This window comes from Podarcis tiliguerta (assembly GCF_965153285.1).
Source record: "Podarcis tiliguerta genome assembly, chromosome: 7".
NCBI classification, from domain to species: Eukaryota; Metazoa; Chordata; class Lepidosauria; order Squamata; family Lacertidae; genus Podarcis; species Podarcis tiliguerta.
In genome coordinates, this window is record NC_139540.1 from 64,090,832 (window position 1) to 64,162,920 (window position 72,089).

Here is a 72,089-nt window from a genome sequence, read left to right on the forward strand (position 1 = left end):
GAGAGAAGCAGGCAGCAGGAGGAAGCAGCAAAGCAAGAGGAGGGTGACAAGCAGAGGAGGTGGTGAGCAACACACACATTGGGGCCTGAATCTGCTGCCCCTCCCAGCTGTCTGCCACCTAAAGCAACTGTCTCACTGAGCCTCATGGGCAGGCTTGCCCTGTTCGTAAGCGTGTGTGTGGAGGGGAGAGTAACAATGATAATTTTAACCTCCCCAAATCCATACCACATACAAGAATGTTGTGGGATCAGCCTCAGCCACACAACTTGCACACCCAGGTTCACAGTGGAGGCAAGGCACGGGGAAAGTGGAGATACTTCCCAATTAATGCTAAAGTGCCGACGTTAGGAGCAAATGGATGCTTAAAACCAAACCCTTTGACTCTAAACACCTTAGGTGCCATCGCACCATTAGATTTAACAGCAAGGCACCTTCCTGCTTATTAAAATGATTGTGCTGTTTGTTTGCTTCCTCGTTGCAACAGGATAATTGAACTCTTCGCAGAATTTATCTACCAGGTAGAAAACGTTTTCTTTGAAAGATGATTCATGTTTAATTGTTGTTGCCAGCTAGTCTCAAGGCCCAGCCACAATGACTGCAACACACAGCTACAAGAAATGAAGGTGCGGCGTTGATTATTTAAACAGCCTGGTCTAAATGCAAATCCTATGGAAGTGAATGGGGCATGCCCCAAGAGAGGAAGCTGAAGATAAGAGCAAAGTTGTCAGACATATTCCCAGTTAATTTATATAGAGGGCTTGTTGTTGTTTTATCATGCTACAGCTTTGATGAATCTGTAGCCGTGTCTGGTCAGAGAGAGTGAAAGCTTTGAGACACACTTTGCAGTCAAGACCACAGCTCAGTAACTACTTAATTATACAGCTATTTGCCTTGCGTTGCTGGTGTTTAAAGCCATCTAATTGCTGAGTTGAGAGAGACACCACATCATCCATTTTTTTGCTTTGGGGTTAATTTGGCCTTGGATAAACCTCAAGACAATCTAATAAGCCTGACTGATGGGCCAGCCCTAGCAATCTCCAGCATCCACGAGACGAGAGCATCATTCAATACTTTATCAAGGAAAGACGTCTTTCTTTGCACTAGTTTTCATTACATCGCCTTTCTGGCTACAGACCCAATGTTTGTGATTCTTTGCTTTCATAGAATCTTCTTGCAGTCAATCTCACTGGCTGTGGGGCATCTGGAAAGGAAACAAGACAATATTATGACAGTGTGTGTTGTCTTCTGTTGTTGATGTAGAAACTCACTATGAGCTGAGTTAATGGTGGAACAAAACATGCAGAGAGGAGTAATGATAACTTATTCTCCAGCCAAGCTGCACCTCTGAGTCAGCTTTCCAGGAGCTGATCTCCTGAATCATATCTCTTTACAGTGGTACCTTGGGTTAAGAATTTAATTCGTTCTGGAGGTCCATTCTTAACCTGAAACTGTTCTTAACCTGAAGCACCACTTTAGCTAATGGGGCCTCCTGCTGCCGCCGCGCCACGGCTGCACGATTCCTTTTCTCATCCTGAAGCAAAGTTCTTAACCTGAAGCACTATTTCTGGGTTAGCGGAGTCTGCAACCTGAAGCGTCTGTAACCTGAAGCGTCTGTAACCTGAGGTACCACTGTATTTTAAAGGGGCCACATGCCAGATAATTAGTTGATAATGCATGTAATTACACTATCGCAGGATAACATAGAGCAGAACAGCTCAAGGGCCACTCTGGATGCCCCTTATACTGTGATGGCCCAGTTCTAATCTACAAGAGTGGGGAAACCTGTGGCCCTCCAGATACCATACACACAACTGTAGAGTTGGAAGAGACCCTGAGGGTCATCTAGTCCAACCCCCTGCAATGCAGGAATCTTTTGCCCAAAGTGAGGGTCGAACTCACGACCCTGAACTTAAGAGCCTCGTGCTCTACCAACTGAGGAATTCCAGATGTTGTTGGACTCCAGCTCCCATCAGTCTCACCCAACCAGCATAGCCACAGATTTCCTAGCCCTGCTCTAGCAGGTAGCTTAGGGTGGTCAGTTACGGATTGCCGAAAAAGAGCATCTGCATCACACACATAGTGGAGAAGGCTAACCAGCTGACTTCCATGGTGGCTTAGTCTTCTGAGCTAACAGTTTATGGGCAACTTCAATACCCCTACTCTCCCTTTTTAGTGGTTCCTGATCTTTAAACCAGATTTGGGTTGGCAGCCCTCAAATAAAGGATTTGTTCAAATAGAAGACTGTAATCTGGAAAGTAGGACATACAGCTACACAACCTGCCAGCACAGATTTAGCTCCAATCCCTGCAGTGGTTCAGGTGCCCTAGGACTGGACATCAGTCATTCCCAGATGAGACTTGGATGCAACAGAGAGAGGAAGTGCATGAACCCTTCTCACAGCTTCCCTTGAACTCTTGGGGCAGTTCTCATTCATGTTGAACCTCAATGGAGGTGTCTTCAAGTACTTTCAGGGCATCTTCCACTGTAAAATAAGCCCATTAAAGTGCTCCATGATCCACCTGATGCTTGCTTTCAGCCCTGATCTTCTGAGGCTCATAGACTTTAATATTGTCACCACAATCTATGCCTGGCCAACCTCTAAGGAGATAGGAGCATAGGAAGCTGCCTTAAACAAGGTCAGAATGTTTGTTCATCTAGCCCAGCATCAGCTGTCTGAGATCTCAGAATAGCCCTTAGTACAGGGCAAAAACAAACCCTTTATGCGAAAGTATGTAACTTATCCCTCAGATCAGCCTCCATGCCTGAGGACTGGAAAGTGGCCAATGTAACACAAATTTTACAGGTCAGTTAGCTTCACGTCTGTCCCTGGAAAACTGAAGGAAAGTATTGTCAAAGATAAACTAGAAGGGAAGGGAAAGTCCTGTCTCGCACACGTATTAGAATTCTTTGAGAGTGTCAACAAGAAATATAAATAGAGGTGACCTTGTTGACATAGTGTACTTGGACTTTCAAAAAGCTTTTAAGAAAGTCCCTCACCAAAGATTCCCAAGTAAGCTTAGCAGTCAAGGAATAAGAGGATAAGTGGATCTGGAATTGGTTAAATTTCAGGAAGCAAAGAATAGGAATAAATGGACAGTTCTCTGAATGGAGAGAAGTAGAAAATGGCGTTCTCCAAGCATTGGTACTGGGACATGTGCTTTTTAACCTGTTCATAAATTTTCTAGAGTTAGGAGTGAGCAGTGAGTTAGCCAGATTTCCCGATGACACTAAATTGTTCAGGACTGTTAAAACAAAACAAAAAAGCTTGCAATGAGCTCCAAAAGGTCCTCTCCAAACTGAGTGAATGGATGGTATCATGAAATTCAATGTAAACAAGTGTAAAGTGATGCATGTTGGAGCAAAAAATATATATCTTAATTTCACATGACACCAGCAGGGATGTGTCACTGAACTCTGATTATGTCTCTTGCTTGTCTTGATGGATACAAAGAGATTTGTGAGTGTATGTAGAAACCAGCCCAGTGTAGAAAGGCAGCATTAATGTACATTGTCCCCACCCCCACCCCACACTTTTACCTCTCACCCCACCCACTTTTGGCATGTAATTCCACCCCATATAAAGGTTGCCAAGAAGAGAATGTGGCCCTCCAGTTGAAAAAGATTATCCACCCTTGACATAAGGCATTGCCCAAATCACAGAGTTGCCACTAAAAATAACATCTCAGAGTCAAGTGCTCCTCCTTTCCCTTGTACAGTGGTACCTTGGGTTAAGAACTTAATTCGTTTTGGAGGTCCATTCTTAACCTGAAACTGTTCTTAACCTGAGGTACCACTTTAGCTGATGGGGCCTGCTGCTGCCGCTGCACCGCCGCCGAGCGATTTCTGTTCTCACCCTGGAGCAAAGTTCTTAACCCGAGGTAATATTTCTGGGTTAGTGGAGTCTGTAACCTGAAGCGTCTGTAACCCGAGGTACCACTGTAATGTGGCTCAGTGAAAACGTGGGACATCACATCAACACATTGTGCATTTCTCCATTCCTGCTCCACATCATCAGCTTACTGCAGAAGGGTTGGAGGGAGGCAAGTAACATGGCGATATCATCACCTGTTTCCATCATTGCACACAATAGCTCAGTTGGTTAGAGCGTGGTGCTGATAATGCCAAGGCTGAAGGCTCGATCCCTCTATGCGGCAGCTGCATATTCCTGCATTGCAGGGGATTGGATTTAGATTATTCTCAGAACCCCTTCCAACTCTCTGATCCAAGAGGAGAGGGAACTCTATGAAGGATTGTTGTTTTAGGCAGAAGCCTCACTAGACAGGATTCCACCAGCATCATATCTTTTAAAAGGCATATTTCACATAGCTTATTGTCTAAACATTATTTCAGGCATTATTCTTCGATGTGTAGGTGGGATAACCAGTAGGTGATAAATGAGCCTGCAGGTGTTACTGGTCTTTTTGAGAAAATCCTTTAACAAGCACTTATGAAGTCTGAGGTCATCTTCCAAGTTATTAAAGTTTACAGGTAAGCTGATTCACACCCCTTTAACAAGGAGAGGGAGAGGGAGAGACGCCGTTAAAATTGATGATCCTCAGTTGCACCCTCTTGTCTCTTACTGAATCCATTCTGCAATTATTATTATTATGTTGCACGCCTTTCCAACTGCTACGCCAGTAAGTAAAAGGGCAGAGCCGGAGGAGTCGCATTCAAGAGCAGCAAGTTTTGCTTTGGGTTCTGAATGCCTTGAAAAGCCAGGTTCATTCATCACAAGGTCTTTTCCAAAACTGTTTGCTGGGATACTCTAGTTCAAATCCCACTGCAGCCTTGAACTCACCGGTAGCCTGGCACAAGTCATTGTCTCTCATCCCCCCACCCTCATAATATGCTGGCCCACCTAAGAGGTTTGTCGCTATGATCTATAACAGGGTTTCCCAAACTTGGGTCTCCAGCTGTTTTTGGACTACAAACTCCTAGCAGCCCCAGTGGTCAGGTTTGGGAAACCCTGATCTATTAGGAGAGATTCAGACACAAATATGAGCATATACATTCTTAATGGAACAAAATAAGTGAAGTTATCCATTAGCCTTCCCCCTTGCCACCCCCCCCAAGCATATTGATAATATATATCTAATCACAAGACTGTTGTTGTTGTTGTTTAGTCATTTAGTCATGTACGACTCTTCATGACCCCATGGACCAGAGCACGCCAGGCACTTCTGTCTTCCACTGCCTCCCGCAGTTTGGTCAAACTCATGCTGGTAGCTTTGAGAACAGTATCCAACCATCTCGTCCTCTGTTGTCCCCTTCTCCTTGTTCTCCTGATCTTTCCCAACATCAGGGTATTTTCCAGGGAGTCTTCTCTTCTCATGAGGTGGCCAAAATATTGGAGTCTCAGCTTCAGGATCTGTCCTTCCAGTGAGCACTCAGGGCTGATTTCCTTCAGAATGGATAGGTTTGATCTTCTTGCAGTCCATGGGACTCTCAAGAGTCTCCTCCAGCACCATAATTCAAAAGCATCAATTCTTCGGCAATCAGCCTACTTTATGGAATCACAGGACTACATATCTGGAAATCATTGCAGACTTCCCAGAGGTATCTGGTTGGCCATGGTGAGAACAGATTGCTGGACCAAATGGGCCTCTGATCTGATCCAACAGAATTCATCTTACTATGTCCCATCCTCTCACATTGACACACAATTCTTTACACATGGGATGGCCAGTTTCCATACTGCTAGGGCCCACTTTTTCTCTCCTGAAAGCAAGCTAAAAAAGGATTTTGTCACACAAATGGATCAACTCAGAGGTAGTCAGGCTCCAGAGGTGCCTTGCTTTGTCTTATGCAGTATCCCAGGGGAACTGTCATGTAGCCAAAGATAGTGTCTTATGTACGAATGGGCTTCCTGGACCCAAAAAGCCTTAACAGCCTGCAGAAATAAAAATTTTTAAATGTACTGTTAAAAGTCTCTGGATCTTGCTCCTTGAAAACTTTCTTATTTTCCTAAAAACTAGTGGTCAAACCAGGCAAACTCATATTGACAGCCTCCTGGTGAAGTGTTCATTTCAAATGAAAAGCAGCCACAAAATACCTTCAATTTGATCAGCAGAGAAACAAGAGGTGGAGGGGGATGCTGAAAACCATTCCCTTTACCTGGTTGCTGTTATTGTCCAAAATCCCATCCAAAAAGTATTCCAGCCAAGTAATGTGTCCAAAGAATAAATATACTGAGGTAAAATGTGCATGGAAATCTATGTATTAGTGGTGTGGGTGGGAGCTGAGATGGAACAAGTGAAGGAAAGAATTGGTAGCTATATAAAAAGGGCATAAATTTTCCTCATTCTTGCCTGCTTACTGTATTCTGCCCTGCAAGTAGCCACATTTCCCATTGTCTTGGCAAGCCGAGGTTCGAAAACATATTTGCTGAAGCAAGTGTCATTGTGACCTTGGTGGGACTTACTTCTGAGTAAATGTGAAGACAGGGCTTCCAAAGTGATAACAACTAGTCTGTATATCAATTTATCCAGCATTCAAACCAGCAAGGCCTTTTGCTTATTGCAGAAGCACAAAGATGCCCCATTAAAAGGTTTTGAGCACTCAGCTGTCATGCCAGCAATTGTTAAGAGAAGAATGCTATTAAGCAGTGGTTTAAGCAAAAACCTTCAAATGTAATATGGCTGCCATTCAGCTGTAGATGTCTATTTAAATGTTCACTCCATTCTCAATTAAATGAAACTTCTCTGTCTAGTGCCCTGTTTTTACTTAGGATTTCAATAGCTGGCACTCTATAGACTCTTCAGTCTCAACAATTGCAGGGCTTTCACTGAGACGCCCAAGACCACAAATACAGTATAGTGCTGATTTAGATGAGTCATCTTTTAATTCCATATACGCAATTATCTTTATATAATTTGCTCCTTAGTCATTCTCTGGTAACATAATGTAAATCAGGAACATGCAAATTAGAGACGGATAAACAAACAAATGACTTAGGAGGAATAATTGCTGGCATAAACCTGGCGATAAATAGATAAATTCCTTAAACTGTTTAGCAACCATTACTACATGTATTTTTTCAAGATGGTATATAAAAACAGATAAGTCTTGAATAGGTAACAGCAGTAGCAAAGGGTATAGCATAATTATAAGTTATGGGGCTCTGGTTATTTATATCCCACAAAAATCAGGTCCCAGGCAGCTCAAGTTCATCACTTCTATATTGAAAATCACCAACCCATCCTGAATTCAAGTGCCTGTAGTTCTGGACTAATATCCCTCTAGGACTTTTGACCCTCCAGATGTTGATCAACCTCAACTCCCATCACCCCTGGCCATTGGCTATGCTTGCTGGGACTGATGAATGTTGTGGTTCAGCAACATCTGGAGGGCTCTAGGAAATGGAAACCATGAAGTCTCGTGGGATAAATCTGCCAGGGACAGACAGTAGAGGTAGGGATGGAGATGGCAAGTGAGAGCAAGGGCAATAAAAGGTGTCAGTGGAGACTAATGGTTTCCACACACACACAAAAAAAACAAGAGTCTGCAACCACCTCCCTGGAGAACAGAGGACACTGCCTTGCACCAAGTCAGTTGGTAGACAAGCTCACCAGGTTCTCAGGTTCAGGCTCACCAGGTTCCTATTACCTGCTACCTTCACTTACGGGGAAGGGCCCAGTAGAATATGGTGGGGTGGCATGATGGTACTGCATACCAGGAGGGAGAGTGTGAGAGGCAATGAGGTCCATGCACTGGTAGAACCAATCCGGCACTTCCACTGGTGCATTTGCACCATGCCAACTTCACCTCCCAATTCTCCATCCCCGTACACAGCAGTAACACGGATAATGAGGTCAGGTGAGCACCACCCTACCATATGCTACCAGAAGGGCACCTGATTTCCATCCAGAAGGTCCCACATTCAATCCTCAACATTCCCAGGTAGAGCTGGGAGAGAACACTCTCTGAAATCTTGGAGAGCCACTGCCAGTCAGTGCAAACACCCCTTTTAACTGGATGTACCAGGGACACGGGTGCTGCTGTGGTCTAAACCACTGAGCCTCTTAGGCTTACTAATCAGAAAGTCAGCAGTTTGAATCCCTGCAATGGGGTGAGCTCCCGTTGCTCGGTTCCAGCTCCTGCCAACCTAGCAGTTCAAAAGCACATCAAAGTGCAAGTAGATAAATAGGTACTGCTGTGATGGGAAGGTAAACAGCATTTCCGTACACTCTGGTTTCCGTCACGGTGTTCCATTGCACCAGAAGCGATTTAGTCATGCTGACCACATGACCCAGAAAGCTGTCTGTGGACCAACGCTGGCTCCCTTGGCCTGAAAGTGGGATGAGCAATGCACAACCCCATAGTCGCTTTTGACTGGACTTAACCGTCTAGGGGTCCTTTACCTTTTACCAGGGGTTGAAGCTAGAACTTTCTGCATGCAAAAATGTCCAATGTACCACTGAGTTGCAGGGCCTCTCCATTTCATCCATGGTGTCAACCACCCCCTTTCATGTGTTCTTTTTCAACCAAGGTTCCAAAGGCACTGTACGGACATTTCAATTAAAAAAGATCATAATATCAGCATCATTAAAACCATGGAATCATTAAAACACACACATAAATAAGCTTCCACAAATCTCAGCCCCATTTGGAATGCTGAGACAGCATGTCATAATCCCCTGAGACTGGCTAGTGGGTTGTTCCATCTCCTCAAAACAAATGGAGCCATTGTCTCAACAACACACAATTTAGCAGAAACTCAACTTGAAAGAGTTTCCTAGAATCATGGATTGCTGCTGCCCAAGAAGATGGTCTTGCTGACCTAAGGGATGAGTTGAGTTCTGGAGTCCTCCATGTAGGGAGGGGGTAGTTCTAATAGAGTATTGCCCTCATGAGGTTTCATATACACTAGCGTGTGGGTCAAATTGGAATACACAACATGGAAATTATTCTCACTGGAAACAACAAACAACCAAAGAACAGGGCAAGAACTGCTCCATTTAGAGAAGCCATCTGAACATGAAGGCCCATGCTGTAGAAACAGAAGCACCAAACATGGCAGTGTAGTTATGGCCCGCAGAGCAGCTCTAATGGAAAAAATCTGTGCATAATGTGGTCATCCCCATCTCAATTTCCTCTATCACTATGACAAGCCTATTCACACTTGTTTGCCATCTCTGCGGTGAGCGGCAATAATACTTGAGGCAAATGCTGTGGTGATTAATTAGCTAATGTTTGAACTAGGCCTTCAACCCCGAAAGGACATTATGACAATTGTTAAAGCATTATTAAGCAAAGTCACCTGTCACTAACAGGCAGATTAGTTGGGTTACTGCTGCTTGTTGACACTACTTGGAGTTACAAATAATGGGCTCCATGAAGTCTGGCCCCGGGGATCTGAAAGACAAATTAATTTGTGATGCAAGAGATAAAATAATGTCAGATTGTTGTTATTCAATATTGAATCTTTTTATTGGGTTATCTGAACCTTAGTCAATAACCTCGTAACAATTTCCTTTCTGAAGTACGCTCAATTATAGAGCAAATACATTCTGTGTCCTACTTCACTCACCATCTTCCTAGCGCTGCATTTTCTAATCACCACAATTAAACTGCAGTCATAAAGACACCTTACCCTGAATTAGCTTCAATACTGAGTTTGAAGTGAAAGGCTTGCAAGTAGAACAAGGTAAAATATCCTTATGATGGTTGCCCATTTTCTGGCTGTGAGAGGCACAGGGACTTTCCTAGAAAGGAGTTGACCATTGTAATCCTTGCACACTTGGAGTTGCATGGCCGAAGGAAATGCAATGAACACAATTTTCTCCATGGTAGAACTTCAGTGCTGGGAAAAAGCCGTGTCTGTTCAATTCATCCAAGGCATGCAGTTGTTAAACAGAAAGGATTTGGCAACCATAATGGTGGCATTGGCCTCAATGGACCACATTTCTTTTCAAGCAGTGCTGAAGAACATGTGGCCTCCCAGACACTGTTGGACTCCAACTCCCATCAGCCCCAGTCAGTGCAGCCAATGGTCTAGAGAATGATGGGAGCTGTAGTCCATCTGGAGGGCCACAGGTTCCTCAGCTCTTCTGGAAATGGACATTAACTTGACTCTGAAGCTTCTATAGTAGAATTAAGATTTCCCTTTGCACTCTGCTGTGCCTTGAATGTATTAATTTGCATATATGTTCTGCACATTTTTCTTTAAATTATATCTCCTTTGTGATAAGCATCTGTGCTCTCAGTGAAATGTTCCAAATTAACGTAAAGATGGATGAAAAGAGGCAACACAATGACTCCAAGTGCCCTGCTTTGCTGTTGTTGTTGTTTAGTTGTTTAGTCATGTCTGACTCTTCGTGACCCCATGGACCTGGCGTGCAATGTTTCCCAGCCTTGGGACTCCAGCTGTTTTCAGATAACAGTTCCCATCATCTCTGACCACTGGTCTTGCTAGCTAGGGATGATGGGAGTTGTAGTCCAAAACAGCTGGAGACCCAAGGTTGGGAAAGACTGATCTACAAGCCTACTCAAAACAGTTGCTTCAAAGTAACTGGGGTTGCTTCCAGATAGCTGCTGAATACTCAGTAGGAAGAGATCTGGGAAACATTTGCTGACAGGCCAATACATTCAAATATCTAGAAATATTTATTAGCAAATAAAAATGGCTAATTTTGCTATTTCACAGTTGTCTATCACAATGTTGCTTGCTAAGAAGTGGTGTTCATTGGAAATAGTCTTATTGTTAAGTCAATTGAACTGCTTGATTGAATTGTTAAAACGCAGCCATTCTTACATAACTTGCTGAGTGATGATCTTTCGTCAAGTGAAACTGCTGTGCCAGGAAACCATGTCTAGAGGATGAATGAGCATGAGCCACCAGAAGCCTGACCCATTTTCATAGCTTTTAGGCCCATGTGTACAACACACTTCCCCATTAGTATATATTGCAGTACACATATTATGCCATATTACATACGCAGTATTACAGGAAGCTGGAGATGAATCACAAGTGGAAAATCCAATGAGTTTTTAAAAGGTACTTGAATGCTTACCTGTGTTGCTTCCCACAAACAACAAGCTCTGGAGTGCTTTCGAACTGCTAGGTTGGCAGGAGCTGGGACAGAGCAACGGGAGCTCACCCCGTCGCAGGGATTCGAACCGCCGACTGTCTGATCGGCAAGCCCAAGAGGTTCAGTGGTTTGGAGCACAGTGCTGGACATGTTGAATGTAAAGAGATAATGTAGCGCATGTGGAGGAAATTCCCATTGGGGGTTCAACTTCAGAAACTCACAGCAAATTCCCAATTGGTCAGACTTTATTCAGTAATGCATTACCGAAGAGATGTCAAAGAGTCTGAGAGAACATTTCCATTAGGGCACACACTATATAGGAAATATATGACATCTTAGCTGCTCAGCCTCTACCAAACCACCTTCTGTCGCCAGCACCCCATAATCTCTCATCCAAGCACAATCCTTGAAATACTTCCTCAACTCATCCCCTCCCCATACATATCAGAACCCTCCTTGTACATTATATGGAGGTGTTGTTGTTGTTTTTCACTTTAGCATTCAGCTGTTAGGTTCCTACTTAGCTGATTATTACTAGTTTTGTGGTCAGGTCACACTTGCATGCATGATGCTGGCTCCACTTTAATGGGCCTAAGAAATATCCCACATCATGTGCATAAAGTCCCCAGTACAAATCATGGATAGCGTCACTAAAACCTCTGTCGAAAGAAAAATTGACTATCCCAATCTCGTATTGGAGTCAAATGTACCCGAAGAAAGCCATACAAAGATAAATAACTGGTTGAAGTTACTAAGCATCACATCAGGGTAGCCAACGTGGAGCACACCAAATGTTTGGGACTACAACTCCCATCCTCCCTGACTATTGACTTAGCAAAGGGAGTCTCACTTGTTTTCCCCAAATTCTGGAGGCATTTATGGATAGTATATGTCAAGCACCCTGAAAACACAGAAAAGGCAGAAAGCAGGACTGAAACTCCCCTCCGACACAAACACGCACGCACCTCAGCTTCTTGGGCAGTATCTCCTGCTACCCCTAAGGGCAATTTTATCAGCTGGGTGGAACAAACTGCCTTTCACCACCTAACCTCAAATGATTGACCACCTGCATATCATAGGGGCCAATAAGGTTTTCCCACCCCCTAATCTACAATGGCTTTGCAAAGTTTCAGAAAGGTGTCTTTCCCAAGCCCTCGAGATTGCTCAGATTGCATGTGGGGTTTCTGCTCAGTTGGTTAGAGCATAGTGATGATAACGCCAAAGTTTCAGGTTCAATCCAAGTATGGGACAGCTGTCTATTCCTGCATTGCAGGGGGTTGGACTAGGTGATTCTCGGGGTCCCTCCCCACTCTACAATTCTATGAATCTGCGAAAAGATGTGCTCTGCCACTGAGCTATGGCCCTTTCCCACATATCTCCACAAAGCATTTGTACTGAACATATTGAGAGAGCTTCAAGTGGGACCCAATGCTCTAAAAATACCACATCTTTCTTCGCCGTGAGTGATTGAGAGAGGGGAGGGAAAGCCACAGTGAACAACCCAAGAGACGTACAAAACTGAACTTGCTACTCCTATTAATATCATTTCAACTTGCCTCGACATTTCTTCCAATGTTTCACCTGATGCACCTTCCAAATTTGCCTGCAATTTCACTTTAGGCAAATTGCAGTGGCAACTCTAGTAAACATGAAAAGACAGGTTCCCCAAAATTTCTCCTGACAGGTCTTATCACAACCAGGATAAACAGCTTGGGGAGCCAAGTAGGGCATACTTCATCTATCTGTCATCAAATCTGGAATCCCCAGCATTTACTAGCTCAGTCTAGTTGAAATGTTCTGGCACTCTTTCAGTGGAAACCAGTGCTGCCATCATGATTATTGATTAGCTAAGGCAACTGGTGGTGGCACACACCTTTTTCCTGGACCAAGGAAGATGCAATGGAAAGCCTTTATTAAGAAAAAACCCATCTCGTTGCTGATGATCTAAAGCATGAGTCAGATTGCAAAGAAAGAATGAAGAAACTCTGGAGAGGCATCCAGACAAGAAAAGGAAAAAGGAAAAGAGCAGCTGTGATGCTCGGGGATATATACAGCCCTAATGAACTGAAACGAATAATGCCTGAGATGACGTGTCAAACCAAACTTCCCATATAGTTCATTGGCCTTCCTTACAAGGCTGGGGCAACCCAGCCAGATGGAAGGGGTATAAATAAATAAGTTGTTGTTGTTGTTTATGTTGTTGTTGCTGCTGCTGCTAGTCAAGGACTTCATTGTTCAGAGTAGGTTTCCAAGAAATGCCCAAGGATTCTGGATCTAAGAAGGAAGAAGAGAGCTTTCTTGTCATGAAAGGGACTCAGCTCATCAAAGCAAGGAAATATCTGTTTATTTACCAAACTGATTTCTTTACCGCCTTTCAAATGAATTTTCCAAAGGGGCTTACATTTAAATATATAGGGACAACAATGAAATGCAATATAAAAATCACATAAGAATTAAAACTACCATTATTATAATTTTTTTTTTTAAAAAACCAGCCAATAATGATAAAACAACAGAAAGTAATAAAACCAAGAAAAGGAGCCTATTGCACTTCCCCTGGGAGAGAATTCCACAATCCAAAAAGTCCCACATCTCCAGCATCCACCAATCAGTCCCCCCCATGCTGAACATGAGGCTTGGACAGGTTCATATGAGCGAAGATGGCCATGTAGATAGCCTTTCAAGTCCAGGTAGTTATCAGCCCATCAAACTGAGCCTGGAACAAATTGACAACCAGTGCAATTGATTTCAAATTGAGGCAGTTCCCTTAGTTGGGAGGAGGTCTATGAGAAATATTGAAAGAAGCAGTCGTTGCTCATTCCATCCTGAAGCAACACTTCCAGAAAGAAAGGAAGAAGTTTCCATATGTGAAAAATAGTATGTATCTTCAGGAGGCTGCAGAGCTTCAAGCCGACCCTTCCATTATGTGTTTAGCTGTTTTTACAGTCACACAATATTCCCTAAGTGCCAATAAGCCCTGTAAGCATTGCTGGTCCCAGGATATGGTTTGAAGGCACATGAGGCTACCACATTGCAGAAGCTAAGCACGGTAGTTCTGGGTCTGCTCAGTGCCTGGATAGGAGACCTTCTGAGAATCATACATTTGATTTATTGAGCTCATAGAAGAAAGGCAATTTAAAAATAGTGGGATCAATTTGTTGATTTCTCAAGTGCACTTTTATATGTTAGATATGTTTGCTCATGATAAATCCATGTTTCAAGCCTGAACATTTAAAAACATTTAGGCAAATTACATTGTAACTGCCATAATGGTTTTAGGGGTGGTAGAGTCTTTGGTCATGGTTTGGCTGAATTGCCCTTGTGTCACAGAGGAGTGGGCAGGAAGAACAGATTTTAGCTACCATTGCTATTCTCTAGATGAGAGAGAGGCAGGGTAGGCAGATGAGAACAATATTGCAATCGTATGCACCCTGCACATCCTTACCTCCCATGGAAGGGCTTGCTTCTGAGTTGACATGCATAGGGTTGCATTGTAAGACAGGTGGGGTAGACAATACATGGGGCAGGAAAAGCAAGTGGGTTTGGACAAGAGGGTTGTTCCTTGCAAGAGTGAGCGCCCTAGAGCAGGTGTGACCCTCTAGATATTGTTGAACTCCCATCAGTCCCAGCCAGCATAGCCGAAATATACTCGAAGTCTTGTAATGAGTCCATGTTCTTTATTGCAGCTTGTAAAACAGTGATTGAATAGCCCCCCAAACCTCAGGCTTTTATATACATTATTTACACAAAGAGCCCCTGATCTGATTGGCTGATTCTGCTTCCCTCCTGGAGCCTGATTGGTCTTTTCCTGCAGGCCAATCAGTTGTTGCATTCTAAGATCCTACCAGCCTATTGTTCTAGGATCCAAGCTTAGTACATAACAATAGCCAATGGTTAAGAATGATGGGAGTTGTAGCCAATGACATCTGGTGGGTCACACTTTAGCCACCCCTATACTACTGGACGGGGGAAGTGATAAGACCATATCTACCAGTCTGAGGAAAGAAAGAATAGTGGAAGAGACAAAGCAGAGTGGGAGCTTTGCACAGCCAATTGCTGAAGAGGTGAATAATTCACCTACTGGTTTTGAAATAACCGTCCAACTCTTTAGCTGCAGGCCTCTATCAGAGAAAAAACACACAATTAAAAGCAGAATAATCCCTCCATACGTCCCTTTGCTGTGTCCACAAGCTCTCCCTTATAGCGATGACTTTTATAGATTTTAATGCCTTTAAGAACCTGAGAGCTGTATAAAGATCCTTAAAGCCAGTCTAAGCCCTCAGATCTGTAGAAAAGACAAACAGAAGAGGTGATGATTGGGTGGTAATGCAGGAAGATGGACTGGCTGCTTAGGTCATCGGGGTTCAAATTGCTCTTACTCAGCAACTGATGGTGCACTCTGGGTACACCTGCAAGCAGCTGGAGAGAGTGTTGATATGCCATTTCTCTGCCTGTCTTGAACCCAGTAAGTGGCTTCAGATTGGCCAGGCAATATGTGGCTAACTAGAAAAATAGAGGTCCTCTAGACAAGCATGGTCTGTATGCAGGCATCCCTCTTACAAAGGATTCTGTAAACCACCAGCTGGTTTCAATCCACCACTTACGAACGGCTGCTCTACAGTGTTCCCTGTATAACTGTTCCAAAATTTGGAAAGACAATCTGTCTCATTTAACATGTACAGGGCAACTTGTTTAACATGTTCATTTGGGTAGCCCCAGCTGGTTAGCAATGCATCACAAAAATTGCAGCCAATTGGTTGGTTTTGTCATGTTTGAAGCATCACCATGAATGACCAGGGATCAGCAAGCAGGGAACTGGCTTCCAGGGTGTGGGAGATACGCCCTGGCATATACCGTAGATATATATGGCTTCAGGAGGCAGTAGGGGAAAATAGTATGGCAGAAGAAGAAGAGGAGGAGGAGGAGGCGTTTGGATTTGATATCCCGCTTTATCACTACCCTAAGGAGTCTCAAAGCGACTAACATTCTCCTTTCCCTTCCTCCCCCACAACAAATACTCTGTGAGGTGAGTGGGGCTGAGAGACTTCAGAGAAGTGTGACTAGCCCAAAGTCACCCAGCAGCTGCATGTGGAGGAGCGGAGATGCAAACCCAGTTCCCCAGATTATGAGTCTACCGCTCTTAACCACTACACCACGCTGACTAATATTTGTTTGTACTGACCCTTTAGTTCAATTGGTAGGGAACCTACCGTGGATGGTCAGAGCTGCAGCAGTGGGCATCGTTGTGGGCAGGCTAGGCAGCGGTGCACAGGCCGAGGAGATACGGATATGCTGCTCCTCTTGAACCGACGTCTGAGGCAAGGGATTCACCTCGGCTATTGGGTGGGCCAGCGCTGCTCCCAGGAGGTGCAGGTGTGTGGTGAAATTGTGGCCTGGTTGTGCTTGGATAAACAGCATACCAAGTGGTTACATGCCCTCTGTTACCCGGCTAAGAAGAGTTTGGACTTGATATGCTGCCCTTCACTCCTGTTAAAGAGTCTCAAAGTAGCTAACAATCTCCTTTCCCTTCCTCCCCCACAACAAACAATCTGTGAGGTGAGTGAGGCTGAGAGACTTCAGAGAAGTGTGACTAGCCCAAGGTCACCCAGCAGCTGCATGTGGAGGAGCAGGGAATCAAACCCGGTTCACCAGATTACGAGTCCACTGCTCTTAACCACTACACCACACTGGCTTCTTGCAATCTATGAATTTGCCTTATGCAAAAGGCAACTAATCTCCAGCCTACTTATCGGGTGTGGTGCAAGCTAGTTGGGCCACATTCACCTCCAACAGTGGTCCTCTTGTCAAGTGCGATAGACATATAAACTAGTGGAGCTTGTAAGAAGACAACTGACAGTCAACTAATTGTTGCATCACAGACACCTTTAGAGAATCTTAGTAAGGCTTTGTTTTAAGCAAACAAACCAGAACTGCTGATAGATGTGTACAAAAGGTTGCATTGGGTGTGCCAGGTTATGGAATCACTGGCAGACAGCAAATTGGCTCCAAACTCCAAATAATATTTTACTTTCTGATCCTGTACTAAACCCAGGTATTTCTCCCCCTCCCTTCTGTTTAGCATGACGTAAGGGGGATGGCAGCTCTTAAGACTGTGCAACACGGCCCAGAGGCTCTGAGCAGGTGTGGTTAATAGTTATTTAATGATTCTTCACAATTACATGTATCTGTCTGAACATAAAGGCTGTCTGATCATAATCTCTCTCTCTCTTTCTCGTTCTCTCTTCCCCCTGTACACTTTGTGCTGGCATCTTAGCAACAGTTTTTTTTTTCTATTCTCATCCAATGTTCCTATTCTCAAAATGCTTGCCTGCAGGAGCGCTTTGGAACTGCAGCGCTGTGCACCGTTTGGTAGCAATTTATTGTTGTCCTCTTGACCGAAGCACAAAATGGGAATTGCAAAAGGGAGGGGGGTTGCCAAACACACAAACAAACAGAATTATATTTTTTTCTTTCCTTCCTTCAAGATCCATGAATGAGCCAAACAACTCAGATCTCACAAAGTTCTAATTTTGTACTTTTCTCTTGCCCCAGCAGTGACTCATCTAAGTCAGATCTCCACCCGTCCGCATGTTTACACAATGAATACAAACACTGTTTAAGTTGCTAAGAATACAGTTATCAGTCAACAGAGCATGAGCTGCTTGCTGAAGCACCTGAACATGCCCCTCCACTGCATAAAAGTGACACGAGATTTTCGTTATTGGCAAAAATGATCCAAGTTCTTCTGTCAAGCCATTCCTATGCTGAGATGGCAGAAAGAAAGAACGAAAGAAAGGATGTAAGTCGCCATAATCACTCACTTAGCCTGATATGGCACAGACTCCTGGAGTAATCTCAAAACTTAGATAAAGTTTATCTGCATGCCTCATTGAAATGAGTGCACACACCCTCCCTGCCAATCTGATCTGAATAAAAACCAAGTGCTGATTTTATAATTGCCACAAAATGCCCCATGTAACGTTGATTAACAGTGTGCCAAGATGGGAGTGCAAAACCCATGTTGGAACCATGCCTGGAACCTCACAGTGCAGGCTCAGCTGGGCCAACAAACCATTACACCGCCTCTCTCAAAGATGCAATACAGTACAATTTTAGGGAGCGGGTGGCGCTGTGGTCTATCTCCCTGAGCCTCTTGGGCTTGCCAATCAGAAGGTCAGTGGTTCAAATCCCCGTGATGGGGTGAGGTCCTGTTGCTCAGTCCAGCTTCTGCCAACCTAGCAGTTCGAAAGCACACCAGTGCACGTAGATAAATAGGTACCACTGTGACAGGAAGGTAAACAGCATTTCCATATGCTCTGGTTTCTGTCACTGTGTTCCATTGCACCAGAAGCAGTTTAATCCCGCTGGCCACATGACCAGGAAAGCTGTCTGTGAACAAAGGCCAGCTCCCTTGGGCTGAAGCGAGATGAGCGCCACACCCCATAGTTGCCTTTGACTGGACTTAAGTGTCCAGAGGTCCTTTACCTTTTTTTTACAGTACAGTTTTGAAGGGACAGCAAGGCAGGATCCAGCGAATGACCAGCCACATCCCCCCAGTTGTGCAGGAAGCAGTTCTTCGCCGTAGGTCAGCTCCTAAAGTCAGCCATGCCTTTTCTTGTCAAGAGGTGTGTCTGGCACCAACATTACAAGCTGTTTGACACCAGACAAAGACCTTCGTATTTGCTCATGAATTTTAAATTAACATCACATCCACAACATACATTTAAAGCACATGGGTACCTCCCCCAAATCCTGAGAACTGTAGTATGCAGGAAACTGTTACCGCTGCCATGGCTAAACTACAGTTCCCAACAGTGGTGTAGCGTGGGTTGTCAGCACCCGGGGCAATGCAAGTAATTTGCGCCCCCACCCGCTGCACTGTCCCTCCCCCAGATAGTCCCTCGCTCTCTCTCCACACCGCACGCCTGGCACCCTCCCCTCCACAGTGGGCGACGACCCGGCGGCTCGGATCAGATTCGCACAGCCAGCACTGCAGTGAGAGAGAGTGAGTGAGCCAGGTAGGGGCAGAGAGCTGCCAGTGCGAGCGCCCCCCCCCCCCAGATGTTGCGCCCGGTGCGGCCGCCGCCCCCCTGCACCCCCCACGCTACGCCACTGCTTCCCAATATTATTTGGGGAAAACAATGTGCTTTAAGTGAATGGTGCAGGTGTGGCCTTTTTAAAAAATCCTATTCTGCTATGTTCAGTTTCAAGTTCTTGTTTCTATTTGCCTCTTGGCAAATTGCATTTTGTTACATTGGTTAGCTTTTAATTCTATTTATATGTTCACAGAATCACAGAAGGGAATATAAGGGTCATCTAGTCCAATATTTTGCCCAACGTGGGGCTCGAACCCACAACCTTGAGATTAAGAGCCTCGTGCTCTACTGACTGAGCTATCCCCTTTGTGTGCATTGGTTAGGCTCAGACTTTTGTACACCCCCAGAATCCTTTGAAGAAAGGTGGTTGAAGTATATTTTAAATAAAATACGGATGCAATCCCGTGGTCTCTTGGGAGAACATTCATGGGGTGAGTAAATAGAATGGCTCTCCCCCTCTGCCCATGGCCAAGGAGGTATGTGAATGGAAAGGGGAATCTTCTTTTCCAAGCTCCTCCAATTTGGGCACAGCCCTTGGCACTCTGTTGCCATGGCACCAACAAAAAGAGGCATTCTGATCTGCTGGGGAAAGATCTGGAGAGTTCTTTGGATCTGCTGGATTTGAAGTTGTCTTGTTGCCTTGATGTGTCCCTAGAATTTGGGGAAGAGTATAAAGAACTACAACAGCACTGAAGCTAGTACTGTATATTGATTATCCTCCCACTCAGACCAATGGGAGGAAGCAATTCATAAATGGTGGCACACACACACACACACACACACACACACATGACTGATGGCTTTCAATTTGGTGATTCCTCTGTCTTAGATTCCTCCCTCCCCAGAGCCTCCTTTGGATAGTTCTGCCCATAAATAAAATATTCCTCAGGCATTCGCCAAAGTTCCAGAAAGAATATAAGAAGAGATTATATAACATTGCCTAGACATCTAGCTGATCCACATTTAGAAGGCAAGGAGGAACCCTGTGTAACAACACACTTGCTTTAACATGCTTGCAAAAGCAGGCAGGAGGGAGAAATAAGACTATTGTGCTTCATTTCACTGTTTCCTTCTGCATTTGCATAAGCAAAATCTTACGCAACTATGGAATTCTGCTGTTTGAGCAATTATCAGAGATACATTGCATTTGCTATGACTACAGTCATAAGCGATACTGTAACTTAATTCAGTAAAATATGTGTAACATACAAGGCATGATTTCACAACCACACGTAGAAATAGAATGTGATTCTATTTCATAGAAAGATCACCAGGTCAAGGGCAATGTGTCATTTCATAACTTTTAAGAAAACAGGCTTCGTGGTTAAAATATTTATTAAAAATTAGTCATTTTTGCTGTCCTATTTCCCCAGTTACTTACACTGTACAGAGAAGAACCACGTGCTGGTGGCACTTGGCTACATATTCTGAAAAACTAAATTGCAGTATCTGTGTGGAGATGTTCCTTTTCTGCTTGCCTTCGGCTTTTTGGACCTGCCAGTCATGTGACAATGTGTAATTCAAGTTGCACATCTTAATTATATCAGAGAAAAGGGTGTTCCTACAATTCTGTAAGATTGCAAGATAAGGATGCGCTCTTTTTCCATTTCTATCCCATCTTCCGACTGCATTTCCTTCCATTTCAAGTTAGGTTCAGCAAATGGCTGACACATTGTAGTACAATCTGCAAACTCGATGGCTTGTTTAGGTCACTCAGGGCTGCTTCCCCATCGACACACTTTGCTTGGTTGCCTAACTTTTGATGATTCACAGCTGACGATGAACTTGTTCCACTGAAAACCATTGTGCTTGAGGTGATGTAACTTGATACAAAGATCTGTTTCTGGTGCTTGATTTGTGAAGACTCGTTCCCATTTTCAACCACCATCAAGTAATAAACTCACAGGCATGAAGCGGACCCTGGACTTGTGGTCCTCAGACATTGCTGGACTATAACTCACATAATTTTTAAACATTTGCTATGGTGGCTGGGATAGGATGAAAATTCCATGTCTAACTACATCTAGAGGGACACCAGCTCTACATCCCTTCTTTAGAGACGACTCACGATAAAGCTGCCACAGGTCTTTGATCTGATCTGTGGTTTTCATTATTACTACCTTAGTGACTTAGAGTTCTTACAGGTGAGCACAAGGGATGCGGGTGGCGCTGTGGGTTAAACCACAGAGCCTAGGACTTGCCGATCAGAAGGTCGGCGGTTCGAATCCCCGCAACGGGGTGAGCTCCCGTTGCTCAGTCCCAGCTCCTGCCAACCTAGCAGTTTGAAAGCACATTAAAGTGCAAGTAGATAAATAGGTACCGCTCTGGCGGGAAGGTAAACGGCGTTTCCGTGCGCTGCTCTGGTCCACCAGAAGCGGCTTAGTCATGCTGGCCACATGACCCAGAAGCTGTATGCCAGCTCCCATGGCCAATAAAGCGAGATGAGGGCCGCAACCCCAGAGTCAGCCACGACTGGACCTAATGGTCAGGGGTCTCTTTACCTTTATCTTTACAGGTGAGCACTGGTGTTCCACATACATGCAAATCTTTTGCAGCATCCACATGATGTCATTGTCATGAAAATGCCAGCCCATATTCCACCACCACTACATAATCCATATTTAGCTTTTCTGGGGGAATCCCTTAAATTAAAAGACAATCCTATTGTCAATACCCATCTATGGTATCCCAGTGATCTGTTTACAATATTAGGCCTTTGAAAGCACTTTTGAAAGAGAGCTGAGAGGCATTCCATCTGGACCAGAGGAATATGGTATCAAATAATAATAATAATAATAATAATAATAATAATAATAATAATAATAACAGCCAGATGGGCAGGGTATAAATAATTAATAATAAAGCAGAGGATAGCAGAGGTATCATATAATTATTATTATTATTATTATTATTAGATACCATATTCCTCTAATTTATTATTTATTATTTATACCCCACCCATCTAGCTGGGTTTCCCCAGCCACTCTGGGCAGCTCCCAACTGTATATTAAAAACACGATAAAAGATCAAACATTAAAAACTTCCCTAAGCAGGGCTGCCTTCAGATGTCTTCTAAAAGTCGGATAGTTATTTATTTCCTTGACATCTGACGGGAGGGCCCTCTGCCTAGTTCCCTATGCCCTGTCACCTATAGGACTTCTCAGGATTCCAAAAGGTGAAAAGTATTTTGACAACTCATTTCTATTCACAATCTAGTTCCACAGATGTAACTTTCTGTCTGAGCTGCTTCGATGAACTGTTGGGCTGCCATAATACAGTCCAACATAGTACATCCTCTGGATAGTGATGTGTATTACAGATTGATCGTATCTCAAGTAAAATGATGATGTCACTAGAAGACTTTTGCGCAAATCCTAAGAGCAACCTAAAATGTTGCCGGAGGGGATTGTTGGGCTGATTATGCAAACCTCGATTGTGAAGGAAGATAGAGAAGAAACTTAATGGGATTGTTTTGGAAGACATATTTCCGTTGCAAAGGAATAAGCGTAGCATCAATACTAGGCTGTGATCATAAGCCCATCTGCATGGAACTCAAGTTCCACTGAAGTCATAGAATCATAGAGTTGGAAGAGACCACAAGGGCCATCGAGTCCAACCCCCTGCCAAGCAGGAAACACCATCAGAGCACTCATGACATATGGTTGTCAAGCCTCTGCTTAAAGATCTCCAAAGAAGGAGACTCCACCACACTCCTTGGCAGCAAATTCCACTGTCGAACAGCTCTTACTGTCAGGAAGTTCTTCCTAATGTTTAGGTGGAATCTTCTTTCTTGTAGTTTGGATCCATTGCTCCGTGTCCGCTTCTCTGGAGCAGCAGAAAACAACCTTTCTCCCTCCTCTATGTGACATCCTTTTCTATATTTGAACATGGCTATCATATCACTCCTTCACCTCCTCTTCTCCAGGCTAAACATGCCCAGCTCCCTTAGCCGTTCCTCATAAGGCATTGTTTCCAGGCCTTTGACCATTTTGGTTGCCCTCCTCTGGACACGTTCCAGTTTGTCAGTGTCCTTCTTGAACTGTGGTGCCCAGAACTGGACACAGTACTCCAGGTGAGGTCTGACCAGAGCAGAATACAGTGGCACTATTACTTCCCTTGATCTAGATGCTATACTCCTATTGAGACTTGTTTTCACACATAATGTTCGGAAATGGGGTACCACTTCCTCTTCTTTTACTTGCTTCTCCTTTTATGAATGTTTTTCTCTCCACAATATTCAAGATTGCCGAAAAACCTGGGGCAATTTTCATTTTAGAACAAAGAACTGAAGATACGCACTCCAACGTGTTTATTAAAGGGTGTTTTTTCTAACAAATAAATACTTAGACTATAAAACGGGACATCAAAGTGCTTTTGATGTAAAGTTTATTTAGCAGGCTCAGCTTTTTCCTATGATTGTACTAATCCTCATAGATCCAACGGCAATACTATGTCCATTTAAACTATAACAGGAAGAGCCATGGGGCGATCATCTACACAGCTTACATGAAAGAGCCATGTGCTCTTCACAGCAAATTATGATACATTATGGGAAAAATTCACGTACTTCAAATATTGTCTGCTGCTTTTTTGAAATCTGTAAATAAAAGCACTTACTTCCATGATACAGGATTTCACCAAGGTGAAGTGTATTCTGTTATTCTATGCAGTATTAGTAATGCGGAACATGGTTCTGAGCAAAGAATTCCAAATTTCCCAAGAATATTAACTGTCTGCCATGTAGATGAAGAGAGGAGATTTCTAGTCCACAAAAGTCTCATTGAGTTCAATTGGGCTTCCTTATCTAGGATTGCAGCCTTAATTGTGACTTTGTTGTATTTAGATGAGCTGGTGATAAGCAGGTTTTTGAGCTTGATTGTTTTAGTGGGGCTATAAAAAATAATAACTAAACTATGCAAGAAATTCTTGGCTATAATATACAGTCATACCTTGGAAGTTGAACGGAATCCGTTCCGGAAGTCCATTCAACTTCCAAAATGTTCAGAAACCAGGGCATGGCTTCTGATTGGCTGCAGGAAGCTCCTGCAGCCAATTGGAAGCCGTGGAACCCATGCTGGACATTCGGCTTCCAAAAATAGTTCACAAACTGAAACAGTCACTTCCGGGTTTGCGGTGTTCGGTAGCCAAAACGTTCGAGAACTAAGCTGTTCAAAAACCAAGGTACGGCTGTACTATAAAAATCTATGGGCTACAGTACAGTTCATATAGCAGAGAAGGGTGCTGAACTAGGGACAGGGGCTGAGACTGTGAAGGGGGGGGGGAATGCCATAAACCCCAGCAATGACAAAAAGTTTGTGGTAATTATGGGCTGTGTAGTAGATCAGAAATTGAATAGGAAGGATGATTTTGAAAGGAAAGTAGAGCAATTTTTCCCCATTTGGAATAGATACAGTGATACCTCTGGATACGTACTTAATTCGTTCCAGAGGTCCGTTCTTAACCTGAAACTGTTCTTAACCTGAAGCACCACTTTAGCTAATGGGGCCTCCTGCTGCCGCTGCGCCTCTGCCATGCGATTCCTGTTCTCATCCTAAGCAAAGTTCTTAACCCAAGGTACTATTTCTGGGTTTGCGGAGTCTGTAACCTGAAGCGTATGTAAGCCAAGGTACCACTGTATATGAATAAATACCGAAAAAAATCAGCAAGAAATACTATCCCAAAGTCCTTACACCGCAGCAAGGTTACTGTTTATGATTTTATTGCAGGTTGTACTTTTATCGTTCGAAATATGGCTTATTGAATATGGCCAATGTAAATAGTGTGGCCTATTAATAATAATTAAACAATGTGGGGGTAGGAGGGAGAAGGGAACGGAAAAGAGAGGAAATCTGGAGATGCTTCCGAATGTCAGTTGCTAGGGAACTGCCATGGGAGAGACGGGGATTGCCTCCTGGTGTCCCTCTTGTGGGCTTCACAGAGGCGTCCGAGTGGCTGGGTTCTGTGGGCTTTTGGTGTGATCTAGGAAGACATGGCTTACAGGGTAGGAGAAGGGCAGGGAATGTGGGCAAAGGACCAGAAGGGGAGAGTGAGTGTCTGCTTGTTTGCTGACAGCATGGGGTGGACTTTTAGATCCTGTACACAAAAGCTCAGAAGCCAAAGGGGGTGGGAAGTGTACGCTTTAGTCACAAAAGGTGGAAAGGTAATAAAATAAACATCAAAAGGTAGGCTTGCCAGGTTCTCACTTCTCCACTACCACTTACAACAAAAGCAGGAAAGAGGAGGAAACCTACCCTCTCAGCCCTGCCGTTGGGGTTTGAGCACACAAGGCTGGGGGCAGGAAGCCTGTCCCTGAAACTTTAACACAAACACAGGCACTTGTGAAGGCAACTGGCGGGGGAGTGGAGGAAAAATCAGAGCTCGCTCAGCGAAGTTTAAAAGAAAATGGCTATGAGATGCAGAGGGGCAAGCTACGTGTTGCACATTGCAAACTACCACAGAGAGAGAGAGAGAGATCACTCCTCCTTTGCAAAATGTCCTTAGAAGGGGAGATGGAGATGGTAGGGGTGTGCTTTGCCCTTCCCCCCACCACCCAATTTATCTCTGCCACTGACTGCATCTCTACTAATATTACTCTAGACCTGCATTTACTTCACAGGGAAAATTAGCTAAGGGTGGTGGGTAATCGCTCCCCTTGCTTGTCCCCTTTTCAGGGGCTTTGCAAAGGAGAAGGGGTGATTGGAGACTTCCGTCACATGCATCATCAGTGTACCATGCAGTTTTCCCCAGAGCAGAGTCAGTAGTAGCCTTCCTTCCTTCCTTCCTTCCTTCCTTCCTTCCTTCCTTCCTTCCTTCCTTCCTTCCTTCCTTCTTTCTTCACTGGTCCACCCATAGTGGTGGCCAAACTTGGCCCTCCAGCTGTTTTGGGACTACAGTTCCCATCATCCCTGACCACTGATTCTGTTAGCTAGGGATGGTGGGAGTTTAGTCCCAAAAAAGCTGGAAGACCAAGTTTGGCCACCACTGTTCTAGGACAAGGATGGAAAAATTAGGTTCTTCCAGTTGTTGTTGGAGTACAACTCCCATCATCCCTGACCATGGTTCATGCTAGCTGGAGTTGGTTCCTGAGTCCAACCACATCTGAAAGGCCACAGGTTTCCCATCCATGGTGTACTGGGTTGGACAACTCTGAAACAAGGCAAATGAAATGCTGACAACCACCAACTCACAAGACTGCAACAGCATATGTCTCAGAATCATTATCTCGGGGCTTACTTCTTGCCATCTTTCTGACTACCCAAGTTTCATGTCACATTTACATGTCAGTGACGGGCATTTAGGAGGTCTCTTGGGGAAGGCTACCCTTATGATGAAGCATAGTGAAGCTTCAACATACAGAGGTCAAATTTTAATGTGAATTAAAAGTAATGTCCCCTAATCTGCCAAAAGACAGTTGCTTGGGGATGATGGTCATGGCAAAATAGTGCTGCAATCTACAGGTACATTATCTCCTAGATTGGGGTGAGGAACGTGTGGTCATCACTGATCATTGACCATGGAGGCTGGGGCTGGTGAGAGCTGTGGTCCAACAACGTTTATCAGCCCCATGACAACATCTGTTTCTCCACCCTTGATTTAAGGGATCTTATTTATGATTCTTGAACATCTTCTGCAAGTCAGAATAGACAGTAGAGAACTAGATGAACTAATGGCCTGATATAGGACAGCTTCATGTGTCCTTAAAAATCAGCAGTTAAGGCTGGCCCTACCATGGGGCAGAGTGAGACAGCTAAGTGTGACTTCCATGGAATAGCACTAGATGCTTAGTTCTTTCAGTTATTGTGTTGGATCCTGCTCTTTAAAGGAGAAATCGGTTACCACTAGCTGGATGCTGCACAGGCGGCAAAAGGGAGCCAAATTTCAGCAACTCACTGTTTTCTCAACAGCTCTCTGTGGCCCTCAAAAAAAAAATCTCCTGTAGGATTGGGAGACCCTCTGGACCAGGTAGAAGATGGCAGAGGGGTTCCTGAGGAAGGTGTAAAATTCACACCCATTTGTTCCACAGTGGAATCTCCTCTGGATCCTAGTCACTTCCACAAATGGGGATTTGTCCTCCCTTTACATCCAACCTCTTGTTTATTTTTGCTGACAAGGATGGAGTGTTATGCTTGGGTACACTATGTGCCTTGACCTTAGGATAAGGAATCATTCGCCGCTCCATGTCAGGTAGCAAAATGCCTTGGGCCAGTCCTAGCTGTGTTGCAACACGGCTCTTGGTTTTGTTTTTTGCAGAACGTGTAGCAAACTCTCTTTTCCTTCGTCAGATCCCTGAGTTCTCCGACTACATGTTGTTTCCTCAGTCATACCGATCAACCCAAGCCGATGAGTCTTACTCTGGCATGCAAACAAGCCACCTTGCAAGAGGAAGGAAATGCAAGGACCGTTGTTTGGAGTTCCTTTCACCACTCCAAGCTTCCCAGTCAAGCTGGTGTTGCTTGCAACCATCAAAGTACGGCTTGCTTGAGATTTCCAATACAGCACCACCTACTCAAACACACCCATAACACATTGGCAAGGTTGTTGCTGCTGATTCTTCTGTGATTGTTCCTACAATGATTTCTTCTGCCCACGTTGTTCGACTTCCTGGTATTGTTTAAGCAAACCACGTATATAATGAAGAGAGCCCTGATGGATCAACCCAAAGGCCAACCTAGTCTCACAACCTGCTTCCCCACAGTAGCCATCCTTGTGGCTATGGGAAGCCACAAACAGAACCTCCCTTCTCTGCTGTTTGCTTCCCATCAACTATTATTAAGAGACATGGAGCCTCTGAACCTGGTAGCCATCAATACCCTTGTCCTCCATAAATTTGTCTAACTTCCATTTTAAAGCCGCCAAGACACATGGGAGTAGCCAGGATTTATGTTAGGGGAGGTCAGGACATCCCCCGGTCCTATTCCAGAACCAAGGTACCTGTGACACAATTGTTCAGTTCATGGAAGCCACACCTATCGCTCAGTCAGGTTGCCAGTTGCGTCACTAGAATGCGCCACAACAACATCCAAGTGACCTCAGAGAGCGCTTTCAGTTACCAATATTCCGATCATTCTTACTTTTAGTTACGTATTTTTATATATTTGCTTTATTTAGGGGGACAGCTGCCCCCCCCCCCCGGCTATGCCCATGCCAAGATGGTTGGTGGCCCTTGCCACAACTTATGGAAGCAAGTTCTGCAGTTTCACTGTGGGGTTCTTGAGGGTGATCAGAATGGAAAAGCCAACTTTAAAGTAATATCAATGCCACTGTTTGGATGTTCAAAGTGCATTGGATGACTTATCCAGGCACACACAGGTCCCGCTAACCAAACACAATTCATTTCCTGTAAATTGTTTGTTAGATGAGTGTTTGCATAATGAGTCAATGGTTTCCATTGATTCCTATGGGAAACTTTCTAATGCATTCTGGACCATGGAATCTTGACCCCAAAAATAAATTTAAAAAACAGGAAAACCCTCTGAGGAAGGGGAAAGTGCTTATTTGTCCATTCGCTCTACCTCCCTCCCTTTATTCCTCAGCCAACCAATAGTAGGCAAACAATGAAGTTTTAAAAAAATTCTCTCTGTTTGGATATCTGAATCTGTGGTGTGTATAGAGAGTTTTGGTTACTAATTCATCATGTTCAGATAAGGGAACGTTCGCATAGCAAGCATTCGGAAATTAGGGTCTGTGTTTAGCAGATAGGAGGCTGAAGCAATAATTACTTTCATCTAATGAAGTCCATGGCTAAGGAGATATTTTAACCAGGAATGAAATTTTCTAGCACACATTCTTAGCAATGTTAAGTACACCAGCTAACAAGAATGTAATATTATATGATGAATGTAATATTCATCCTGGAGAAGAGTGACTAGTGGGGTGCCATAGGGTTCTGTCTTGGGCCCGGTCTTATTCAACATCTTTATCAACGACTTGGATGATGGACTCAAGGGCATCCTGATCAAATTTGCAGATGACACCAAACTGGGAGGGGTGGCTAACACCCCAGAGGACAGGATCATACTTCAAAACGACCTTGACAGATCAGAGAACTGGGCAAAAACAAACAAGATGAATTTTTCATCATATGTCAGGAGTGCTCTGATGGTGTTTCCTGCTTGGCAGGGGGTTGGACTCGATGGCCCTTGTGCTCTCTTCCAACTCTATGATTCTATGATTCTATGATTTTATGATTCTATGATTCTATGGAGGGTTTGAGTTTGGGACTTCTCGGCCGAATCTGGTTGGTGATTTAGATTGCTGAGAATCTCAGCTTTTATTTACAAGAGTCACACGCAGCCCAATCCTTTGCATGTTTACTTGGAAGCAAGACCCACTATATTCAATGGTGCTTACTCACTCATAGGTGTCTATTGCAATGTAAATGACTCACCCTTCATGCTTATAAATCTCTTGTTAAAAAACAGATTGTAACCTGCACAAGTTGTCTGTTATTCTTGAATGCATTCCAAGCATGTTCTCCCTAACCAATATACCGCTCCTCACTTAGTCATACAGTTGCATTTTAAGATATTGCAAATTGCCGTCAACCTATGCGATTAAGGTGGGGAATGCATTCAAGCAAGTATCTGTCCACAAGTCTTTTTTTCCCAGGCGAACACACAGAAACGCACACACCATCTTCTGTCATGCCTAATCTCTTGGAATTATCCCTGGCTTGGTTGAAGCATAAATATATAATCCATAGAAGAAATCTAGGCAAATCTGAAACCTGAATTCATGTGTGTTCCAAGAAATAGCTGGTTTATTAGCAGCTACCAATTGCTTATTGCTGGTAGAAAACGTTCATATTTGGGTTTTGGATAACCTCCAGCAGAAGGGAGTTTTAAAGCAGGGGTGCTTCTGAGCCCACCTCATATTTAGGTACTGCTGACAAAGGATGAATGAATCTAGCATAAAGCATACAGTGGTACCTCAAGTTAAGTACTTAATTCATTCCGGAGGTCTGTACTTAACCTGAAACTGCTCTTAACCTGAAGCACCACTTTAGCTAATGGGGCCTCCTGCTGCTGCCCCGCCGCAGGAGCACGATTTCTGTTCTCATCCTGAAGCAAAGTCCTTAACCTGAAGCACTATTTCTGGGTTAGCGGAGTGTACCTGAAGCGTATGTAACCCGAGGTACCACTGTATTTGCCTATATGACCAGGTATCGTTTGGAAAATTAGTCACAGTCACAGTTATAAATAATGATGTACCTAACACAATGGATAACTTGATGTATGAAACCTATTTCACATTATTAATTAATCTTGCAAAGAATGTAGCGTCTTTCACCAGCAACTTCAAAAATCAGAGATGAACCATAGCCAGTCTTGGGACATCCATCAGAGTTTGTTGGAAATCCACCAGTACAGCATTTGCAGAAGGATGTGTATGTCGTTAATTTTATGATACTACACTTATTTTTTGTCAGGGCATCATTTATTAAATTAATTGCTTTCAAATATAATTGAGATTTACATGCAGCCTAAGGATACAATCCTAAACAAGCACTTCTAAACTCAGGTTTCTGAGATTAAGAATCTGGTCCTGTGCCCATTTACTCCATTGATCCTGTGTAGACATTACAGGATTGCACTGTCAACCTCATTCTACTCAGTGGAATGTACTTCTGAGAAAACACGCCTAGGATTGGGTCACGTGGATACTTTCTTGGTTGGAATCTCCCCTGAAATTCGTAGGACTTCCTTTCAAGTAAACACACTTAACAGACATATTGCACATTAGCCACAAGACTCTTGAAGCCGACATCTTTGTATTTAAGCCAATTTCCTGAAATGACATTGCCACTGACATTCTGAAATGGCAAAAGGCCAGATTCTCTGCAAGTACAGCATGCAATCTTTGGTTTGCATTAGCGAACCTCGTAGTGTTCCCCAGTTTAAGCAACATTCCAGTCTTAAAATGGGCTGCGCTGAAAATTTATTCTCCGGGGGCAAATCAAAACCTGCCCAAAAGATCAAGAAAGTGGAGGTAGAAATTTCTCTGAAATGTTCAGGAAGGGGTTTCCACTTACCTTAGTTAACCTCGTGAAGAGGCAATTTTTTTTTCTTGCTTTTGGATTTTTTTCATTTAAAGAAATGCTTTTTTTTCACAATTTCCTGACAGGTGCACTTCTTAGAATGCCTTAAGGAGTTATACCAACACATAGCATAATTACAGAATCATAGAACTGTAGAATTCGAAGGGATTCCTAGGTTCATCTAGTCCAGCCTTCTCTAAAGCAGGAATCTCATCTAAAGCAACCATGACAGAAGGATGTTTCTCCCAGGGCATGCTGAGTGGCACGGCCAGTGAGAGGTACAGCAAGACTCTTGTGCACCATAGCTTCCCATGGGCCTTACTTCCTGGCAAGAGACCCATTAATGGAAGAGCAACTATGGGAGCACACAAGGGCACAAGAAGCTGCCATAACGCACACTGGTGTAACTTAAGCCACCATAAGGAGCGTCTCCATCCCCATCATTCTGCCCAGACACTGAGGTCCAGCTCCAAGGGCCTTCTGGCAGTTCCCTGACTGCAAGAAGTGAAGTTACAGGGAACCAGGTAGAGGGCCTTCTCGGTAGTGGCACCCACCCTCTGGAACACCCTCCCACCAGATGTCAAAGAGAACAACAACTACCAGATTCTTAGAAGACATCTGAAGGCAGTCCTCTTTAGGGAAGCTTTTAATGTTTAACAGACTACTGTATTTTAATACTTTGTTGGAAGCTGCTCAGAGTGGCTGGGGAAACCAAGCCAGGTGGGCAGGGTATAAATAATAAATTATTATTATTACAGTGGAACCTCGGGTTACATACGCTTCAGGTTACAGACTCCGCTAACCCAGAAATAGTATCTCAGGTTAAAAACTTTGCTTCAGGATGAGAACAGAAATCGTGCTCCAGCAGCACAGCAGCAGCAGGAGGCCCCATTAGCTAAAGTGGTGCTTCAGGTTAAGTACAGTTTCAGGTTAAGAATGGACCTCCAGAACGAATTAAGTACTTAACCTGAGGTACCACTGTATTATAATTATTATAAAGTTACACCAGATCTAAACCCCATTCAGCACTGGGTCTGCTGCTGCTTTGCCTGAGCCTAGCAGAGAGACAACCCTTTCAAAGAGTGTTTTAGGCCAAGTAACCAGGTCACGTGACTGAACTGAATAGACTAAGTGCACCCTCTCTGTTCCAGCCCCATTTGAGGGACTTATACCTGCTTCAGCTCAGCTATCTTTGGCTCAGCCCCAGTTGAGCTGGGACAGGGGTGCCAACTTGGACAAATTATTGGGAGGGGCAGGTAAGCCCCGCCCCACATAATCAATCACATGATGTGGTGCATGCACAACATTCCAATGACAATGCCTATCAACTTTGGGGGCCCCCTCAAATATTTTATTGGGAGGGAGATAAAGACCTCTCAGCCCCCGGGAGTTGGCTCCTATGATCCACATATCTTTAGCTGAGCAGAGGTTAGGAACTTAAAACACTGACTGAGCTAAAGATGCATGTATCCGAAGCTGCTCAGCACAGTGATTCTTGCCATAGAGTTGCCTACTACCTCTCAATATTTTTGGATACATTTCTTCCCCATCCCCACCTCACAGAAAAGTAGTAGCAAAGCAGCCACTCTTTTCAGAAGGAGATAATATTTTGGGAGAAGCACAAAGCCCAAATTATGCACCTGGAAAGCCAGACTGACTTCAATGAAAGAACTAAGCACGTGCTAAAATCTCTCATGCTGAAATCCAAAGCAGTTTAAAAGTGATTTAACTTTGGTTGAAATGTATGGATCATTTGGAATTTACCACTGAAGTCAACTTCCAAAGAGTGGGCACGATTCACTCAAATTGAAGCATGTTTAAGTCCCGATGAAAAATGAAGGAAAGGGGACTCCAAGTGCTAAGTTGTGCTTGACATGTTTAAGATTGGAGTTTCATTTTTCACAGCTGTAAGAAATGGAGAAAGCGAAAATAAATGTGGACAATTCAAATAAAAACAGAAAATGAATTGCGAGTCCAGACAAACCACAACACTCTTTTAATGAATTTTATTTTACTACATGAATACGATTTGTCAATTTAAAATATCATTATTTCACGTTGGCACAAAATGGCAGAACAGCAGTCATGTGTTCAAGCAGCTTTCATTTACAGACTGGCAGTGATAAAGTCAGTCCTGGGGACGCTCTTACACATTTGTGGCTTCCATTGTCACTTTGCTACACGGGGGGGGGGGGAGCACACCGAGTGACTTCTAAGAGCATCCTGTTTTTTTGAAATCATTGCACGGCATTTGGCTCTCCTGGCTGAAGATGGTGACTCCTACTGAACTGAAGTATTTATCAATAGCAGGTATTTATTTCACTATGTGGGATGTGGGTGGCGCTGTGGGTTAAACCACAGAGCCTAGGACTTGCTGATCAGAAGGTCGGCGGTTCGAATCCCGGCAACGGGGTGAGCTCCCATTGCTTGGAACCTGCTCCTGCCAACCTAGCAGTTCAAAAGCATGTCAAAGTGCAAGTAGATAAATAGGTACCACTCCGGTAGGAAGGTAACCAGCATTTCCGTGTGCTGCTCTGCTTTGCCAGAAGCGGCTTAGTCATGACCCGGAAGCTGTACGCCGGCTCCCACGGCCAGTAAAGTGAGATGAGTGCCGCAACCCCAGAGTCGGCCACGACTGGACCTAATGGTCAGGCAGGGGTTCCCTTTACCTTTACCGTATTTCACTTTACCCCAATCTTCCTCCAAGGGTCTCAGGCTGACAAACATGGCCCTTGTCTCTCCTCACTACATTGGCATAACGGTCTTGCAAAGAGGTCACGTGGTGAATTTCACAATCCTGGGTCTTTCTAGCTATAGCTACCATACCACACAGATATAACTTTCAGCAGGACCACAGTGGATAAAACTGCTCTCCCCATGTACACCCATGATTGGGAACAAACAATACTTTACGAATCCTATGATTATGAATATTAATTGCATCTATACCCTGTCCTTCCTTGAACTTGAGACTCATATTGCATCGCTCACCCCTCTCCCTTCACAACAACCCTGCCAGCATACTCTCCAACATTTATCAGATGAAAATAGGTGTGTCCTATTCCATAATAAGAGTTTTACTATTTATACCCTGCCCATCTGACCGGGCTGCCCCAGCCACTCCAGGCGACTTCCAACATACATAAAAATGTAATGAAACATTAAACAAAAAGCTTCCCTATGCAGGGCTGCCTTTAGATGACTCAGGGGTCAGGTTAGTCCACACCCTCCAACATTTCTCTGATGATAATAGGGACGTCCTAAGGGAAATTGGGACCTTCTGGGATTAAATCAGGGGTTGTCTCCGGAAAATAGGGACAGTTGGAGGGTTTGTGTTAGGTAGTCAATCATTCACTCTCAGCCCAGGTCCACCAGAGAGTTTCAGGACTGAGTGGGCATTTGAATGGACACTCTAATCGCTCTCAGTTCTGATGAATAGTTACGAATTCAAAGTTCAGAACTCAAAACCGTAATAGGAAAGTGTTGCAATACCTTCTATAGGAGGCTGTGTGCATTTATTTACTAATTGCAAAGTAATTTTCAAAATAGGGGAGGGGGAAGCAGCATCCCGCAGCAGGTTGGACTCTGCCACCTATAAATCAATTTGCACTTTACACCTGAGACGAGTAACCTGCTATGCAAAGTGGGAGGAGAAGGGGTGGGGCCTGACTGAGCTCCTTTCATTGGAGGAACCCCAAGGAGAGGGCGGGACTTGGCCAGAGCCAAACAAACAACCTGCCCGCCCCAGCTTTCAAACAAGCTCTCCCTGTCATCGAGGCTGTCTCTCGGGAGATGCCCACCTTTGTCTGACTTACCTTGCATCTCCACCCAGCAGCCGCTCCGAAGCCTGGCGGGGGGTAGCTCCGCCTCCTCCTCCCCAACTGGGCTGAGCGTTATAATGGGCTGGCCAGAGAGTAGTGGAGAGAGATAATGACAATGCCACTTAATGACAACAGCCGCTCGAGGGTTGCTATCGCCAGCAGACAGCTCGCAAGCGCCAGGCTCTTCAAGCGGGAGCGCCACTAACGTGGGGGAAAGGAGAGCGGAAAGACGCGGATTCAGCACATCAGGTTTCCATTTTTCTTTTTAAAATCCTAACCGGAGTCAACTTGCTGCCGATCTTCCCCTGGAAGCCTATGAAGATCTAAGAGTACACTCCTAGAAAGAGAATCGCGCCACCAGGATATATCGTTTAAAAAAAAGTTGACGCAAAGTTTCTTCAGTCACCTGTTACCTTCAGCTTTGCGTCTGAGACTCTCAAGATAAAATACCACTGGCTGCGGGGGAGGGGAGAGCGCGCATCTTCCTCGGAAGGATCCTCCCCCACGCGGATCAGATACTTATTTTGGGTAGAAGAGAAAAGCCTACCTTCTAGGGATCATCATTCAGGTGGTGCTCAGCAACGCACCATCCAGGACTGCCGAGAGAAAACGCTTGAAAACCAGCCGAGTCCACGCGCGCTCGGAGCGCAACGCGCTGGTTTTGATTTCGAAGGAGGAGACTTGGGGTGTGGAAACAAACCCCCTTTTTGCTCACAAACTAAGGAGGGGGTAGAAAGAGACCTCACCGCTACATTCCGCCCCGACACCCTTTCCCAAAGGAATTCAGGCTTCAGAAACTTCTCCCGGGGCTCTGCTTTTTTTTTTAAGGGTTGCTAGCGTGGGAACCCCGATTTTTGCTCTCTTCCTCCAGGGAGGCGGAGACGTTGCTCTGAAGCCGCGAGACACATTCCGTGACTCCCCCGTGGAAGAAAGGGAACTGTCGCCCCTTAGGGGAGCTCCACCACCACCGCGTAAAAGGAGAGATGCACCTCAACTTTTGTTAGCGTCCCCTCTTCCCCGAGATCCGAGCCTACACCGCCCCATTGCTGCGCTCGGAAGGCCCACCGATCATCCCTGGGGAAGAAGAGACCCGTGGGCGGGGGGAGCCGAGCTGGGCCCCTTCGAGGCTGGAGGCGCCACCATGAAGCTGGAGATCTTCGCCCCTCGTTACGAGGACAAGCTCAGCAGCGACCAGGAAAGCAGCAGCGCGGCGTCGCCACTGCCCGGCGACAGCGAGCTGGGCTCCGACGGTGACTGCGCCGCCCTCAGCCCGGCCAGTGGCGTCGGGGCCTCTCCGCGCCAGGGCTCGGAGCCTTCGCCCGGCAACGCGAAAGCAGCGCCGGGGAAGCCTTACACGCGTCGCCCGAAGCCTCCCTACTCGTACATCGCGCTGATCGCCATGGCTATCCGGGACTCCGCCGGGGGGCGCCTGACTCTGGCCGAGATCAACGAGTACCTGATGGGCCGTTTCCCCTTCTTCCGGGGCGCCTACACGGGCTGGCGCAACTCCGTGCGCCACAACCTGTCGCTCAACGACTGCTTCGTCAAGGTGCTCCGCGACCCGGCCCGGCCGTGGGGCAAGGACAACTACTGGATGCTCAACCCCAGCTCCGAGTACACGTTCGCCGACGGCGTCTTCCGCAGGCGGAGGAAGCGCCTCAGCAGGCCCGGCGCCGCGGAGCCTGCCCAGGCGCACCAGCCCTCGGCCTCGCCCTCTCCAAGCGCCGACCACGAGCCCCAGCCAGCGGCGTCCGGGACAGCCACGACGACGGCCGCCGCCTCGGTCTCGCCGTCGTGCTCCTCGTCGGGCCCGAAATTCTCCAGCTCCTTCGCCATCGAGAGCATCTTGAGCCGCCCTTTCCAGCCGTCCGAGAAGCAGCAGCAGCAGCCCCCCGCAACCCCAGCGGGAGACAGGGCGATGCTGTGGCCCGGCCCGTCGGGCTACTCTCGCCTTCTGCCCCAGTCCGCCGTCTCCTTCGGGCTCCTTCCTCCTCCTCCTCCTCCGTTCCCACCCGCGGCGGCCTCTTCTCTGTATTCCTACAGGCTGCCCGACCCGCTCCTCCTGGAGGTCTCCGCGGGGGAGGCCTCGACGTCCGGGGATCCCCAACAACTCTTCCCTCAGAGGACCTCCCTCCTCGCCGCTTCCACCGCGGCCTCGGAATCGCTGCAAGGGGTCCCGCTCGGCGTCGCTCAGCTCTACTGCCCCCTCCGGCTGCCCGGGTCGTTGCAGCAGCTCTATCGGCCTTATTCCACGGAGACCCTACCGGTGTAACCGTAGAACTAGCCAAGCCCCCTCCCTCATGAAGGGGTGACTTGAGGACAGGCGATGGGAAAGGTCTCTACGCACATTTTTATTTTATGTTTAATCCAGTGACTGAAAAGTACAAAGACTCTGTGCCTTAAGGATGGATTTCCCCTGAGACAAAAACCCAAAGTCATTCGATCTGATTTTAACCCGAACTTTCAAATGGACCAGAGTGTGTCTCTCTCCTGGCAATAGTACCCTGCTGATAGGTTTTTTTTTGGGGGGGGGCATTCATCCAATTGTTTTTGTTTCCCATTCACAAGACTAGGAGGCGCGCCCAACCCGCAGATTTTAAGCCATTTTTTTAGCCGTGAGTTTCCAGGGTGAACTCCTTACTCTGGTATAGTCGTTAAAGCGCAGTCCTGTCTTCTACGTTTATTCCGAAGAAAGGCTGCTCAGCGGGTCTTATTCCGAAGTGGGCGTGGCAAGGGTGGCAACTGCGATTATCCAAACCGCTTCCTCGAGAACTCTGTATACAGTACGTATGCTGCAAACTTTAGCAGGGTTGCCAACTTCTTGTTGAAGGGGGCTCCTGTGCCTTTAGCAGTCTTGATGCTTGGTCAGACTGCTGTCAAAGGCCCCAAAAATGGGCCAGTAAAAAGTTGGCAACCCTAAGAGCTCCACTGATTTCAACAGAAGCTAAATACACATGGAGGGGGGCAGAGATTAAGCCCCATTTAACTCAAAGGGTCATGTTTTTTCAGGAGGGTAACATGGGGTTGTGGTCAATTAACCTTTACTCAGAGTAGACTCTTTGAAATGGATGGACCTAAGTTAATCATGGTAAGAGTTAGTTGACTACAACCCATCACACAGCAGGACTGCAGCCTGCGCTTCTAAGCGTACATTAAGTTAGGGATCGACCCATTGGATTTCAGGGGAACTTACTCCTGAGTAAGCAGCCAGCCGTAAGACTGAATTCCTCCCCAGCCTCTTAAGGGTAGTCCAAGCCAGCTAGTGGAGTGGGGTGGGAATGGGATTAGAATCACAGGAAGGTGGGTTGTGAACTTGCGTGGGGCGAATCACTATTTGCAATATCCATCGTTCAAAAACGAATAACTTTAAAAGCACCGCCCCGATTCTAGCGCATATTTACGCAGAGGTAAGCCTGTTTGACTTCACATCTGCGTAGCCTCTAGATGCGAGGTGCAGTGAACTGGTGAGATTCCCTGCTGGCGAGAGATCAGTCCAGAGAGATGTACAGGGAGACAGAAAAGACAAAACAGTTTTTATATTTATTTAAATGAAAGCCTCTTTCCGATGGAGGGTGGGAGGCGGCTTTGATGGAAATCGTGAACTTAGGCAATGTCTAACCGAGTCAGGGTTTCGTTCCTAAATTCTTTATACTTTTCCTCTCGTTTCCGAGTACTCCGAATACAGAAGGAAGGGCTCTTTTAAAAATGCACGTGTGAACCTTCCCAGAATGAGCACTGCGGTTAGCCTTTCGTGGAAGAGGGAGGGGGTAACTTATTTATAACTTTTTTATTGTTTCGGCAAATACAGGCTGCCGTCGCTTTTTATTTTTTCCAATGAAAGGACAAATTTGATATTTGGGGTGTGTCCGCGTGAGTCTGCTAAAAGTTGATTCATAACCATCACCCCCGCCCCACAAAAATAAAAAAATGGGTTTCTGTGACTATCCAGAGATACCCAAGCGTAACCCTATTTTTTAAAAAAATGCTGCCACCGAAAAGGAAGACTGCTTTCAGGAAATGTGTCTGTGGTGATGTGTGTGCGTGTGCGCGCGTTATGAAGCTGTGGATCCTGGTTATTTTCAAATAAAAGTTGGAATGAAAATTATCAAGTGTGTGCTGGCATCTCTGTGCATAGCTCAAGGGGGTTGTGGCGGCTTCACGGAATGCATAGGAGGCCAGGAGAGGGGGGGAGGGGGGGGAGAGAGAGAGAAAGCGCCGGGGTGGGAAACACATTAAAAGCGCCAGCAGCTGGGACCTTGTGGATAGCATCCCTGCTAGATTTGCAGACGCCCTGTTTTAAATTGACATGGGCCACCAAATATTAGACATCGCAGATGTGGAGGTACCGGGTACAGTTCCCTATCTAACCATGCCTGGTGGTGATTATAAGCGCAGGTGCAGAGGACATCAGTTTCTTAAGATTCTTCAGTCTTAAGATACACTGGGAAAAGATGCGATCTTGTCCCAGACACCCCACTTTGTATACAGCTGAGGGATTTTGGCCTTTGGCGGCTGCGCCAAAAGGATGGCGCTGAACATAGCTGTAGGAAGCTGTATTTGTTGCACTGTTGCCTGTAAGTAAAGGTAAAGGGACCCCTGACCATTAGGTCCAGTCTTTGCCGACTCTGGGATTGCGGGGCTCATCTCGCTTTATTGGCCGAGGGAGCCGGCATACAACTTCTGGGTCATGTGGCCAGCATGACTAAGCCACTTCTGGCGAACCAGAGCAGCGCACGGAAACTCCGTTTACCTTCCCGCTGGAGTGGTAGCTATTTATCTACTTGCACTTTGACGTGCTTTCGAACTGCTAGGTGAGCAGGAGCAGGGACCGAGCAACGGGAGCTCACCCTATCGCAGGGATTCAAACCGCCGACCTGATCGGCAAGTCCTAGGCTCTGTGGTTTAACTGTCTGTAGCTGCTCTTAAAAGACAGAGATGATGATGATTAATAAATTTGTATACCCATCCGAAGATCCCAGGGCCGTTCACAATAGAAAAATACATAATACATAATGAAACAAAAACAAATAAATAGTTTTCACTCCCAGGAACACATTTAAAAGGGCCTGGGAATGTTAATCAACCGAAAAACGGGTTGAAGAGAAAAGATTTATCCTGGTGCCTCTGTCACCCCAGTGATCGCCAGGGTTGATTCAGCTGATCTGAGTGGCTAGGCGGGTGTCCCCTTCCTTCCCCTTCCCCTTCCTCCCTCACTGCTCCATGTGCGCCCCCTCAGGAAGCTGCGTGGAAGAGGGTGACCATCCCAAACAGGAGTGTACCGTTCTTCGGTCAAGGATATAGGATAGCTACTCTATGAAGGCGCCAGAAGAGCATCCCAAGGGGGAGCATTCCACAAACCGGGAGCCACCGCAGAAAAGGCCATTTTCGTGTTGCCCACTCTCCGGACCTCTCCAGCGGGAGGCACACGAAGAAGGGCTTCAGATAATTATTGGAGGGTGCTGGCCGGTTCAGATGGAGTGGGGGAGATGGGGGAAGGCGGCAATCCGGCCTTGTCTCTGAAAGGAGGCGTCCACACTTCCATCACAAGCCCTTTCTACTGAAAGCTAAATCTGCAGTAGCCTGACTCAGTCAGCCATACACACCCAACACACTCACGCACTTTTGTGTTTGAACCCGAGGTGCTTCGACGCACTGCTCGTGTCCCACGGAGAACAGGGCGAAGCGACTCATTTCCCACCTAGAAGGAGTAGTGAAACTGAAGTCTCGGGGCTGCCCTGGCTTGCCGAGAAGCCGGCTGCGGGCCGAGGTGCCCTAGTCCTGCTGAGTCAGCCATTGGCCGCCCAGCTGGCTTGTAGTCAAAGGCGGCGGCGGCGGACAATTGTTGCATTCTGCCAAGCCTAGAACCATTTTTGGAAAGATCTTAGGATGCCTGACAGCGTGCATTTCTACACACGTCGACTCAGAAGCAAACGCCAGTGAGTTCAGCGGCCTTAGTTCTAAGTGTGTACAGGATTGTAGCCTCGACTTCACTCTTACTCAAAACGCCAAATATTCGACGGGGCGGGCGGAGGCGTGGACAGCGAAAGACCGCTTCGCCAGGGCCAAGCCAGAGTTGAAACCTAATCCTTTTGTGCCGCCTGCCAGATTCTCCAGGAAGGTTGTCGGGGGACAATTTGTTTATGACCTCTTGGGTTCGAGGTGGTGGTGGTGTTTGCGTTTTCAGGAATGCAGTTCAGGCGGCAGGGCGGGTACCTGACCCGGGGAATGTTTTCCTGCTTAGAGTATGTGGTAAATTTAGAAAAATGTACACAGGATGGAACAGCTGAGTCCATCCACGAGCGAATTCCAACGCAGCTACTCCCCATCTACTCGGGAGTAAGTACCATTGATTTTAAAATGAAGCTTACTTTCAGGTAAATAGATTTAGGACAGCAGCCTTCGTTTTAACCGATTGGGAAAGGAGATAGTTGCCCCTGTCTTACGCTGGAGGAATTCTATTTACATCAATAGAACGACTCCAACATTGGCTTAATTGGGAACCGGAGCTTTTATGGTTTCAGGATGCAATCCTGTACACACACATTTGGGAGTAAATCTCACAGAACTCAAATAAGACTTGCATTGTAGAAGACGTCAATAGGATCCGGCTGTCAGTTCCAGTAATTTGACATTACCTCAGCGCCCCCACCATCATCATTAAGGCAAATCTCTAAACCAACTAGCTGGGGAACGGGAAATCTGGCCTAAAATTGATTAAAAAAAACCACACACACAGTGGGAACAGGATGGGAAAGGCAACAGAACTGCAGAAGTTGAGCAAAACGTCCTCTGCTGATTTTCTGGTTGTTACAAAGACACAACCGTCATTGATAAAGTTGCTATCTTTTGCTCGCTCGCTGCTTCACATTCGTGTTGGTTCCAAACAGCAGCAGTCCGATTCTTAAGGGCATTGTATGAAAGCAACCCTCTCTGAGTTAAGTCAGGAGTGTCCGAAGTATAAAAGCAAAGAGATACAAGCTTTGGAGTTCCTCACGTTTCTTCATCGGATTTCTTCAATCCGGCAGACAGCGGTGCCAAACCTGTGCGCTCCTTTCCCCAGCAGCCACAGTCCGCCTCCCTCAAGAGAACAGGCCACTTTTGCGTGGGCAGATTGAAAAACTACGGCCAGGTCTCAATTCGAGGCTGCGCGCCTTTATCAAGCACAGCATCGCACAAACTAGTGAACGAGATTACATTGGGCTCTTAGCAAGCAAACCCTCGATCTCTCATTCATTGGCAGGAGAGCTATGTAATTCCATGGAAAGGTGAATATTTCTTCGGCGCCTTTTGTTTAAAAGTTTGCCCTTGTTTTTTGAAGGCAAACGCACAAGCTGAGTGTAAATGGACCGTTTCACGGTGCCGCCTCCCTAGGGGCTTGTATGATCTACCTGAGATTCCTTTTTTGCAGGGGGTTGGTCTAGATGGCCCTCGGATCCCTTCCAACGCGACAATTCTATGAATCTATGTGTCGTCTTCCCGTCTGCTTGAGGGCTTCCTTCACTCGGCTGTTTGCACAACGCTAGTGGTGAAACCGTCTCTTTTTCTTTCACCGCGAGCAATAAAACAACATGTTACGATATATGTCTGTGCAAACGCATCTTAAGGCTCTGGTGCACGAAATACGTGTCAGTCAGTTTCTCTCCTGAGATTTTATCCGGGCCCTTTGTGAGCGATGCAAAACGCGCAAAACAGGAGACGTTCCCTCCCCACAAAGTCCATTTCGCACCAAGTTCGCTTCCAGTCCAGAAATACCCACTAAACACAAAAACGAAGCCACAACAATCTTTAGACTCGCCCAACCTTAGAAGACTATTGTTTCCATTAAAAGTGCTGTTTAGAACCTAGACGCTGTTTTAGGCAAAACAGCCTCCCAATGCCGCCCCCACCCCGCGCGCATCTTCTCCTAGAGATGCTTTTAAGTTGGAGCCAAAATGTTTGGAGACACTTGCGGGTATCCTGTTGAAAACGAATAGCATTCTAAGGCTGCAACCCTAAGAGAACTTACTTGGGAGCACGCCCATTGAATTCAATGGGACTTCCATGGGGCATGGCTAGGGCTGCAGCTTGTGTCGTCCATGACACTCAAATTAGGTAGCAGCCCCTTCCCAGTTGCCGTGCCTTTAACAGCCGCGGGGCAGGCAGAAATTCAGCAGGTGATGTTTCCCCACTATATAGATCGGGGTGCCAACTTGAATAAAATATTGGGGGCCGGGCCTGCATAATCGATCACATGATGCAGTGCAATGACACCATTTGAATGGCAATGCCCATCAACTGGGGAGGGGGCTCAAATATTTTATGGGGGAGCCGAAGACCCCCTCGGCCCCTAGGAATTGGTTCTTGTGATATAGATGCAGCAATTGGGACAACTTCACCTGTTGAATCCAGGAGCACAAAGCCTTGTCAGAAAATCGTAAGCAACGCTGCACTCAGATGCTTCTTTTGCAGAGAGTTCTCCCGCGGGATTTTATATACCTATATTTACATAAAGCTGTGAACGAGGCAAAATTGCTTTAATGCCAGGTACCATGACTGAATGTGAAAGCATGTCCCATTAATTTCAACCGTCATAATGTCAAAGCCTTGAGTTTGAGTAGGCTGTCATAATCCCTCTAGGTTTCTAAAGGAATCGCCTATTAAACAAGAAAACTGTGTAAATTCGGGCAAACCTATCTGGACTGGAGTGCAGTACTTTCTGCCTAGTACCATATAGTTGGAAGGGACCCCGAGGGTCATCTAGTCTAACCCCCTGCAATGCAGGAATCTTTTTGCCCAAAAGGGGGCTCCAACCCAATTAAGTCCCACTGGTTTCCGTGTGATCCAGCCTGAGGCTGCCACCTTGTATACTTTTGCAGACATCACCTTGCCAACAAAGGTCCGTATAGTTACAGCTATGATTTTCCCAGTAGTGATGTATGGAAGTGACAGCTGGGCCACAAAGAAGGCTGATCGCCGAAGAATTGATGCTTTTGAATTCTGGTGCTGGAGGAGACTCTTGAGAGTCCCATGGACTTCAAGAAAATCAAACCGATCCGTTCTGAAGGAAATCAGCCCTGAGTGCTCACTGGAAGGACAGATCGTGAAGCTGAGGCTCCAGTAGTTTGGCCACCTCATGAGAAGAGAAGACTCCCTGGAAAAGACCCTGATGTTGGGAAAGATGGAGGGCACAAGGAGAAAGGGGCAACAGAGGACGAGGTGGTTGGACAGTGTTCTCGAAGCTACCAGCATGAGTCTGCGGGAGGCAATGGAAGACAGGAGTGCCGGGCGTGCTCTGGTCCATGGGGTCAGGAAGAGTCGGACACGACTAAACAACTAAACAACAACAAACCCCACTGAACTCAACGACACTTAATTCCGAGTAGACAGAATTAGCACCGCTCAGAGCTCTTGGAACGAAGCTTATCTGGCTGCAAGGCGAGGGGTGTGCGTGTGTGTGTGTTTAACCAAGGAAGATGGAGGAGCGAGTCTCCCTTTTCTTTCCAGCTGTAAATCAAGCCTGTCAGATGGCAGAGACGGATGGGGCGCCCAGCACCTGCCCAAACACACTCCAGCGGCAGGTAAGCAGAGAGCCAGGATACTTTTACATCGGCGGGGCAGGGTGGAAATTAAACCTCTCCAGAACAGAGAAGGGTTTTGTGCGGGGAGACTTTGTCTTGCGAAGCGCTTAATAAATCAGAATGACAGAAAGGGAGGCGCAGAGCCCTCCCGGAGAGCCCTGGAAGAAGCTAGCCAGGGCAGCGTTGCCCTGCGGGCACCAGACAGCTTTAGCTCCTCCTCCTCCCTCCTCCTCAAACAAACTAAAACCTGCCAATCACTCTGAATAGGAACCGTGTGCTGGGACTGAACTATGCACCCAAGTATGCCACTATGTAGAAACTTTCCTTATCCTGAGTCAGTCTCGCCCTTGCTTGTACAGTGGTACCTCGGGTTACATACACTTCAGGTTACAGACTCCACTAACCCAGAAATATTACCTCGGGTTAAGAACTTTGCTTCAGGATGAGAACAGAAATCGTGCTCCGGCGGTGCAGCAGCAGCAGGAGGCCCCATTAGCTAAAGTGGTGCTTCAGGTTGAGAACAGTTTCAGGTTAAGAATGGACCTCCAGAACAAATTAAGTACTTAACCCGAGGTACCACTGTATCTACTCTAGCAGCAGGTCTCAGAGGCTTCTGTTGCTACCCCAAGATTATTCTCAGCTGCAGGTGCCATGTCCATTCACGCAAACAGCATAGGTTCTTATCTCGAAGGATATTCTTATGAATTGGGGCAGGGGTGCCAACTTGAATAAAATATTTGGGGGGAGCCAGGTAAGCCCCACCCCACATAATGGACTGCGTGAGGTGGTGCACAAACAGCATTTGAATGGCAATGCCCATCTACTTGGGGGAGGCTGCCCCCCTCAATATTTTTTTGGGGGGAGCAGAGACCGCTCAACCCCTAGGAGTGGGCTCCTATGCTTGGGGACGGAGGGAGTAGACTGTATGTCAAGCCGCTTCTAACCCCTTGATCCAGGAAATGTTACAATGTAAGCCAGGCCTGCTTCCTGGTGAGGTGATTGCCTACACACACACACACACACACACACACACACGCACACACACCAGGAGGCATTATCAGAGTTCAATGATACATTGCAGCTGTGCAGTGTGGGAATGTTGTGCATAGTAGGAGAGGATATGTTAATTAAATATCATCCTTCCTCACTCATGCTAGTGAGACAGTAGCAGAGTACATTCCCCAATATATTGCAGGAAGCTAGTTGGTATTAAATGCTTTTGAACTGCTAGGTTGGCAGGAGCAGGGACCGAGCAATGGGAGCTCACCCCATCGCGGGGATTCGAACCGCCAACCTTCTGATCGGCAAGTCCTAGGCTCTGTGGTTTAACCCACAAATTAGATTAGTTTGAATCTCTTGAGTTAACCAGTCCAGTCTGGCTTGTCCAGATTGGATTGTTCCTGGTAAATTCTCCTTTATTCCCTCTCAAAAACAATAAAGGCACAACAGTCTTCTTTAAAAGTAATGATAAGAAGTTTACTTACATTCAGTTCACAGGAGGTTCCCTGAAGGCAGGCATCAGCTTGTAGTTACAGAAAAGAGAGTGGGTTCATGCTATATAGGGAAATGTGCCTATGTGTTGCTGGCTGAGAGCCAGCACACAGCAAAATACAGTGGTACCTCGAGTTAAGTACTTAGTTCGTTCCAGAGGTCTGTTCTTAACCTGAAACTGTTCTTAACCTGAAGCACCACTTTAGCTAATGGGGCCTCCTGCTGCTGCCGTGCCGCCAGAGCACGATTTCTGTTCTCATCCTGAAGCAAAGTTCTTAACCCAAGGTACTATTTCTGGGTTAGCAGAGTCTGTAACCTGAAGCGTCTTTAACTTGAAGCGTATGTAACCCGAGGTACCACTGTACATCAAGAGAGCTTGGCATCAAAGAGTCAAAGAGGAAGATGGCTGCGTGACTGGCCCTTTTACAGGGTCTCCTCAGGGTCACGCCCATCTACCTGGCCACATGCAAGGGGAGGATGCTCCAGACCAGGTGTGACAGGAAGTCCTCCTGGCTGGACCAACATTCCCCTGTGTGTCCACTCTGGGCAAACAGGAAACATTGTACTTAACTGCTTATGTTATATCCCACATGCAGAAACACTAAAAAAGGGCTGTTGATGAGTGCAGGATGGGGAGAATCCGGAGGGCCAAATAGAGAAGCCAGAGTGGCCACATGTGGCCCCTGGGCATGAGATTCTCCACCCCTCTGAGAAGGGATTTTATTTCTGCCATGTATGAGCTAGTGGAGGTTCCTGCACTGCAAGGGGGCTGCCCTAGATAACCCTCATGGTCCCTTCCTACCCCATCACTTAGCAGAGTGCTAGGAAAAGCCTCCCCTGCTTAATTTTGTGTGCCAGGTTTCTGTTAAGAATCAGAACATGTAATTTTTAAAAAAACAGAGACCAGACTTCTCTCCATCTCTCTTTAGGCAGGCATACTGTTGCTGAAAGAAGCAGCGTGGCAGGTAGGAATCCAACAGGTATTCATGTCTGCTTTATTTCTACCCACTGTGCTGCTGTTGATTAGACAATCTGTCAATGCAATTTATTATACCATTGTTAACATACATCATGTACCCCTGGGGGGGGGGGCGGGGAGCAGTTTAGGATGATTGTGGAGAAAGATTAAGCATCCTGTCTCCCTTTCACTCTCTTCTCTGCCCTTAACCCTCAGTTTCTGGTGCTGTTTCACCCTTTAAAACTTTAAAACAGGCAGAGAATTGGAGCACTGCTACAGGCACTAGGAGGTAAGATGCTGGTAGATTCAGAGGCAGATGAAACCTGTTATGAACAAATGGCAATCCTCATCAAAAGTGTAATGTTCCTGGGACAGAATTCCACTAAGCAAGTCCAGGCCAATCAAAGTTTCAAGCTTAAATCATATTCTATTTACAATACGTGCACAGGCAAACTTTGCAATTATGCATATAACAAAAGTCCCATAGGTATCAATGCTGGGTAAAGGGAGAAATTCCTATTCACTACTAGAAACTGTTGGGAGGGAGACAAAGTCCATCTTGACTCCACGTCGTCTCTGGACGTCCATCGATCTCCCGTAGACGCGCAGTATCAGCAATTAGCGACACGAGCTCCAGAAATAGCTTGCCGCATTCCAGAGCTGTGCACGCTCTATCAGCAGATAATGCACACAGCGAAAGATGCACTCAGGAGAGCATATTTACAACTTTATTCAGTGTTGGTCAGAACAAAGAAAAACATGACTGCCTGCTTCAGTGTTCCAGCAGAGAGAGAAACGAAAACAAAGACACAACAGAAACATCCTGTGAAACAGGAAATACTCAGGCTGTGACACAAACATCCTGCTCCCTTTTAAGGTGGAACGGAAATATCCTAACAGAAACAAGACAGCAGCTGTTATGGACCAAAAGCCTTTGAAGGTCTTTCTAGCGCAGCATCCTAGACCCAACCAGATGCCTCTCTGGAAGGCAACAAGCAGAACAGAAGGGCAATAACACTCTCCTGTTATTCTTCCTCAGCAATTGGTATTCCAGGGACCTCTGAACCTTGAGGTACTATTTCCATTGTGACTACACTGGCACCTTGGTTCTCAAACATAATCTGTTCCAGAAGTTCTCATCCTGAAGCAAAGTTCTTAACCCGAGGTACTATTTCTGGGTTAGCGGAGTCTGTAACCTGAAGCGTATATAACCTGAAGTGTATGTAACCTGAGGTACCACTGTATTTTAAAATGAGATTTAGAAGCAATGCAAAACAAAAGTGAGTGAGAAGATTAAATATTTTATTCTGAACAGCAAGCAATATATACATACCAAGCATGTGCTTCTATCTGCCACTTAGAAGCCCTCAAGTAGTGGTCAGGTGACTCCCCCAAATAGACTCAGGTTGCAGGGCCCTGCAGCCAACCAGTCCATGCATGAGCTTCTGAAAACCCTGCCCCAAAACATCCAATTTATAGATAGCTAGCCCATGTGGCTTGCCTGACTGGCTACCAGTCATACATTACTGGCCACGTGCAGATTATTCATTAGCCAGCCTCTCCCAGTGCCTCACTTTCTCCAAACAATGTCCAACATCAAAGAAGGTACTCATCACTATCTCTTCCTTCCAACAGATGTAGGGCATTAAAGGCTGTTCTCAACCATCTAACAAGAGATAGGGAGGGGGAAGATGATAGAGATAGAGATAGAGATAGAGATAGAGATAGCGGTAGAGATAGCGGTAGACGTAGAGATAGAGGAGATAGATAGAGATAGAGATAGAGATAGAGATAGAGATAGAGATAGAGATAGAGATGGAGATGGAGATGATGGAGATGATGGAGATGATGGAGATGATGGAGATGATGGAGATGATGGAGATGATGGAGATGGAGATGGAGATGATGGAGATGGAGATGGAGATGATGGAGATGGAGATGGAGATGGAGATGATGGAGATGGAGATGATGGAGATGGAGATGATGGAGATGGAGATGATGGAGATGGAGATGATGGAGATGGAGATGATGGAGATGGAGATGGAGATGGAGATGGAGATGGAGATGGAGATGATGGAGATGGAGATGGAGATGGAGATGGAGATGGAGATGGAGATGGAGATGGAGATAGAGATGATAGAGATAGAGGAGGCAGGAAGAGGGCAACCAAGTCAGATCACTAACTCCTTGAAATACAGATATCTTCCGGATAGATTGCCCATACACCAGTATCTTGAATTATGGCTGGAAGTCAACTAGTAGCCAACATTTAGGACAGGATTGGGAAATCCGGATTTAAGGGTCCTGAATAACCTGGGCACTTCCATAAAAAAACACGTTCCTGCCCTCTCCTTGCCCCATTTCTGGAACTGAAGAAAAGGGCATCTGTACCAGAAGACAGAAAACACAAAGCAAAAGACTCTCATTAAGCAATACAGAACTGGAAGGTTGTTTTCATAAATCTGCGTAAGGGACAATGGAATCAAGTGTTCTTTCCCCTCAAGGAGAAGGCACTTGGAAATACTTCTCAAGAAAGAGGATTTTTGAAAAAGTGACCCTCAGTGGTGTCAGAGCTAAGAGTTATTTCATTATGAAGAAGCAAACCCAGACTTGCCATCTATTGTACTCTCAAGAGATACACTTGGAACAGCTTGGAGCTGTTGCTTCAATCTCAGCTACTTGACAAGCCTTATTATTTGTACAATAACATACACATTTAGAAACCCTCATTTGTCATATTCACAGTTTGCTTGTATAGAGCCGTGTTTGAAACAACCTAAAAAGACTGGGTCAGATTCAGGCAAAGTTAGTCGAACTCTTGCAAGCAGCCTTGGAATAACTTGTAGCATGAAAGGCGGCATGTAAATAATTGTAATAAATTATCTTTTTAAACTTTTATTGATAAATACAATACTTACAAACACAACACAAAACAAACTTAACATACATACATACATACATACATACATACATACACCTCTCAACTTAGATTACAAAAAAAGAAAACAAACAAACCAAATATGCAAACTTAAATCTTGACTTCCTTCCACCTATGTATTTCTTTTCTTCTTTTCACTGTGTTATCAATATTATTTTTGACCATCTCATCTTATACCCATTTCTTCTTAATTTTTTACTCTATAAGTTTCATTCATTGCATAGTGATATATTAATACCAGAACAATGTTTTTTGATGCATTCCTTCACGCAAGTCCACTCCTCTATCAGTTTTTGGTCCGATTGTCCTCTTACCACCGCTGTAAGTCTTGCTGATTCTATGTATTCACAAAATCTTATTGTGGGAGTTTTTTCCCCCTTCCAATTTTTTTGCTATAATAATTCTGGCTGCAGCGGTTGCATATAAGAAAACTTCTTTCCTAGCGGCAGGAATGTCAGTCGATATAATTATCAATATAATATAACTCACAGTGCATGGGCTTAACCAGCGGGGCAGGGGGTGGCTGTCCCCCCCCCCATCAAGTAAATAAATAAAAATACTTAACTAAAAGTAGAAATAATCAGAATATTTGAAACTGAAATGCTCACTGAGATCACTTGGGTGGTGATGTGGCACATTCTTGCGACACAATTGGCAATCGGACTGAGGGACAGGTGTGGCTTCTGCCAATTGACCAATTGCATTGCAGATAGCTCAGCCCTGCCTCCACTGACACAAATCCCGGCTGCTCTCTGGCTTGCCTGAGTTGCCCTTAAACGTATCCCAGCAGAAGCTATGTTGGGGCAAATGGCAAAAGGGTGTGTGTCAGGAGTGGGGGATGAGTATGCTGGAGGCAGAGAAATGGAGAAACAAAGTTGTACTGCATCACTCCCTTCATTTCCTGATCTCATCCACAGAGCTTGGCTTAACATACAGAACCTAAAATTCAGGGGTAACCCGATTCATCCCATGGGAATCAATGGAAGGGCGGAAAATAACTCCACAGCAGAGCATCTCTTGGGCATACAGATGATTCTCTGGTTCAGTTCCCCATATTTCAAGGTAAGACTGGGCATGTCTCCTACCTGAAACCCTGGAGAGGGATGCAAGGCTTCCCTTGGTGCCATCTCTGACTCTTGCCACACAACTGGGGTGCAACTATCAAGAAGGCCTTACTCCATGTCCAGTGGTGGAGAGCAGAAGGAAGACAGACAGAAGCAAAGGGGGGAAAGTGGTGAGCTTAAGGCTGAAAGCATTTTTAGGTGCAATGTCCTTTTTCTTGAGAAGTGGTGTTTGGTCGGAGAGTACAGTGGTACCTCGGGTTAAGAACTTAATTCATTCTGATCGTCCATTCTTAACCTGAAACTGTTCTTAACCTGAGGTTCCACTTTAGCTAATGGGGCCTCCCACTGCCACCACACAATTTCTGTTCTCATCCTGAAGCAAAGTTCTTAACCCGAGGTACTATTTCTGGGTTAGCGGAGTCTGTAACCCGATGTACCACTGTATACGTTGCTTGCCTCCACCATCTGTATAGTTGTAAATAGAGCAAATATTATAAACAGCCAAAAGCCTCCAATGATCTCACCTCCAAAGGGAAGCCAAACCCAGGTAGGGCTGCCCCTGGAGCTTCTCACTACTTTGGGAAGTTAAAGGTAAAGGTAAAGGTACCCCTGCCCGTACGGGCCAGTCGTGTCCGACTCTAGGGTTGTGCGCCCATCTCACTTAAGAGGCTGGGGGCCAGCGCTGTCCGGAGACACTTCCGGGTCACGTGGCCAGCGTGACGAAGCTGCTCTGGTGAGCCGGCACCAGCGCAGCACACGGAAACGCCGTTTACCTTCCCGCTATAAAGCGGTACCTATTTATCTACTTGCACTTAAGAGTGCTTTCGAACTGCTAGGTGGGCAGGAGCTAGGACCGAACGACGGGAGCTCACCCCGCCGCGGGGATTCGAACCGCCAACCATACGATCGGCAAGTCCTAGGCACTGAGGTTTTACCCACAGCGCCACCCGCGTCCCACTTTGGGAAGTTAAGTGCAGGTAAAACCACAATGTGGGTTTTAACACTGCTAACAAAGGACCCCTGGTCTGGTCGGTTAAGTCCCGGCAAAGGCTACTATGGGGTTGTGGCACTCATCTCGCTTTCAGGCCAAGGGAGCTGGGTTTGTCCACAGACAGCTTTCCGGGTCATGTGGTCAGCAGGACTAACTGCTTCTGGCGCAACAGGACACCGTGACGGAAACCAGAGTGCACAGAAACGCCATTTACCTTCTCACCGCAGCGGTGCCTAGTTTGGCAGGAGCTGGGACAGAGCAATGGAAGCTCACCCCGTTGCGGGGATTTGAACTTCCGACCTTCCAATTGGCAAGCCCAAGAGCAGGGGCCAGCAAACTTTTTCAGCAGGGGGCCAGTCCACTGTCCCTCACACCTTGTGGGGGGCCAGACTATATTTTGAAAATAAAAATGAATTCCTATGCCCCACAAATAGCTCAGAGATGCATTTTAAATAAAAGGGCACATTCTACTCATGTAAAAACATGCTGATTCCCAGGTTGTCTGTGGGCCGGATTTAGATTGGGCTGGATCTAGCCTTAGTTTGCCTACCCATGCCCAAGAGGCTCAGTGGTTTAGACCACAGCGCCACCCATGTTTAGACCACATCAGCAACCCACTGCCTGCATGGGGGTGTGGAATCGCTGGTGTTTAACTGCTAAGAAGATTCTCCTTCATGTTCTGTTACTTTATTGCGGCTTGTTTTGTGGGGCAGCCTGTAACAGGCAGGGAAATATCTTGTTGTGGATTGTCCAAATCCAAGCCCACATCAATGTTAAAGAGCTACGCAACACACGTACCTAGACCAGTGGCACTTGTCACCAAATGAAAATGCTGACAACTGTGAAGTGCTAACCTCCTCATAACAAAACCAGGCTCTCCTTTGAGTAATCACGTCTATTGTAGAACTCAAGGAAGCTGCCAATTTGTTCCAGGGGAAAGGCGTGCTTGTCTCATGCAATGTCTCATGATGTGTGATACTCTATAAGTGTTCCCACGTGACAGTTCTTAATTAAATTGCAAACTAATGGATCGTTGTGGACGTAGGTGGCAATCCAGGATTTTTCTTTATTTCTTCACTGAGAAAGAGCTCCTCAAAACCTACAAGAGACCGAAGGCATGTGAGTTCTGTAAATCTAAGGCAATGGGGGCAGCTGGAATCATTGGCAAAGCTATAAAGTTTTTAAGTGAAACATGCAGTTTCTGAGAATTTCTCTAAAAAGCTGGTGTTTATAAGTGTTGTTGTTGTTTAGTCGTTTAGCCGTGTCCGACTCTTCGTGACCCCATGGACAAAGAGTATGCCAGGCACTCCTACAGTACAATAAAAAAAACTATTCAACTATGCCCTTCATAATCCCGTGATTGCCCTTTGTTAAAGTCAGGGCCTATCTTGTGTCATTTACAGTGCCATCCTAAATAGAACCAATTTCCATTGAGTTCAATAGGGCTCAGTCCTTGCTGGGTTTAGAACTGCAGCCTTACTTGCTATATTTATATAAGACCACCAGAAGCATTGTTCTCTGGACTATAAACAATAAAATAAATGTCAAAAGTATTTTAATATCATAAAAATCAACAAAATAAGAACAGCGCTTGCAGCTTTTTGAATTGGATTCTTTGTTTTAAAATGGTTTGCCCCCACTTTTTATTTTATTTTCTTTTTACATCCTCAAGATGTAAGGGTTATAATATGAATACAATAAATTATCCGTAATCTAATACCTCCTGGAGTTGACTATGATTCATTTATCTGCAGTCCCTTTGCATATATTTTTTTAGGAATGTTGTTCTTGTGGTCCAACTTCTGGCATTTGCTCCTTCAGTCTGTTACAGTCATTCATCAGCCCTGTGACATACCCCAGCAAAGCTGTTTTCCACAGGTGTGCAGAAAATCAACGCAACACTGCAGCCTGCAGGTAACAATTAAGATAACAGCAGTGTTTCTTAAAAACAACAAAGTACCGGTAATAACTTCCAAGTTGGAGGGAAAGTGCAGGGAGGGAAGGAGAGACAGACACTTTTCTTCCCTCTTTAGAAAAAAATCTCTAAATAAAATTCTGTCCTCAAAAGTTTGGAACGGGTTGCAGAAGGAAGTGCAGTGTAAAATTATACAATGAGCACAAACCTGTGGATATATATATATATATATATATATATATATATATATATATATATGGGCTCCATACAAATTTTAAAAAACATGATGCAGATTTATGAAAATACTTCTTCACACAGCACATAGTTCCACTTCGACAAGTATATGGCCGTGGCCACCACTCAAATGGCTCTAAAAGAGACTGAGATAAATTCATGGGGGATAAATCTGCAATGCCTCTGAATACCAGTTGCTGGAAACCAGAGGAGGGGACAGTGCTCTTGAACTTGGGTCCTGCTTGCGGGCTTTCCATAGGCGGCCAATTGTCACTGAAAGAATAGGATGCTGGACTCAGTGGGCCATTGGGACTGAGCTAGCAGGTTAGGTTGGCCCCCGCCAAGGGCGCAGGCCTAGGGGGAACTGTCCGTCCTGGCTTGGAGTGGCTAGGAGCCTGCACTTCCCTGCCTGCTCCTCTGCTGCTCTAGGCACAGCCTCCTCTGGGTGCCTTGGAGGGCCCCCTCCCCAGTGAAAAGCGATGAGAAGCAAAGTTTTTGAGTTTCTGACAGATGGCCTTTCCTGGCTTCAGAGGCACTAATGCAGCTCCTTGCCAATTGTGCGAGGGAGCCTCTGATTTCAGGACACCCACAGTGGGTGCTGCTCAGGGCCGTCTTTACCCGGGGGTGCAAGGGGTGCGGGGCACCTGGGCACCAAATTCTGGGGAGCACCAGGCGCCCGCCGCTGAAACCGCCTAAGCTCTTAACTATCTACCTGTTATGAAATAATGAATAATTTTGATCAAGCTAGAAAAACAAAATACATATATACCGGTACTTAGGTGTTACCGAAATGTATACCTACTGTTTCACTAAAGGACTTCCGACTTTGTGCGCTCATTGCCAAAGACGCAACGCGCCAGCGGCGGCACTTGTCATTCACAATGGTGGCACTCGTCAGACTCAACGACGGCGCTCACAACTAAATCTGGGGGTGCGGGGCGGATCTTTGCACCCCAATGGCACATATGCTAAAGACTTGCCTGGTGCTGCTCTTCAGTTTTGGTACAGTGTGGACAATATTCTCAACTTCTCAGGCCAGGACAAGAGCAGCTGATTGAAGACTCTGGCCGCATTTGGTACCCAGTTCCTGCCATATTCTTGTACCACCAGGAACTAGGCCAACAGAGGGCATTTCTCCAGAACGGATTGGGGGCTTGACTGTGGACGTTATCAGCTCCCGGTTTTGTGGGTCATCTTGAGTAGGGCACTCTCTGGTCAGCACCTCTCTTCCTCCTCCTCTCCAAGGTCCTTTTGCTCACTCACTTACTCTCTCCATCTGGGTCTAGTCCATGCAGCTATCCAGAGCAGGAGCACAAGAGAGGAGGGGGAAATTCTGCTGCGCCTCCTTCCCTTCTTTGCAGCTTGCGTGCTCAGAGAGGGGAGCAGCAGCAAAAGGGAAGGGGCAGATCTCTGGCAAGCAGTTCCAGAGAGTGGCAATGGACTCCTTATTGAAATGTGGGCCTTGGCAGGTACCCAACAGTGCCTTCCCTTGGTGCCATCTCTGACTCTTGCCAGCAGAACTTCTCCATCCCTAGTTTGTGGCGTTCAGCCCAGCCTCAAGTTCCCAGTCTCCATCTCCTCTCCCTGCGCCGCTTTGGATTTACAGAGAATATTGTAAACCAGACACATGCTGTCTTGGCCACCCTTGCGGGCCTGGGGCAAAGGGTGACAAACAGAAATAGCAGCCACATTGTGTCTCCTTTTAGTTTCCAGCCCAGAAGGGTCACAGGAGACTCTGAAAACAATATTTTTAGCCAGGTTTAGAGGGAGGCACAATTTTAGGAAATCCAAACAACCTTCTGGCCCATTGACCTCTAGATAACCCGTTCAATAACAATGAAACTTAACAATGCCGGGGGGGGGGGGCATAGAGAAAACAAAAGCCAGCTAGAAAACTAGGCCAACCCAAACTCCCTTCACTGCTGCTCTTCTGTTGATGAGGCTGCAAAAAGTAAACTTGATTATACAAAGTTGTTCAGATTTGAAGTAGAAGCACTTCATTTCAGCAACTCCCATAGCCTGTTTCCCCTTATGAGAATAGAGAGCCGGAGGCAAAAAAAAACTATGTATGTATTTATTTAAAGCTTTTTCTGTCTGCTCTTGGGTCAACAAAGACTCCCAGATCAGCTCACAAATTAGCCCCCTGGCTTACGATCTAAAAGACACAGCACAAAAGGAAAGTGGATTGAGAAGGGAGGAAGAAAACGGCACACTCGAGCACCATTTCTTAATTTCACAGTTATTGTATTGAGCAGCTGGAATTGAAAGATTTCAAGGAGAGGAGGAGCCAAATGTTGCTGGTCTTTCAGCAGAGCCGAGGGAGAAGTCCCATATCTGAAGAGGAAACTGCTTCAATGGGAGGTTGTTGTTGTTTTAAAAAATGCAATGTGCAAGCGTGGGACCCCCATTCCAGATCAAAACCTGAATTAAATTCCAGATTAAAATTCCCCTCTGCACAACATGAAGGTGTAGCTCCATCAGGCCCAAAACTGTCACCCACAAAAAATGTGCAGGAAAAAATCCCTACAGTTGAAGGCACAACTACACAGCTAAAGTCACATGTGGTTTAGCCTTGCTTCACTGGTCTAGCCTTGCCTACTTCCAACCAGTCTCTTCTGAGTTTGGGTAAATTCTGTGCATTCCCTTAGGTAATTCAGTCACTGCCAGAGAGAAGACTTACCATCAGTGGAGCAAGGGCAGACAGGAACAAAGCAGGAACCCCTTTATTTCACAGCCCAGATGATGTCATATCCAGGGGCACGATTTGCCAATCTTCTGCATGCCAATTAAATAAGCTTATTTCAGAGAGAAACCCACCACATAAACTAAGCAGGGGAAGAGGCAAGTTGAATCAGCATGCGTGGCTAAGGTTTTAAGTCCCGGAGTCTCTTTGTTTTGATGAACCAGGATGTCACAAAAGGTTTTGAGTCCACCTTTTAAGAAAAAAGCTGGCTTCATGCTGAAGCTATAATATCTACATTGGTCTTTGTACTCCTGGATAGTCTTAGAATGGGTGTGAGTCACTACAAGGGTTGTCATGAAGAGAGCCTGCACTTCAAAACTTGACACATCACCACTGCAGTCCACTAAAACTCTGCATAAATCATTCTTCTGGGCTTGCTGGTTTCCAAGAAAGAGTCAAGCTGAGAGTAGGGCTCTTGTACAAGCACCGTGGATGATGAGTGTGTGCCGTTCTTATTCTTTCATATGCTAAATCAACCTAAACGCAACATGAAAATTATCCCCCCGCCCTCAGCCCATTGGTTTTGTCAGTCATTTTTTCTAGCTCATCAGCACATTTACAGTGGTACCTCAGGTTGCATACGCTTCAGGTTACAAACTCCGCTAACCCAGAAATAGTCTTCAGGTTAAGAACTTTGCTTCAGGATAAGAACAGAAATCGTGCTCTGGCAGCGCGGTGGCAGCGGGAGGCCCCGTTAGCTAAAGTGGTCTTCAGGTTAAGAACAGGTTCAGTACGGACCTCCAGAACGAATTAAGTACTTAACCCGAGGTAGCACTGTACTTGGGAACAAGTGCCATTGAACTCAGAGGGACTTACTTCTGCTGAGAAAATGGCTGCAAATATCTTCACGTTCCATAAGGAACTTTGCCAGACAGGCAGCTTCTGAGATCTCCTTTTTAAAAAATCCTGTAAGCTCTTTTTCTGCAGCATACAGATGAAATTCTTTGTGTGGTAGGTAGCACACGTTGTTCTGGACCATTTTGGCCTGGTAATGGCCCTGCCTTCGCGCCTCCAAGAGTCAGGCTACATACCCATTTGCAGCACCTTAAACACATGCTCTGAACACACAGTCCAAGGGGGCAAGGAAGGGATTATGATAGCTTCCCACAAAAGAGCATTAGTATCTTAGACAAGAGACATAACCTTGCTGACAAGGATCCGTATAGTTAAAGCTATGGTTTTCCCAGTAGTGATGTACGGAAGTGAGAGCTGGACCATAAAGAAGGCTGATTCGCCGAAGAATTGATGCTTTTGAATTATGGTGCTGGAGGAGACTCTTGAGAGTCCCATGGACTGCAAGAAGATCAAACCTCTCCATTCTTAAGGAAATCAGCCCTGAGTGCTCACTGGAAGGACAGACCCTGAAGCTGAGGCTCCAATACTTTGGCCACCTCATGAGAAGAGAAGACTCCCTGGAAAAGACCCTGATGTTGGGAAAGATGGAGGGCACAAGGAGAAGGGGACGACAGAGGACGAGATGGTTGGACAGTGTTCTGGAAGCTACCAGCATGAGTTTGACCAAACTGCGGGAGGCAGTGGAAGACAGAAGTGCCTGGCATGCTCTGGTCCATGGGATCATGAAGAGTCGGACACAACTAAACGACTAAACATCAACAACATCTTAGACAAAAATTATGTTTGTCTCCTGCCCCCTCTCCCTTATTCCTACATATTGGTTCAGCAAGTTCTTTCATCCGAAACACTTGGATCTGCTCTTATTTGCTAAACCCAGCCCACTTTACTCCCAAGTAAATGTGCAAGGGATTGTAATCCCAGTAGCAGGGTTTTTAATGCACCCCAAAGACTTTTCCAGTATCATCTACCTGTCTCACAGCCTGCATGTTTAAAAGGCAGACCAGGAAGTTCAGAAAAGGGACCTTGCAAAGCGATTTTTTCTTATATTATTTATAAGAGAAATTTGGGCACGGGAAAGGGAGGAGGCGTTTTGCCCCGAGGTACATTTGCTCATAAATGATCTGGCAAGTGTAAGTACTTTGCCATATGATGTCAGATTTCATTATGTCCATGGGATATTTACAGCCTTGTAAAGCTGTAGACAAGGAAATTGTTGCTGAAATAAAGTCTCAGACTTTTAAACAGAATAATTCTGCTGAGATATTATAGTCTTTATATATATTTTTTTTAAAAAAAAGATTCTGAGGTCCCACTTACTGACTCAAAATCATTAAGACACTTTTCAGAGAAAATGTGGTAGAGGTTTAGTCCTAAATTTAGGGATGCTTCCAAACTTCTGTTTATCCAATTTACTCCCAAGACTTCTTCATCCCAAATTACCTGATTATGTTTTTGAGGTGCAATGTGACCTATTCATTTGTTATTTATGTATTGCATTTATATCACTCCTTTCCTCCAAAAAGCTCAAGGTAGAGTACCTGATTCTCCCCCTCCCATTTTGTCCTCGCAACAGCCCAGTGACACATCATTGCTGCTCGTGTGTGTGTGTGCGCGCAAATCCCATATGCCTGTCCGTGCGAAAATGAACAAACAGTACAATGTTATATACGCACATCCAGAAGCAAGTTCCACTGAATTCGTTCCATGGGGTAAGGGGGTCAAAAAGATGTCTGTCTAATGTAGATGAAATTAATCCAGAATTGTTTAGTCCAACTCCCTGCAATACAGAAATCTTGCCCACAGCCATCCCTGGTTGGGCTCGAACCACCAACCTTCTGGTTAATAGCCAGATGCATCGACCTATTGCACCACAGTAGGGATTCAGCTACATTAGTGAAGAAACAGCAAATTGGATGCACTATAAACATGCAACACCAGGTGCTGCCAGAGAGCATGAGATTTTAAAACACAATTTCCCATAGGGATTTTTTCCCCTTTTGTTATAATTTCTGACATTTTTTCCTGTGTTTAGATCCACTTTAGGTCTAGAACTAGTCATTGGTAGCCTTATGCTCCATGCAAGCAAGCTGAACTGACCACAGAAAATTTCCCTTGTGAAGGGAAAGAATATATGAAGGTGCTTTATACTGAGTCAGAGCCTTGGCCCATCAAGTTAGAAATTAATTTAATCACGTAGATGCTTGGTGTTTGGTGTTTGCTACACTGCTGCTATGATTGAGCACATGCCAGTATTTCCTTCAGAATCACTTTTTAAAATACTTCCTCCTTCTGCAAATTCAAATTGTTTGCATACTCTGGCTGAGATCACTTAATGTAATGCATTAAATATTTCATTTATTTTCATTTTCATGGACGGGGTGTGTGTGTTAATAATGCTGTGCATGTGAATCAGATGCCCACACAGATCGCTCAAAACTCCATCCAATATCTTGACATCATGATAAGGAGCACAGCCTATCAGACTCCACTAGTATTGCAGTGGATGGGGGGGAATAAGAAGAGAATAAATTCACAGCTACAGAAAAGGACCCCAGCAAAGGCAAGCCGCCAGACTCAATGACAGCATGCCTCCATTTTGAGTGCTTCTTCTGTCCTTGCCGAATCTGTCACTGCCCCTCTCCGGCATCAGTCGCTTCTTGTATCAAAACGGATATTGATGTGAAAGCTCTTGCACATGATTTGTTTGACAGAGAAACTGGCTAGGCAAGACGCCTTTTCATTCTATTTGGCATCCTTTGATTACTTGTTGTGAATCAAAACAGACTAGATAGGCTCCGCCTCCTCAGCATCAATCATTCTAGGCAAAATCAAATTTGCTGGAGGATGGATGGGTGGATGGCATTCCTCATCTGTTTTCTTTACTGCACACAATGGAACTCTTATATGTAATTTCTCGAGATTGCATTGACCACTTTTGTTATGGTTTTGCTAAAAATGTGTTTGTGTATGTTGTCTTCTTCTGTCACTCTACATTAGGATGATAATTCAAGGTCTGTAAACTAGATGAACACAACTTAAGAAAAGTTGTTGCTTTGAAAGTAAGTGGAAGGGGGCAGGGAAGGGAAGGTTTTCATAAGAGCACAAGAAGAGCCTGTTGGACCACAGCAAAAACTCATCAGAGCCAGCATCCTATTCTAACAGTGCCCAACCAAATAAATGCCTATGGGTATCCTACAAGCGGGATGTGGGTGGCGCTGAGGGTTAAACCACAGAGCCTAGGACTTGCCGATCAGAAGGTCAGCGGTTTGAATCCCTGCGACGGGGTGAGCTCCTGTTGCTCAGTCCCTGCTCCTGCCAACCTAGCAGTTTGAAAGCATGTCAAAGTGTAAGTAGATAAACAGGTACCGCTCCGGGGGGAAGGGAAATGGTGTTTCCGTGCTCTGCTCTGGTTCACCAGAAGCGGCTTAGTCATGCTGGCCATATGACCCGGAAGCTGTACGCCGGCTCCCTCGGCCAATAAAGCGAGATGAGCGCCACAACCCCAGAGTTGGCCACGACTGGACCTAATGGTCAGGGGTCCCTTTACCTTTATCCTACAAGCAGAACCTGAGTACAATAGCATGCAGCCCCCCTGGGATTTCTAGAAACTTATATTTTGAGCCATACTGTCTCGGTTTTCCTCACCTGTGTGGGAATGTTGAAGAAAGTAGGAGAGGATATATTGACTAAGTATTATCCCTCCTCACTCAGGCTAGTGAGCAAACTTGCAGGTTGCTGGAAGCAAATTGATGATTTGTTAGAATAATTTAAGTTAAGCAATCCAGTCTGGCTTGTCCAGTCTGGATTGTTCCTGGTAACTTTCCCCTTTATTTCCCTCTTAAAATAATATAACACGACAGTCTTGTTTAGAAGTACGAGTAAAGTTTACTTACATTCAGTTCACAGTTGTATTCTGAAGGCAGGTTTTATCTTGTGGTCACAGTTACATTTGTAGAGAAGAGAAGTCTGAGCTAGGCCTCAAACTTTCTACCTTCTGGCTTCCATCCTCTGTAAGGATGAGCCATGTGCCGGCTAAGAGCCAGAAGATGAGTCCGAAAGGAGAAAATGGAAAAAGAGGGGAAGATGGTTTTGTGGCTAGCCCTTTTTGTAGGGTCTGCTAGGGTCACACCCATCTACCTGGTCACACACAAGGGGACAAGGCTCCAGAGCAGGTATGACAGGAAGTCCTCCCCATCTGGAGCCGCATTCCCCTGTGTGTCCACTCTAGGCAACAGGAAATGTTGTATTTGACTGCTTCAATGTTGATACATCCCACATCCTGCACCATCACAACCTATGATACATAGCATGAGTTGCCAGTGCCCGGGCCAAGGCAAGTGCCCCGTACCCCGTGGTTCCTGTCAGGGGTGGGTGGCAGTGGCAGTTGTGGTGGGGAAGGGTTTACCCAGCAGAGAGAGGGAAGCTGGGGAGGAGACAGCAGCAGCAACTGTTGATTGATTGATTGATTGATTGATTGATTATTGATTTCATGAAATTTTTACACCTCTTGATTTGTTTAATTAAAAAAACACCATCAAAAACACCATTTTCTTTTGAAATTTTGCACTCCCCCCCAAAAAGCACCCTCCCCCTAGAAAATTGCACCCGGGGAAACAGCCCCTCTGCCACTGCCCCCAAAACTATGCCACTGATCACAACATTAACTTCTCTGTTCTCTGTCCGCTAACAGTTGGGGCAGGAATTATTACTGAAACAGCCCAAATCTTACTCAGAAGGAAGTCCTGTTGGCTTAGTGGGAAAGCGCAGGCCTTGCATGCAAAAAGCATCCAATCTGAAGCCCTTCCAGGTTGTGTGTGCACAATAGCCACACCATGCATTTAAATAGTGTGTCTTACACGCATTTAAACCACAACACTTCCCCCAAAGAATCCTGGGAAATGTAGTTTCCCCCCTTATGGAGTTACAATTCCCAGCACCCATATCAAACTATAGTTCCCATAATTCTTTTTACTTTTCTTTTTTGTGGGGAGCCATGTCCTTTAAAAGTGAATTGGATGTGCTTTAAAAGTATGGTGTGCCTTAGATAATCTGAGTCAGTAGGAGAACTGCTTCCTGCGTTGCATGGTGTTTACTCCGAAGTAAACATGCGTAGGATTGCAGCCGTACTTGGACTGAGACCCAGCCCTTAACATGCTTCCTTGGAAGTCTGAAATTAGATTTACTTCCAAGAAAACGTGCTCAGCCGGCTCGATTCCAGCCTCCACACAGAGAGTTCTGTTTATTGTAAGTGCACTTAAATAGATCGCTCTCGAGCGTAGATCCTTGCAAAAGAGACGGGGCAGGCGGCATTGGGTCAGCTCTTGATCAGAAACGAATGTCAGCGGCTTCGCTCTTTCACCTACAAGCGCCCTTTGCGCTCCTCCGAGTCTGCAACAGACCCTGGCATTCGGGTTGCAGCTCAGCTCTTGCAAAGCCAGATTCTCGCAGGATCCAGAAACAGCCCGAGAAAGTATGAGCGGGGTAAGAAACAGAAGGGAGAGACCACCGCCTTCCTCCTGTGGCACAAAAGCGAAACAAAGTAAACGGGTTGAAACGACCCTTCCCACCCCACCAACCTCTCCTGAGACATAAATCATCAGGGGAAGCTCCCTGTTGGATTGACCAGACCCTCTGGCTTGTAAACTTGCCTTCAAATGTGTGTACATTTTTTAAAAAATCGACTCAAGAGAAGGACACTCTCTCCGCAGTTGAAGGCTGAAATGGACGGAGATTTATTCCCCCATTTGCCTGGAGGCAGCGACTAAGTTTGCTTGCCGGCTAATTTTTGTAAACCGAGGCGTTTTGGGGGTGTGCTTTTTTGTAAGCTGCCATTGCAGCGTTGCTGTTGCCTTTTTAAAACGCAAACTTCTTCTTGTTCCATATTGTTATTTTCTATCGCACCGCTGCTTTCACTTTTTTTGTTTTTCGGTGCGTGAATCCTTTTAGGAGACCGGGAGCTTCTTGCTAGTCAGAGGTGGGTTGTACAGTCGCGACAACTGAATCACAGAATCGCAGCGTTGGAAGGGACCCTGAGGATCATCCAGACCAACCCCCGGCAATGCAGGAAAATGCAGTTGTCCCATATGGGAATTGAACCTGCGAACTTGGTACTGTCTTATTATCACCAACTGAGCTATCCAGGGCCACTATTACTATTGGTATTCCAAATTTAACTCACATTTCTACATTCCTCCAAGGGCGCGTTGTTCTCCCGTTCCCCATTTTATCCTCACAACAACAACCCTGAGAGGTAGGTGGGGCGAAAGGCCAATAGGTGGTCCAGGGTTATCCAGAGAACTTCGTGCCTGAGGGTGAGGATTTAAACCCTGATCTCCCATGAACTAGTCCAACGCTCTAACCACTTGTTGTTGTTGTTTAGTGGTGTCCGACTCTTCGTGACCCCATGGACCAGAGCACGCCAGGCACTCCTGTCTTCCACTGCCTCCCGCAGTTAGGTCAAACTCATGCTGGTAACTTCCAGAACACTGTCCAACCATCTCGTCCTCTGTCGTCCCCTTCTCCTTGTGCCCTCCATCTTTCCCAACATCAGGGTCTTTTCCAGGGAGTCTTCTCTTCTCATGAGGTGGCCAAAGTCTTGGAGCCTCAGCTTCACGATCTGTCCTTCCAGTGAGCTGATTTCCTTCAGAATGGATAGTTTTGATCTTCTTGCAGTCCATGGGACTCTCAAGAGCCTCCTCCAGGACCATAATTCAAAAGCGTCAATTCTTCCGCGATCCGCCTTCTTTATGGTCCAGCTCTCACTTCCATACATCACTACTGGGAAAACCATAGCTTTAACTATACGGACCTTTGTTGGCAAGGTGATGTCTCTGCTTTTTAAGCTGCTGTCTAGGTTTGTCATTGCTTTTCACCCAAGAAGCAGGCCTCTTTTAACTCTAAGCACTACACCGCATTGTCTCCTCATGCTCCATTCCCACTACGTGATAGACCTAGGGTAGAAGGGTTTCATTCCCACAGTAACTTGATCCGCAAATCAGTTGTTCCTAAAAGGATAGGGGATCTCTGACTCCAACTCCCATCATTCCTGGCTTTGGGTCATGCTGACTGGGGCTGATGGGAGTTGAAGTCTAACCACTTGGTGAGTGAGGGGGGGTTTCCTGCCATGACTTACGAGCTTGAAGTCTCGGGTTCGACCATGAGAACTAGTTAAAGCTGAGGCATAATGAAGAGGTAGACTAAGGAGGTAGAATCTTGGACCCTACCACTACAGGCTGAAAGTTTGGGTTTTCCTTATTTTTATTGCTTCCATCCTGCTAATAAAACTTTAAAAATCATCCCTGCATGCAGTAAGCTAGCTCACCCGGCGGAAAGGTTTGGCACAGTCGCCTCCCTGCTGTTCTAGCTTATTACATGCAGGGAGAGATTGGTTTTGTTTTTTTAACCAGATTGAAAGCAGACAAAGTGCTTCTCCTTTATAACATGATGTGGTAACATCCAAAATTGTGCCATCTTCCCCTGTGCAAAATGCAGAAGGGCTATGGGCTTTCCACATTTTCATTTCCCAACCCTTTCTTTCTTTCTTTCTTTCTTTCTTTCTTTCTTTCTTTCTTTCTTTCTTTCTTTCATTTATAGAATCGTTCCTTAAAGCCACAGCAAAAGCCAGCTTCAAAACCCTAAAGCTATGGAAGGGGGGGAAAGGTTCAGAAGGAAAACGAGACTCGCACAGCGACGTTTTCCCACAACAGAAAGAGTTAGGATTTTGAGAGTTAACGTTTCTCTAGGGACTCAGAGAATCGCAGCCCATTTAAGACAAGAATTTACTCAGAAGTAAATTTCCACCGTGTTCAGTGGGCATACTCCCAAGAAGTGTATAATAGGTTTGCAAACCCAGTTTGTTTTATTTGCAAATTGCAATCGACAGAACTTACTTTCTTACTTCAATGGCACCTCGAAATGACGACTGCTTCAGGGCGCACTTAGAAATAAATTCCACCTAACTGAAGTGAGCTAGCGAGTGTGTTTAGGATTGTAGTGATCTTGATACTTACTTTGACATTATTGCTGAAATTAGTCTGCCAGCCTCAAAGCCGACATTTTATCCTTTCTACCTTCCTAACGACTTTCAGTTAATCTATTCATGTAAATTTTATTTGATACGTTTTGAAACAAAAACGTTAGCAGTTGGAGTTTGCTTTTTAATAATCAACAGCACGCGTGTTCGCTGTGTGCTTTATTCCTAATCGATGCCATCATGTTGGCCGAAACGCAGAGCTCATGCATGCATACATAACTGCACAGGGCACTTAATCAAATACGAAAAACGTCACCTTTCATTTTTGAAAAAGGACATGTGCGTTCCTAGTCCTCAAGATCGCCAGTATAAACTTTAAAAAAAAATGTGTTGGAAGGAATAATGGGATTCTGTTAGTTCCCCCTCCTTGCTTTTAGGATTAGTAATCGCTTAAAGCGATTGAAACATTTTACACGCACAACCCGGGTGGTAAAAAGGATGGATTTGCTTCGCTTTTTCGGTGTTTATAAGACTAGCAGTGCTTCCAAAGCGGTTTTGGGCTGCGGTTTGATGCACATGTATAGCCCAACCCTATGCATGTTTACTGCGAAGTTTAGTGCCTTCGAGCTCAGAGAGGCATTCTGCCACATGGACGGACAATCCTGCTCAGGAGGAAGTCGATTTGAGTTCGGTGGGGGTTTACTAACAGGGAGTGAGCCCCATTGAACTGAATGGGGCAAACGGCTGAGCCACACACAGGCACTGAATTCCACTTCACGTTTGATCTTCTTTATGTATTTCAGTCGAGCCAATCAGCTCCCAGCTTCCCCCTTTCTTTGTTCCAAGGCACCCAGATCCCAGGGAGCTAAAGAGCGCGCGTGCTGGGCTTTTCAGCATGTGTCAATGGCAGGGGCGACGCTTCAAGGGCCCCAGCGCTCTTCAAACTCTCCGTCCCCTTATCAGCCACTTCAAGGCCTTAAGTGGCTCTGCAGAGTGACGGGAGGCGGGTGGGAGCAAAAACGACCATCAGACGCCTAAGGCGGTGGTGGGTTGATGCTGCGCTCTGGTCCTCGGTTTCCGCAAGAGCCCAGCGCCCCCTAGCGGGAAGGACGAGCCGAGAGACAGAAGCAGCTAGAAGCGCCTCCCGGGGTATGGGAGATCCTTGATGAACTCAAAAGCTTAAGATGACAAAGCCATTCTGATACAGGGAAGTTCCTGGTCGCGCCACCGACGCCTCTCCTCCCTCGCAATTATGTGCAAGGAGTCACTGACCTCCCAACCTTCTCGTCTCTTGCTTCCTCTGAGCTAGAGTGGCTCTATAAAGGTCCTTTCTTGAGCCTGGTCAGTTCGGAGTAAAAGTGTATACAGTGGTACCTCGGGTTACAGACGCTTCAGGTTGCAGACTCCGCTAACCCAGAAATAGCACCTCGGGTTAAGAACTTTGCTTCAGGATGAGAACAGAAATCGCACAGCAGGGGCGCAGCGGCAGTGGGAGGCCCCATTAGCTAAAGTGGTGCTTCAGGTTAAGAACAGTTTCAGGTTAAGTACGGACCTCCAGAACGAATTAAGTTCTTAACCTGAGGTACCACTGTATAACATTGCAGGCAAACTCTTCTAAGCACAGGAGCCAACTCCTAGAGACCAAGGGGTCTTCGCCCCCCCCCCCAATAAAATAGTTGAGGGGGGGGGCAAAGTTGGTTGGGCATTGTCATTCAAGTGGTGTGCGTGAACCACATCATGTGATCGATTATGTGAGGCAGGGCTTACCTGCCAACCCCCCCCCCCGCCCATATTTTATTCAATTTGGTCCCCCTGCTTCTAAGCAATCAGCCTGACCTTTGAGCTATTTCAGCACTCTTGGTAGCATGGGATTAGTCGGGCCAGGATAATGTTCCAATTTCCTAGGAGAACGTTGCAAACGTTCACTGTAAGCAAAGTAACTGTACGTTGCAAACGTTCACTGTAAGCAAAGTATTGCGTGATCTCTTTAAAGAAATCAAAAAGTTCATGATTTCACTGTAAACAAGAGCAAGGAGGAAAACTCTGTAGTCCTCCAAAGGTTGGTGGACTTTTTATTACCCAGATCCAAGATTCAATTAAGCAATGACAACTGTGTGAAAAATACAGTGGTACCTCGGGTTAAGTACTTAATTCGTTCTGGAGGTCCGTTCTTAACCTGAAACTGTTCTTAACCTGAAGCACCACTTTAGCTAATGGGGCCTCCTGCTGCAGCTGCGCCGCTGGAGCACGATTTCTGTTCTCATCCTGAACCAAAGTTCTTAACCTGAGGTACTATTTCTGGGTTAGCGGAGTCTGTAACCTGAAGCATGAGTAACCTGAACCATATGTAACCCACGGTACCACTGTAGTTAATACTTATATATGTACACTTTGAGTCCAATTATTAATGGGGAGCAGTTACAGGAGCCTTGTTGTCTTTTGCTTGTGGTTTGTGTAGCCCACATACATGGCTGAGTGTAGCTCTACAGGCCTTTCCTTGACCTGTGTTAACCCTTTGCATAGCATAGCTGGAAAGGACTGGAATGAAACTCTAGAAGGATGGGGGAATGAATGGATGTGTCTTGGTGGACATTGTTTGGGCAGTCAAGAGACATTTGTGAGAAAGAAATGAAGAAAGAAATGAAATGTCCATAGGCTTCCTATCATCATTGTGTCTAGCAACAGGTATACCACTCAGTAGTGCTGACATACTTTAATTTAAGCCACTGGTCTTCTTCAAGTGATGAGTCAGGACCCACAACTGGGTCATGGCGCGATCTATGGTGGGTTGCAACAGCAGCACTTGTTGTTGTTGTTATTTAGTTGTTTAGTCGTGTCTGACTCTTCGTGACCCCATGGACCAGAGCACGCCAGGCACTTCTGTCTTCCACTGCCTCCCGCAGTTTGGTCAAACTCATGCTGGTAGCATTGAGAACACTATCCAACCATCTTGTCCTCTGTCGTCCCCTTCTCCTTGTGCCCTCCATCTTTCCCAACATCAGGGTCTTTTCCTGGGAGTTTTCTCTTCTCATGAGGTGGCCAAAGTACTGGAGTCTCAGCTTCAGGATCTGTCCTTCCTGTGAGGACTCAGGGCTGATTTCCTTCAGAATGGATAGGTTTGATCTTCTTGCCATCCATGGGACTCTCAAGAGTCTCCTCCAGCACCATAATTCTAAAGCATCAATTCTTCGGCGATCAGCAGCTCTACCACCATACAAATACATGATAAGATTAAGAAATGCATCCGGTTTACAGGTGTGGCCCAAATCTGAAAAGGCTGAATGTGACTGATTTAAGCCATTTGATTCATTTTGGTGGAACTAAATGGCTTCTTATCAAAGTCCTTGTCTTAGATGAGCCAAGGCTGTTGTGAGAGGGCGTTTCAAGGTTTATGTCATTCATGCTGGACTAAGATCTCCTGAGCCTTCTGCTTTTTTTCAGCTTTGCTTCTGGGTGATTGGGTATCCTATGAAGCATAGTGCTGGTGAGACCCAGCGAGTCACCATTGTAATTTGGCCAAAGATGCATGCAATAGCTCTGTGTTCATCACTTTTGGCTCCCTGGGTGTTCCTATCTGCAACTTCCATCATCCCTGATCATTGGCAAAGGTGGTGGAAGTTGTAGTTCAACCATGGGGGAAGAGAGGCTCAAGGCTGAAGGACACTGCAATTGTTGGATGAGATGGCCAAGCAAAAGGTCCAGAAAATCCCAATGGTAGCCTATGGCTTAGACTAATCTTGGACAGCAAGAGAAGCCAAAGTTTTTGTTCTTCGTCTTCTGAAAGTTGGCCTAAATGTTCCATCTATTTATATAAAACAGCATCTGCAAAGCTTATGCAAATCTTAGTCACAGACCTTTGGTCCAAGTTGTTTTTGTTTTTAAAAGTACCTAGCAATGCATACTTCCAAAGCATACTTCCTGGGAAGTATGTTCCATTTAAATCAGCGAGATGTGGTTATGGTGGAAAAACAAAAATCCTGTATACGGGTATTGGAAAAGAAGTCCCACAGGTTTCAGTACAGCTTACATTACAGTAACCATGTGAGGAAACTGAAAGTCATTCTTGCCTGCCCCAAAATAGCCAATAAAATGGATTTAAAATAACTTATTGTTAATGCCCCACCCCCTACACCTGGTCATCATAGAGTCCAGGAGGGAGACTGGGTTTCCCACAAAGTTATTATCTCAGGACTTGGCAAACTTTTTAGAGGTGCTTATATTTTTTTTCCAAACTATTTTCATAATTCATTTAATAATCCAACACTCGGTAACTCAGCCCTACCTTTGAGCATGGGTTGTTATATTTTACGGGCCTTGACTTTTAAAGACAAAATTAAATGAAAACCTCTCACGAACAAGGAAAGAGAGAGAAAGCCCCCAAACCTGCTGCTGATTATTAGCACATTTCCAAGTCTGGCTTGCGAACAGCTGGGAGAAGTGCAAAGCTTTCCATAGACTGAGCCAATCGTTCTCTTTGAATATGAATTAATCAATCTGCAATAACAACTGCCACCTGGTTCAGACTGGGTTCACACGAGCAAAGTGAAACAGCATTACCTCTGCGGCAATGACTTGGGCGCAATTCATTTTTGGCACTGACTAAATATTATCCATGCACAACTACTCTGTGTTTTTTGGGTAAGTATGTTGCTGCTGACACACTGAGAGCCAGTGTGGTACAGCAGTTAGAATGCCAGGCGGAGAGTTGAGAAGACCCAGGTTGAAATTACCTCTTTAGTCATGCAAGCTCACTGGGTGATGTTGAGCCAATTACTACTTCTCAGCATACCTTTCAGGGCTGTTGTGAACATAAAAGGGTGGGGGGCCATGTACGCCACCTTGAGCTCCTTGGAAGAAAGCTGGCATATAGCTAAAGGGACCCCTGACCATTAGGTCCAGTCATGGCCGACTTTGGGGTTGCGGTGCTCATCTCGCTTTATTGGCTGAGGGAGCCGGCGTACAGCTTCCGGGTCATGTGGCCAGCATGACTAAGCCATTTCTGGCGAACCAGAGCAGCGCACGGAAACACCATTTACCTTCCCGCCGGAATGGTACCTATTTATCTACTTGCACTTTGATGTGCTTTCGAACTGCTAGGTTGGCAGGAGCAGGGACCGAGCAATGGAAGCTCACCCCGTCGCAGGGATTCGAACTGCCGACCTTCTGATCGACAAGTCCAAGGCTCTGTGGTTTAACCCACAGCGCCACTCGCGTCCCAAAGCTGGCATATACATGTGATCTCAAAAGTACTTTTGGAGGCAGCTGTGTGCTCATGGTGCACAAACAGTGTCTCTTTTGATCTGTCACCTCTGGTCAAGATCAAGATGGGAAGGGCCATGGTTCAGTGGTTAAAGGACATGTTTGGATAGAAGAAGATGCTAGGTCCAGTTGGCAGCGTCTCCAGTTAAAAGTATGTCGGGTCATCACCCGTTTGGAAACCCCAGTGTACGACTTGGAAATTCCCTTCTCTATCTGTTTTAACCCATGCAAACCCTTCTCACCAAGCTGAGTTGTGTTCCACTTCAAGAACAATCAGCTGGTTTCATCCCTGTCTTGCAAGTTTCTGAAGCAATAAGGAAGATGCAAGACCAACTTACTACAAGCCAAAATAGGATGCCAAGAAGTGCAATCAAACCCATTTTCAGTCTCTGGGAAGCTAATGCCCATCTCCAGCTCTAGCCATTCTCATTTCAGGCCCATCTTAACCACACGTTGAACTGATTTAATACACATTCCCTTTTCCCGGTGAATGCTGTGAACTGTGAAGAGGGCCTGGAGAGTGCCAAAAGAGAGCTTTCAGCACCCTCCACAAACCATAGAAAAGGAATGGGGGAGGGGAATACTTAGAATCATAGAACTGGAAGGATCGTATAGTCCAACCCGCTGCAATGCAGCAATCTTTCACTCAACATGGGACTCGAACCCACAACCCTAAGATTAAGAGTCTCATGCTCTGCCGAGAACCAGGGAAATGATCCAGTTCCAAAACAAAGGTTGACTTTTCAAAGATGATGACTAGCAGAAGGCTCTAACTGTAAGCAATCTAACCCCTGCTCATACGTGATTGAGCCGATTAAAAAATTGAGCAGAAGCTGGGGGTCTGTACACTACCATTGCTAAGTGGCATATGAGATGGAAGAGGGCATAGTTTATACTGGGGGGGGGGGCGCTTTGGCCATCCAGATGTTGCTAAACTAAAACTCCCATCGGTCCCAGCAAACATGGTAAATGTCCAGGAATGATGGGAGTTGTAGTTCAGCAACAACTGGGGAGCCAAAGGTCTCCCACATCTGGTGATCTTTGGTGACCTGTGCATGGTCAATGGACCATGCAGGGCGCTCAGAGAAAGACCTGGCATCTATTAGCCGCCACACACATAGGAACACA

At 45.7% G+C, this 72,089-nt stretch overlaps 1 protein-coding gene across 1 annotated transcript; it reads left to right on the plus strand.

The window, feature by feature from the left end:
- The first annotated feature begins 33,160 nt into the window (after positions 1-33,160).
- Positions 33,161-39,089, plus strand: FOXQ1 (forkhead box Q1). The gene has a single exon (XM_083449583.1). It carries the CDS (start codon positions 36,126-36,128, stop codon positions 37,254-37,256), a length of 1,131 nt encoding a protein of 376 aa, XP_083305709.1. The 5' UTR covers positions 33,161-36,125; the 3' UTR covers positions 37,257-39,089.
- The last annotated feature ends 33,000 nt before the right edge of the window (positions 39,090-72,089 follow it).

Coding starts and splice junctions, on each gene's coding strand:
- FOXQ1 (XM_083449583.1), top strand. CDS start 36,126: ATGAAGCTGGAGATCTTCGCCCCTCGTTACGAGGACAAGCTCAGCAGC.